The sequence below is a fragment of the Sceloporus occidentalis genome, unplaced genomic scaffold, assembly GCF_023333645.1.
Source record: "Sceloporus occidentalis isolate IW3139 unplaced genomic scaffold, rSceOcc1.0.p SCAF_61, whole genome shotgun sequence".
Lineage (NCBI taxonomy): Eukaryota > Metazoa > Chordata > Lepidosauria > Squamata > Phrynosomatidae > Sceloporus > Sceloporus occidentalis.
The window spans coordinates 3,564,536-3,636,624 of record NW_028317041.1 but is presented as its reverse complement, the minus strand read 5'-3'; the positions used below and the strand labels follow the sequence as shown (position 1 = coordinate 3,636,624).

The 72,089-nt window shown below is 42.1% G+C and overlaps 2 protein-coding genes across 3 annotated transcripts; one reads left to right on the top strand and one right to left on the bottom strand.

The window, feature by feature from the left end:
• Positions 1-25,186: 25,186 nt before the first annotated feature.
• LOC149287422 (ubiquitin carboxyl-terminal hydrolase 38-like) lies at positions 25,187-41,984 on the top strand. 2 transcript variants are annotated; one of them, XM_089492925.1, is made up of 10 exons: positions 25,187-25,874; positions 26,662-26,797; positions 27,248-27,377; positions 29,246-29,347; positions 31,096-31,254; positions 32,855-33,048; positions 33,209-33,302; positions 33,693-33,799; positions 34,230-35,559; positions 41,823-41,984. In XM_089492925.1, exons 1-10 carry the CDS (start codon positions 25,193-25,195, stop codon positions 41,982-41,984), a joined length of 3,096 nt encoding a protein of 1,031 aa, XP_089349051.1. In that variant the 5' UTR covers positions 25,187-25,192. The 2 variants fall into 2 exon arrangements, with proteins under 2 accessions (XP_089349051.1, XP_089349050.1); XM_089492924.1 differs by lacking the exon at positions 29,246-29,347 and having other exon boundaries at positions 25,193-25,874.
• Positions 41,985-64,810: 22,826 nt separating this feature from the next.
• LOC149287421 (E3 SUMO-protein ligase ZBED1-like) lies at positions 64,811-65,746 on the bottom strand. Its single transcript, XM_089492912.1, has one exon. It carries the CDS (start codon positions 65,744-65,746, stop codon positions 64,811-64,813), a length of 936 nt encoding a protein of 311 aa, XP_089349038.1.
• Positions 65,747-72,089: the final 6,343 nt, after the last annotated feature.

Here is a 72,089-nt window from a genome sequence, read left to right as displayed (position 1 = left end):
TCGGGGGAAGCTCCGCCCCCGAGTGGGAGGTTACAGCGGCGAGTTCCCGCGAACCTTGTTCGGGGAACAATAAAGTTAATAGAGGGCGCGCGCGCGCGCGCCTAGCAAAAGCCGGTCGAGTGGAGAGGCCGGTAGGACGCCTGCTGGATCCGATGCCCGCAGGTAGCGGGCATCCAGGTAAGAGACCGCAACGGGTCGCCGGACCCCGGCGGTTACCGCAACGGGTCGCCGGACCCCGGCGGGTACCGCATCGGGTCGCCGGACCCTGACAGAAACAGAGCTGAAGCAAAGAGCTGAAGCAGAAGCAAGGAATGGAAGATCAGAATAGAGCAACAGGAAATCCAGGAATGGATCGAAGTAAAAGAGGGAAACTGAAACAAGACAGGTATGCAGCTCCGCAGCCTGGGTAGGATCATGACAAAAACATAACACCTGCGACGGTCATATGATCAGATGATCACGATGATGAACCTGTCGGAAGCCAGATTGGAACTTTGTTGGTGACTTCGTCATATGGAGGCCTGGAATGGCAGAGTAATTTTCGGATCCCAACCGGATCTGATGTTGGAATCGGATGCCAGTCTCTCAGGTTGGGGAGATGGTCTCAGCAGGAACGTCTGTTACACATCAATTGTCTCGAATTGATCACGGGGACATTTGCGATAAAAAGTTTGGTGAAGGATTGTTCTCATTGTTCTCTTCTTCTCAGGATGGACAATTTCTCAGCTATCCGCTACATAAACAAACTGGGGGGGTTTACGGTCCAAGATCTTGACCAAATTGACCAAGGAACTGTATCAGTTTTGCCTGGAACGAAACATCTTGATTCAGGCAGAATACCTTCCCGGGACTGGTAGCGGATTGGTTCTCCCGGTATTGGCGAGACGTAAGTGATTGGCAGCTCGACACGGACGTATTCGCGGTGCTAGAGCCAGAGCTGGGTCCATTTTCTCTGGATCTTTTTGCCACTTGTCTCAACAGACAAGTGGAAATGTTTTTCAGTTGAATGAGAGACCCGTAGTCCACGGGGTAGACACGTTTCTTCAGATCTGGCCCCACTCAAGTGCGTTCGCCTTTCCCCCTTTCGCACTCATCGCACGTACTTTGCTTCAGGTACGCAGACAGTAGATTTGACGCTGATCACCCCTCTATGGTCAACACAGCCGTGGTATCCAGCTCTACTGGAAATGTCATGGGCTGATCCTATACAACTGCCGTTGTTCCAAAATCTCCTCATGAGTCCGGCGAGTGACCACCATCCCCTCATACTTCAGGGACACTTGACATTGGTCGTGTGGTCGGTTTCCAGGGACCCAGAGATCTGCCACAGTTATCGCAACAGGTTAGAGACTTACTCAGAGAGGCTTGGGCTCCAGGCACTAGGAAGACGTATATCCATGCTTGGAATGTCTAGCATAGTTGGTGTCTGGGACTGTTCGGCACCTCTATGTAATGGTATGGTGAGTTAGGACCCCGGATGGCGGAGTGGGCCAGGCGAAACAGGAACCAGAAAGTCAGAGAACCAACCGGGTCAGACAGGTAATCAGGATAAGCCAAATCAGAATCCAGAGACGAGGTCAACAAGCCGAAAAAAATACCAGACGAGCAGGAATCAGGAGCCGAATCAGGAGACAGGAACGAGGTCAACAAGCCAAGTCAAACCGGAGCAGTCAGTCACAATCTAATGCGCAAGCAAGTAGCAAAAATACACCAACCAAGGGTGACCCAGAAGAGAAAGTCCGGGTTTAAATAGGGAGAGGAGGAGGCGTTAACTGCATGAAGAGGTCACCCGAGGTTATAAGAGCATGTTAAAAATGTGGTACCTGTTTGCCATGTGGTCGGCCATGCGGTGAAGACGCCGACCGGGTAGCGGTGGTACTCGCTGCCCGGGAAGCCGCCTGAGGAGGAAGCGTCGCGGGAGCAGCCATGGAGCGGGACCGGAGAGGCAGGTAAGTCCTTACACTCTACCTTGCATCCTAAATTTGTTGGCCCCTCTTTTTGCTGAAGGCAAGACCTATAGGACTATAAATGTGTTTTGTTCAGCACTTTCAACATCACATGTTCATCTGGCAGGGGTTCCTCTGGGTAGGGATCCTTTGGTATGTATATTGCTTCGTGGAATGCATCTTTCTCAGCCTCCCACTCCTAGATACTCTGGGATGTTCAAACTGTTCTGTTAAATTTAGATTATTTGAACACCAAGGCTAGAATGATCCCCAATTTTGATCCATAAAATTAACATTATCCCATTTTGCCTAATTACCAAAAAAATGCTTAACATAATTCTGGTAGCACCCTCTACTGGACATATGTGCTTATTGGTTATTCATAGTTATGTAGGTGAATTAGGTGATATTTGTTTGCTCTTGCTGCAGGGCATGTGTATCTGGATATAAAACTGGCTGCTAGTGCCCTGATTTGGAGACACATTACATTGCGTAGGCTTAAGTACTCTAGATTTCAATGCACTGCAGAATGTTTCTTTGTGAAATACAAACCCCTTTTGCCATGTTGGCACATTAGCCTGTTAAGTGGCTGTTTGGCAAAGAAAGAAAGTCCATATTTGCAAAAAGGAGGTTCAATTATAGAACAAGCAAAGGTACAAAAAGAAAATTCACTTTTAAAATCAGAATATTGAGTAAAATATGTTTTTCAGAATAGTTACTCTTTATGTAATTGAGTATCATGCTCAATATGTTAGACTGGTCCACGTCCATCTGCATACTTACTTTACTTACATTTACTTTAAGATTTCACTTGGTGGGCATACCTGGGAACTCTCTGGGTTTAACCTGGAGATTGCCAGGTGACAGTCGCTCCTCCGGTTCAAGACCGGAATCCTCCGGATCGCGGGAGCGGGGTCTTGACACATCCTGCTCCCCGCCCATTTTTCCTTTAAATAGGAGTGTTTCCGGCTGCCGTTGGCAGGAACGCCCCCAACATCAGTGGGAACTCCCCTGATGTCAGCGGGAACGCTGTGTGAGTGTGTGGGTATGTTAGTGTGTTTAGGTGTTTTGTGTATGTTAAGGATTGGATATGGGGGTGTGTGTTGTAGTGTGAGTGTTTAGGTGTCTATGAGTGTGAGTTCCCCTCCTCAGGTCAGGCTCTGGATCCACTCCTGTGTTCAATGCCTAAATGTCTTGTGACTGCAAGTTTGGCATGTCAGGCACCTTAGAGACACATTTAATAGTAGTAGTATTAGTAGTATCTGTTATTCATTTGTGTCTGTAAGTTGATGTCCCTGCTGTATAACTGTTATTTTATTTAATTAAGCTACTTATTTTTAACTTCTTTAGTATAGAGCCAATCTTATTACAATATTTAATGTGTTATATTAACTAGTGATATGCTGAGATTCAATGCTCTTGTAACGCCCCTGGTCAATTTCCAGTTTATTCTAGGTTATTATTTGGATATGACCTCAATGCCAACAGTACTCCCTTCCACATTGATTTTATATAATTCATTTATTGTCAATTTTACTTGAATATACATACTGTATGTATAGTAAGGTAACTTACATGTCTTTTCAGAAAGTTTTTTCTAGATACTTGTAATAAAAGTATTGGGTATATATATATAAATGTGTGTGTGCACATAAAGAAGGGGAGCTGACCTAAAACAATCTATTTATTTTAATATAAGAGGACTATTGAGCATGGACAGCTGCCTGTTGGCACCACGGTAGCGTACCTAGCGGGGGCGGTCCGCACCGGGTGCCGCTCATCAGGAGGGTGCCAACTTGCCGGCATCGGGCACCCCTCCAGAGACGGACAGAGAGATCCTTTAACCGGCTTAAATCACTCAAGGGAGCCGGAGGTCTGTTAAAGACCTCCGATACCGCTCCCTTGCGATGCGCACGGCAACTGCTGCTGTGCGCCGGGGTTTGTTGTCAGATCCCGGCGCACAACACTGAAGCCGCGCCCACCGCCGTCCGTGACCTCTGAACCGGAAGAAGACAGAAGAAGACAGAAGAAGAAGAGCGAAGAGGAGGAAAAGGAGCTGACTGCTGTAAGAAGAAAAGTGACAGAGGAAAGGTAGGAAAGCATTCAGTGAGAGTGACAGAGACAGTGAGAGTGGATCGGTATGTGTGGATTGGTATGTGTGGATTCGTATGTGTGTGAGAGTGATGGGTGTTGTGCTGTACCATTTCCAATGTCTTTTTCATTCTATAATTATGCTCTAAAGTACATCATAACTCCCATCACTCTATGCTGTTCCAGGTAAGTGAACTTCAAAGGGGGGAGAGGGTAGATAGTTAAGAGGGGGTAGATAGGGAGAAGGGAGTGAGACAGGGTAGATAGGGCAGAAGGGAGTGAGAAGGGGTAGATAGGGCAGAACGGGGTACATAGGGCAGAAGGGGGTAGACAGGACAGAAGGGAATGATAAGGGGTAGATGGGACAGAAGGTGGTAGATAGGGCAGAAGGGGGTAGAAAAGGGGGAAAGGTGGGTAGTAAGTATATTGGAATAAATAAACAGTGAGAATGAGTGAGAGAATAAATGAATGTGTGGATGCATTGTGAGAATGGGTGAGAGAATGAATGAATGTGTGGAACATGTGTGAATGAGTGAGAGAATAAATGATTGTGTGAATTAATTATGTGAATGAAAGTGTGAATTAGTGAGTGACTGTAAAAGTGTTTGTGTGTATGATAGATGTATAATTGATTTGTGGAAAGGCAACGATGGCACAAGCAGGATGTTTGAGCCTTGGTAGGGTTGTTATGGGACAAAGATGGCACAGGCCGGGGTGTTTGGGGACAAAGTTGACTCATGCTAGGCTGTTTGGGGACAAATATGGCAGGTCCTTTGAGTGTAATCTGGGTGCTGGTCAGGTTCTATGTGGGCAGTGTGGACGCCAGGGCTGGCTTTGGGTTGTGCAACCTATCATCTATGCCTGTAGTTTTATCTCTACCTTTATTGCTGAGTTTTATGTGATTTCCAGTTGATCTATACCTGCAATGCTATGTTTCCATACATTATTATTGTATACTTGCAAATACGGGATTTGTATGTCTGATTCTATGCCTCCAGTGCCGAGTTCACATGTGAACAATAATAATAACAATATTAATATATATATGATTGCTGACAGCAATCACACTCCTATTATGCCCAGGAAACCAGTACATGCTAGAACCTGGACATGATAGGAGTGTGATTGCTGTTAGCAATCATACTCCTATCATGCCAAGTCAGCTAGTACATGCTGGAATCTGGGTATGCCTGGGCATGATAGGAGTGTGATTGCTGTTAACAATCATATATATATATATATATATATAGATTTTGTTATTTATTTATTTTTCGGTGTGTGACTTACTTTAAATAAAAGTGTTAGATTTTTTTTTATGGTGGTGGGGGGGTCATATTTGGTTTTGGCCAGGTAAATGCTGCATTTTTGGTTTCAGTCCAGAATTCATTTCGGTGCATCCCTACTACTAAGCCAGACAATGAAGTGGTAGGCCCACACTACATTAATGTTTGGCTTAGTATATAGTGATAGGAGTTATGCTGCACTACTGTCAATGTCTGGCTCAATGTATAGTGATAGGTGTTATGCTGTACCACCTTCAGTGTCTGCGCCAGTATATAACGATAGAAGCTATGCAGTTTGTGTGTGTGTGTGTGGGGGGGTGCCACATACAGGATCCGCCCCAGGTGCCAAATACTTTAGGTACGCCCCTGCTGCACCATAATAATTACGCTAATTACATGGGTTGGGAGAGTAGGCTAGTAGTTGTACTGCGAAGCATCCCTGGAAATTCGTTTCAAAGAAAAACCATGACATTTAAGAATACAAAGTTAATTCCATCAATTAAAAAAATTGCACCCATTACTATGATCTGATTTTTCTTTCTATAAAATGCCAAAATGCTAAATAAATAGCATAGTGCAATAAAACATATTACAGTAAAGCTTCCCTGCTGCCTCCTGACTATAATTATTTTAACTTAATGGATGTTATGAATGTTTTGTTCCAAATTAAACACAAAACTTACAAAATACAGAGTGGTACAAACTGAGATAAATATATCCTATCAGCCGCAAAGCCTGTGGTTCATAGCTGTTTGGAAAGTCAATATATTTCTTTTATGTACATTTTTACAGTAAATTACTCTTTCTGAAAGGAACTAAATAAAAACTAACGAATAAGTTAAATATTATTTCGTTAAACTGCTTTCATGTTATGCACAATGTTAAGGTTTATTTTATAAAGTACAGTTCATTTTTAATATTCCTGTTTGTAATGTATAAAAATGGACTGCATGTAAAGCAAAGAGGGCAAATTAGCAATAGAATTTGTGTGTGTGCATTATTGATTGAAGGCATCCCTTTTGGGACCCAAATCCCTCTGTCCCTATTTCCTTTGATAAAAGTCACGATTATGCACATTTTAACAGCAAAATATTGTGAAAATAAAATACCGTACCCTTCATATTCTAAATGGATAGCTATAGGTCACATTAAACAGCATGTAGCCACGACTCAAACCACCATATATATATTTTTTTTTAAAAGGGTCCATCTATGTTGGGGACAAGGATAGCCAAAGACATCTGTTAAGTAGAGCATTGTAGGCTGTAATTCATGGGGTGACTTAACGTTTCACTTTTTTAACATAACTGCTCCAAATGACTTCCACGGGTCCTCATATTCCAGTGTTTTTGTTTGTAAGTAAAACTAGGCTGCCAACTACATATCCCCTCCCTTGCAATCCTTAAAAAGCTTTTTCAGGCCTTCTTATCAGGGCAGGACCACAGTTACTGAACTGAAGATGATGTTTCCACTTTTATACAACCAGCTGCTATTAGATCCTTTACCCTCTTATCTTAACTAACATCTTTAATTCGCCCCATCCACAAGATCCTTTCTGACTTTCTTTACATATTAACACAAATTGTAAAATAGCCCTCCTTGTCTGTCAAGCTACCATCCCATTTCTCTACCTCCTTTATCCACTAAGTTTCTTGAATGGCTGATATACACTACTCTGATTAGCTTTTTTTACTTCAACTCTTTACTTGATCATCTTAAACTTTGATTAGTCTCTTGACACTCTACATATTGACTGCTCCTACTGAAGAGACCAATCACTTAGTCGCTAAATCCAAGGGTCTTTACTCTTTGCTTAATCATTCTGGGCCTTTTTGCAGCTTTTGAAATTAAGGACCACAATCGTCTTCTTCAAGACCCTTGTAATGTTTGTCTCCTTCACGTGTTTCTAGTTCTTATGCTACTTCTCTAATTGCACATTTAGGGTATTCTTTTCTAGAAACTCATTGACTTCCCCTCGGCAGGTTTACCCCATGGCTCAGTTATAGCACCCTTTCTGTTCTCACTTTACACCGCTTTCTTGGCAAGCTGGTTTACAGTGCCATCTATCTGCACTCAGGTGTACTTTTACTCTACTGATTTCTTGCCTTCCTTCTTTATTTTTATCATTAATTACCACCCCTCTGATTCTTAATGAATGCCTTTGAGTTTACTAAAACTCAATCACTCTAAAACTGAGCTTCAAACGCCAACATTCCATTGACAGTCTCCCTTAGTGTCAATGTCCCAACCAACATCCCTACCCCACAAGCTTGCTGTCTTGGGGTCACTATTAAAGCTAACTTCTTATTAACCCCTCATATTCAGTCTATCTCAATATACTCCTGCCAACATCCCCAAAACATTACTTGCATTTCCTTATACAAGATGCAACTTAAGCTCTTGTTCATGCACTGGGCATCTCTCTTCTTCACTATTGCAGCTGAGTTGCCCTCATACATCTCTTGCTTCCTTATCGTCAATAACAAATGTTGCTGCCAGGCTTATCTTCCTAACCAATTGCTCTACTAACATCTCTCCCCTTTGTCAATCTCTTCACTGGCTGCCAGTACACTTTGGGATTCCATTTAAAATTCTAGCTCTCACCTACAAAGCTCTTCACAGCGATTCCCTTCCCAACATCTCTTCACTTATTTCCAAGTACACACCTATTTAGTCCTTCCACCCATTTGATGATCTTCGTCTATTCTCTGCTCTAATCTCTACATACTAACATTGAATATTTATCAAGTGCTGCCTTAATCCAGTCATTATTGCTTTTACATTTTCACCTCTTGGGTTAGGAGACGCTCAACTCTTCATAAATTGTAAAATCATTTGAGCAGGTTCCTCCTAACTTCTTTCCAAACGGTTACTTGTTATACACCATCTGCCAGTTGTAAAGCACAATAACATTGTGCTTTATACATCAAGAAATAACAGTTAATAAACTACTTGGTTCCTTTGTGAGAGTTGTGGCTTGCCAATACCATCAACTTCACTACTTGATTCACTTGATTTGAATGTATTTGTAAATCACTGTTATAAACAGGGTTTTAATTTGTTATTTAGTGTTAAAACATTAATCATTTGCTTAGTCATTAGTTCATTGTTTTCAGACTGCACCAAAGGTGTAATGATGATAAACCAGAACCTATAGTACAAACTCAGTTTAGACTGCAATATTATTATAATTAATATTGTATAATTATTATTGTATAATTGAATGTATAACATAATAAATAATCTTTAAAGGCAAACTGCACAGGGTAGTTTAATCTGATGTGTACTGAACCTACCTACAACTGCTTTTATTATCTTGCACTTTTGGGTACTTCGCATATAAGTTTTACCTGCTTTTGATACATTCACACGTGGCCGCTAGACTATGGTTTTGTGTGTATGTGATAGATTGGAGGACTGATTCCATGACTACTGTTATAATTGGCTCTCAGAATTACTCTATATGGGAATTACCGTATTTCCCCATGTATAAGATGCTCCCATGTATAAGACACCTTAATTCAGGGGCCTGAAATTTGAAAACAAATGTATTACATAGTTAAAGGGGTGGGGCCAATCGTCAGTGTGCATGGAGGGACTGTTAATCAGAAAGGGGCAGGGCCGATTGTCAGTGTGACTGCAGGGGGGACTGGGAAGTAGTAACTGCAATCTACAACCACTGTATAAAACGCACCTAGTTTTTAGACCCCAGATTTTTTTTGAAAAAAGGTGCATCTTATACATGAGTAAATACGATAGTCTTTTAGCTTTACTGTAGGTTTGCAGTTTCTAGTCATGTATATTCTAATACTATTAACTTAAAAACACACATTATTAAATACATTATGGAGTGCTAGGCTACTATTGTAGATCGATCATTGCAGGCAGTTTCTTACTGAGGCACTATAGTTGTGGAACCTGCACTCTGCAAAGTGACTTTAAACAAGCCAAGCCATGCCCATTATTATATTTGTTGAATGTGTCATAGCACCCTCTAGTGGTGATACAAGTTTTTTTGGCTAGCTGGATATCAGATTGTTTTTAATACCGGTATTTCACAGCAGAAGAATGGAAATGTTGCACATTGGAAACACTGACATCTAGTGAATGAAAGGAAGAATGCAAAACCAAACAGAAATGTTTCCCTAAAGGTATCTGGTCCCAGGAGCTAGGCTGCAGCTCATTCACGGAGCTCCTTGCGAAAAGCGCAGTAATCATGTTATTTCTGCAGGAATAATGGCAAAATGGAGAAGTCCCACAAGTCTACATGCAGCATGAAACATCAGGCACAGCTGAAAAGCAAGCTCACTCATCTTTGAATCAATCGTCTTCACAGCATGCAAACAAAAACTCACAACAAGTCCACCAAATTCATCTATATCCAAAGACACAGAAGGTATGTCACATTCAGATCTCCCTGGAGTATTCACTAAATTACCCTTAAAAGAGGATTTAGCATAGTTGGTCTCACAAATGAAGACTACCATAAGTGCAAGCAATAAAAAGTGGACACACTCACAGAGAAAATTACAGATTTAGAAAAATCCCAAGAAAAATTCCTCAAAAAAGATAAACACTATGTAAGCACAATAAATAGTTACACAATGCCTCAACAACAGAGCAACCTCAGGCCAACCAGTAAACTAAAATAAAGTCATAACGGTAAAAGATTTCACGATACTTTCAATGAATGTTCTCAACTTACCTGAAAAGCATTCCAGGCTCTTTTGTACCCCTGTTGAAAATGTCAATCACATAAATTAGGAAAACATATTGCAAACAAGCACATGAACCCACAATTGAAAATGTTCACGAGCCACAAATATACTGCGCTAACTCCATATTACCCTCGAAAGATCTTCCATACAGAAGATAATACAGACGAAGCCATAAAGAAGATATGTCAATTGGCCTAGAATCCCTTACGAAAAAAATTACTGCAGTTTTTCTGAAGTAATACTGCAGTTTTTTGGACATGAAAAAACTGCAATACTGCACTTTTACTGCAGTATTACTGCACATTTACTGCAGTTTTACTGCATTTGTACTTCACTGTACTGCACTTTTACTGCACATTTACTGCAGTTTTTTTTTATATTGCAAACCTACAGTTGTACTTCAATGTACTGCAGCTTTATTGCATTTGTACTTCCGTACAAAAGTACAAATGCAGTAAAACTGCAGTAAATGTGCAGTAATACTGCAGTAAAAGTGCAGTATTGCAGTTTTTTCATGTCCAAAAAACTGCAGTATTACTTCAGAAAAACTGCAGTAATTTTTCGTAAGGGAAGGAAGATACTGTATATAGAGATCAAAGGCTCCGTATTTCCCCAAAAATACACAATCATTAACATATATGTACCAAACCAAAAACTATTTCAATTCTTTAAAGTATAAACTCACCAGGGCACGGAAAGCCCAATGGTATCCCTGTTTCGTAATAAATTACATTTAATTTAAAATGGATTGGGCATACTCATCACTCGAAAAGGGGAAAAGGTCAAGATATGTATAAACATTTAGAAGGGTTATATAAATACAGTTAGGGAACTTATAATAACAACTTTCCAATACACCAAATGGTACGGCCTTCAACGAGTACAGGGGAGAAATCTAATCAACCCGTGGAGGGAAGGGGCCACAGGGGTATTATATACCGTATAGGTGATACATGACACACACTCTGGACACCAGAATTTAACAAAGAAACAACTTGGGTTCCATTAGGGTTTAATGATGTTTATTAATGTTTTAAGCTGGGGTGACATGCCTCTGTGACGCAACCACAAGACGCTGTCCCAAGACGTTGTTATGATTCCAAACAAAAGCATCGAGGGGCAACTCAGGGGTCGATGGCAGAGAAATTGCTGGTCTCGCAATCTCTTCAATACCTTTACTACTCATAGACTTCAGTACTGGCACGCTGTTCTATTCTTTTGTTAGTCTCTGTATTTGGAAACTTGCTCACTGTACCTTTGGGGTATTGTTGACTGGATATAATGCTCATGTCACCTTTTACTGTAATAATGGACTGTGTTAACTGCAAATAAGAAAAAAAAGAAAAAATGTTATACCATAAAAGAAAACTCATGAACAAACTCACAAACTTTGGACAGGGCATGCTTGTCTTAGGCAGAGACTTAAACATAATGCAGAAGACTTGCATGAGTAAGCAACCTAGAATCAAATGGGAAACTTTATCTAAACATTTAGCGTCACGGAGGATGGTGAGGACAATAGATAAATAGATAAAAATTCCTTTACACAATGCAATCATGAACATCCCCAAAGATCATCATTTCTAAACTACACTTGGAGAATAGCAAAATCATTCCTATTACAACAAAAAATGACCACATATCCTTCACAGCATACAACAATAAAACACAACACAGATTTTCCTCCAGCCTGGATTACTTAACCCCCGTCCCTTTTTTTCTAGATTACCAAACAAATGATCAACTCTCCTTGTGTCAAATGCGCTTCCAGATTTGACAGTGCTGCTTCCAAATTCTGATTCTTAAAAAAAAAAATCTTCATTTTGTATAACTGAACTACTACATACAAAGGCTCCCTAATAAGTATAATTTGAAAAGATGAAATCTGATTTTGAAAGACTGCACAAATGAATGAAAAACCTTCATACCATCTATACCAATTTATTCTATGCTTAGTATACCTGATCCAAACGATATACCCTCTTACGCTATGCAATGGATTAGGTAAAATAAACTAGGAGAAGAGAAACCAAAAGATTAATGGTATAAAATCTCACACGCACACTGCTATCGCAGTAACAGAATCCAAGAAGCCTTTTACAAACTACTCACTAGATGGCACAAAACTGCAGAAAAATGTCATCAAATGTTTCTCGATGTTTCTTACACAAGTTGGAAATGTGGGAAGAAAATAGGAAACCATATTCATATTTGGGGAACGTGCAATAAAAACCAACTTGGAGACAAACACACAAATATAAGAATGCTACAGGTATTGACAATCATTTTAAACCTGAAGGACATGCCACAACTCACACATTTAAACTGTACTGTAGCTTGGTATATATTTTCCCCTTTTTTCACCCTCTCTCTTTTTCATTGTCAATATACTCTGCCTAGCCTGCCTAAAGAGGAAACACTTAATCTATGTACATTAATCCTTGTTCACTACTGGCCACTCTCTCATCTTTGGAACATATTTAATTACAATATATATGCATTAATTGTAGCCCAAGCCATTATGCCATTTTACACACAAACCTTCTATGCATTATCTATATCCATTATTGCCAAGGCTGTCATATGTGGTGCCAAAATCTTTAAAATGAAGAGTTTAAAAAAAAACCTCAGCTAGTTCCTCTTGTTTGTTTTTACTGTACTTATGTGAAATACTGATAGTTAAGTGGCTGTTATCAATCTATAGGCGCCATGGCATCGCCTTTTTGTTTTTTGTATAACCATTCTCCATTCTCAGTGTTTAATGTTGCCTGCATTTCATTTCTTTATCCAGATTATCCTATTATGAAACATGTCAGAATTGGGCATGGACAGGGTAGGGCTGGCAGCCAAAGGCCTGGGGGCCACTTACAAGACAGTTGCACTTTGTGCTTGTTTGTGGTCTATCCTCTTTTACAAATAAAGCAGCTAAAGATTCCAAAATATATTTAATTGTCCTGATTTAGAAGTCCTCTCTCTCTCTCTCTCTCTCTCTATATATATATATATATATATACACTCACTGGCCACTTTATTAGGTACACCTGTTCAATTGCTTGTTAACACAAATAGCTAATCAGCCAATCAAATGGCAGCATCTCTGCATTTTTGCATGTAGACGTGGTCAAGACAAGTTCAAATGGAGCACCAAAACAGGGAAAAAAGGGGATTTAAGTGACTTTGAACATGGCATGGTTGTTGGTGCCAGACGGACTGGTCTGAATATTTCAGAAACTGCTGATCTACTGGGATTTTTACGCACAACCAGTTCACGCAGTTGTGTGGACGAAAATGCCTTGTTGATGTCAGAGGTCATAGGAGAATGGGCAGACTGGTTCGAGATGAGAGAAAGGCAACAATAACTCAAATAACTCGTTACAAGCAAGGTATGCAGAATACCATCGCTGAACGCACCACACGTCGAACCTTGAAGCAGATGGGCTTCAGCAGGAGAAGACCACACCGAGTGCCACTCGTGTCAGCTAAGAACAGGAGACTGAGGCTACAATTCGCATAGGCTCACCAAAATTGGACTCCAGCTGCTACATTCAGATGGCAGGGTCAGACTTTGGCGTAAACAACATGAAAGTATGGATCCATCATGCCTTGTATGAAGGGTTCAGGCTGGTGGTGGTGGTGGTGTAGTGGCGTGGGGGACATTTTCTTAGCACATTTTGGGCCCCTTAGTACCAATTGAGCATCGTTTAAACGTGACAGCCTACCTGAGTATTATTGCTGACCATGTCCATCCCTTTATGACCACAGTGTTCCCATCATCTGATGGCTACTTCCAACAGTATTATTCACCATTTCACAAAGCTCACATCATCTCAAACTAGTTTCTTGAACATGACAATGAGTTCACTGTACTCCAATGGCCTCCACAGTCACCAGATCTCAATCCAATAGAGCACCTTTGGGATGTGGTAGAACAGTAGATTCACATCATGGATGGGCAGCCGACAAATCTGCAGCAACTGCGTGATGCCATCATGTCCACATGGACTGAAATCTCTGAGGAGCGTTTTCAGCACCTTGTAGAAAGTATGCCACTTAGAATAAAGGCAGTTCTGAAGGCAAAAGGGGGTCCAACCCGGTACTAACAAGGTGTATCTAATAAAGTGGCCAGTGAGTGTATATACATACGAGTCAGATAGGTCAAGGAAATGTACTCCCTAACGACAAAAGACGTGCCTAGCAACGTCTTCAACGATCTCTTTGTACACCCTACATATTTTTTATGGCAACTACATTGTAATATATATATAACTCTTTTAGTATTACAAGTGATTAATTCTCCAATTTCCCACTTAAAATCATTGACTGTAGACTTAACCATAACCGTTTTTTTCTCACCCTGAATAGATAGGCAATTTGAACAAGACCCACATCGAAAAAAACCTTTGTGGAAAGCCATGACTGGCTTATTTCGTTCGGTGGAGGCCTTTTAATAGATAATGCCTAGATTTGGTGCTTTAGTGTAAATTATTCGTGGGCGAGATGGTATAGATCTTCCTATCACTTTGTCCTATTTTAATAAATACCAGTGTCTTTTTATTATCTGTTCCACCTTTTTATAATCTCTGTTAAAGGGCAAAATTAATTTCACTTCTTGTGCTACTTTCGTGTTTTTCTCATGATCACGAACCTCAAAAAAAGATGTCCTATCAGCACTTCTAATTTTATCCAGAGATTTTTCTAATAAATCTGGAGGGTAATCTTTTTGCAAAAATTGAGAGGTCAACAGTGATGCCTCATCCTCAAAATTGTCTGCCAAAGTACAATTCCGTTTAATTCTTCTGAACTGCCCTGTAGGTACATTAATCAGCCATCTGGGTAAATGACAGCTGTCAAAATGAATATAACTATTCTTTGCTGTTGGTTTTTTGTATGTATTACATATTAGTGTAGAGTGGATAGCCTTAATCTCCAAATCTAAAAATTCAATTTTCTCCTTGCTTATTGTAGACGTGAATACCAAATTGTGCGAATTCATATTTAAATTTTCAACAAATAATTCTAACTGTGATATAGACCCTTTCCAAATTAAAATAATATCGTCTATATAACGTCGCCAGAGCACCAGGCTTGCGCCAAGAATGGGGGTGATGGTATCTTCCTCCCACTCTGACATAAATACATTTGCGTAACTTGGCGCAAACCTGGTGCCCATGGCGGTCCCAATTTGCTGTAAATAATAATCACCATCAAAATAAAAATAATTATGTGTTAGGATAAATCTAATGGCCTCTGTGATAAATTTAACTTGTTTTTGTGCAATGTCTTCTTTCAATAAAAACCTTTCCACTGCTGCTATCCCTAAATCATGTTGGATGCTAGTGTATAATGCACTAACATCTAAAGTGGCTAACACGTGATCTGTGGTCCAAGAAAAACTCTCTATTAGTTTAATTGCTTGAGCAGTGTCTTTTAAATGATAAGTTGTCTTTTGTACAAATGGCTGCAAAAATTTGTCAACATATTGTGACAAATTTGATATTAAAGATCCTATTCCGGATACAATCGGATGGCCAGGAGGACTTTCTAAACTTTTGTGTGTTTTTGGCAATCTCTCCTGCGTACCCATAATGAATTTTGACTCGTGTTCATTAATAATATTTCCCTCTAATGCCTGTTTGCAAAGGTTCTCTAGCTGCAAGCTATATTCCCCGGTTGGGTTACCAGTCAGTTTTTTATAAGTAGTTGTATCCTGAAGCTGTCTAAGACATTCTTTATTGTAGTCACAAGTATTCAATATAACAATCACCCCACCTTTGTCGGCGGGGCGTATGGTAATTGCATTGGCAGTTTGAAGTTCTTGAATGGCTTTCCTTTCCCTTAGATTCACATTGTTTGTGGGATATTTTTTAATTTTCATTTGTCTAAGGTCATTTTCTACTAATTTTTTAAAATAAATAATATCTGGCCCACTCTCTTGTTTTGGATAGAACCAAGATTTCAATTTACAGTTAGTGTGTCTATACTTCAAGGACGCAGCAGGACATTCCGAAGATATAATAGTTTGTTCCAGTGGATGTTTAAAAAAATATTTTTTTAGGCAAAGATTTCTCACAAATTTCTCAATGCCTATAAATGTGTCGAATTTATTAACCGAATGGCTAGGTGCAAATTTGAGACCTTTATTTAACAAGGATTCCTGTGCTGTGGTAAGAAGGTGACTGCTTAAGTTAATAATGGAAGACATGGGAGTTAGTTTGTCATTTTTGGTGGAGGTTGTGACAGAATCTCTATTTCTTCTAATTCTCCTACGTATCCTCTTTTTTGGGGGGCTTGAATTTGTTGTTTTGTTGTTCTGTGAACTTCTGCCGTTACTATGAGCTCTCTTGGTTGCATAACTGTTTGGTGGGGTGCCATCTCTTTTATAGGAGGATTGTATCGTTGGTAATTGTATTTGTGAGATCTTCGGTGATACGGAATTGGTGAAAATCTGTGATGGGGTGATAGTGGATGTGTGTGTTGTGAGTGAACGTGTCGTGAATGATAATTGTGTTTCCATTGATGTGACTGGTGATTTGGACAATGGGGGATAGTTTTGCCCTCTCCATGTAAAATCCCCTGAGAATGGGGTGGACCTATTGTGTGCAGGGACAGGATAATATTCTCCCGTTCTCGCCTCACAATGTTTCACCTCATCTCTCCTTTCTTCTGGTTTCCCAGATTTAACAGATTTTTTCATTGTCTGCCAATTTAATTTTTTCGTTTTTCTACTCATTATTTCCATTTCCAATTTATCCAATTTTTTACACAAAAGATCCTGTTGTCTTAAAAATTCATCACTCTGTTCTAATCCATTGCACTCTTTTTTTATTTTTTCAATTTCCCTATCTTGTTCCTGAATAAGTTGTTGCCGTCTCTCTATAATTAATTTAACCAAATTTTTTGATTGTTCCTTTAAGAGATTTTCCCATTTTATATTAAATTCTTTTCCTTCCAAATCCCCCGCTGGGGTTTTTTGGAGGCATAGGCCTTTTGGGACAATGTTTAAATCCAGAAGATGGGAGAGACTTTTAATCTCCCATTGGTTTCTCAATCTTCTGGATAGAACACTGTCTAATTTTTTAAATAATTGTACTATTGAAATGGTTGATTGCGTAATAGACCCACCATTTGAAACCTGAGATAAATCCTCATCAAACAGAAATTATTCTATAGAATTCTTTTTCTGTTCCAAATGTGACCAAATGTTCATCATGAGATCGGAGCACTTCACAATTAGGTATAATTAGCCACACGAAAAAAAACACACAACACAGTGCAGCTCACGATCAAGATAACGAGGTTAACTGAAACACCACCTGTACCTCAAGTGGAATCAACATATGGAAAAATACTAAAACAATTGTATCAGTCCTCAGTAAACTACAATGACATTTGGAAATGGCAGTTTAGGGAAATAAGAAAAATCTAGAAATATATGTGACAGTATAAAAACCACTTTTAATAAAATCACAACTGTCAGTCTAAGAAACCACAGGGCCCTTGTAGCTAGACTCAGTTGCTTAATTAACCAGAAAAAAAGAAATACCAAAAAATATATATAATAAAACATATAATAATATAACACTCCTAATCAATATTGGTACACAGTTCAGGCTTAATAAGTGTAAAGTCCCATATAAGAAAAACCTAAAAAAAATTGAATCCAACTAAAAAAACTTTATAGCAATTGTCCTGCAATCAATAGTGTTCAAAACATCATGCTGATGGTATGGATCCCTTGGGGTAGGCAGTAAGCACTATGTCTTTATAGAATCACTGGCCGGTGCCTCATTTGGTAAAACAGATGTTCTTTTTCTTAACGGATCATAAAAGGTGGTACACATCTGATGTTAAACCGGATTTTTGCCGGTAGCAGATCTTTTCCAGTACAACGCTCCAACGGGGAGATATGGCTCTGGATGGAAGGTAGCCTCTCACACAGGCGAGCGCACTGCCAATCACCGGCGTCTGACGTAATAGTCAGATGATATCCGTCAGTTGTTAACTGTATGTGGGACGTTCCGGCCGATATCGCAAACACAGACCAACTCAGTGATGGTATTCGCTGGGTGTTCAAGTGGATTCCACAGTCAATCAGCATACAGCCAAAAAGTGCAAATAGTGCCTCCCAAACTTTCACAGTTGATGCCGGCTTAGCAGCCAGTATCTGAACAGTGTCCAATATAATAGTGTGTTTAAAAACAAGCCAAACGCGTTTCGGGGTATAGTAGCTGTTAGAGCAGTCCCCTTCCTCAGTAGCTGTAAATTTAGAGGTATCTGACCTCTCTTTTATACTAACCATAAAAGTCACATGACAACAATAGAACACAGGTGGAAATGATTAAGAGAGAAAAAGAAAACAAAATTTATTCCCAGGCGGTCTCCCATCCAGGTACTAACCAGGCCCAATATAGAGAGAAATGAGAACACCTCCACAGATGGGTGAGTCGTAAAAAATGTGTATAATTACCCTACAGATCTTGCTGCTCCCGAAATTAACACTCCTCACAGAGTCGCTTGTACAGACTTTTAAAATTCCAATGCTGCAACTTACCCGGCAGATCCCACTGGTCTCCCTGTTCTATCAGTTAATAAATGATAGAACAGGGAGACCAGCGGGCCCTATTGGTCGCCAGCAGGGGGCTCGTCTGCCATCAACCAATGGCAGACGAGCCCCCTGCTGACGACCAATAGAGTTGCTCATACAGACATTTAAACTCCTGGCGCCAGAGCGGCTTTAACCCCGTTTTAACCCCTTAACCGGGGAAAACGAAGAAAACCCGAACACGAAGAATGTCCGCGAATATTCCCCCGAAGAGAAGACAGGACCAGGTGAATATTTGCGGAATACGAAGTTTTTTGCCGAAGACGAGCATGAAGACAAACACGAAGAGCCCCCTGGTGCCCAAGTCTAGTAACAATATAGTAACAGTGTTAATTGATGCCAATAAAAATGTGTGATGAAGTAATTAAGAGATAGAAGATGCATCTAATGTGTTAAATATATATTTTCTTCTTTTCACAGGAATATAACATGGTAGACAGAACACCCATAGGAAAAAGGACATCTAAGAGAAATGAGTGGAACGTAATAATAGTAACAGCGTTAATTGATCAATTTAACATTACTGTAACAATGTTACTGATGTCCATCTGTCATGTGGTGAAGCAATTAACCCGAGAATGAAATGGAGATGATATGTACAATGTATAAAAAGTGTGTTTGAAAAGTTAAAAACGGGAATGTGATAAATGAAATGAAATAAATATTATGTACAATGGATATGGATGATAATATATAAGTAAAACAAATCTAAAAAAATAGATTTTTTAATTTTATTGTATTTAAGAATGATGAAATAAAATGAATTTAAAAAGGAAGTGTGTGTAAGTTTTAATAAAATTAAGTAAATTAATTCAAGAAAATGGATATATCAAGTTCTACATTTAGACCATCTTTTTTAAAAGTCGGGAATTTGTATATCCACTCAGTTTCTTAGCTTGCAAGCTTTAAATCTTCTTGTATATCAGGGGCGTCCAACATGCGGCCCGCGTGAGATCGGCAGCCAGGATCACAAGAGCCCTGCTGCTTACTTGTGGGAGGGTCTATTCTCTGCTCCAGTCCTGCTTCCTCTGTGGGGAGAACGAGGGAGGCCGCGCCCCCTGCTGAAGTCTGTGAGCGGCATCGGGAGCTGTAGAGCAGGTAAGGGGGTGGGGTAGGTTGTGTGAATGAGTATGTCTGATTGAGGGAATGAATCTGTGAATGAATGAATTTGTGTGTGTGATAGCATGGATGCGTAAGTGCTGGAACCTAGGCATGATGGGACTATGATTGCTGTTAGCAATCACACTCCTATCATGCCAAGTCAGCCAGTACATGCTGAAACCTGGCTAGCTGCCCCCCTTGTGTATTGATGCTGCCAGCAGTATGGGGTCTGCACTTACAGCCACCCTGTAACAGCATGTATTGGCTGACTTGGGATGATAGGAGTGTGATTGCTAACAGCTAATAGCAATCTGCTAACAGCAATCACAGTCCCATCATGCCTAGGTTCCAGCATTCACTGGTTGCCTGGGTATAAAAAGAGTGTGTTTGCTGTTAGCAATCACACTCCTATCATGCCAAGTCATATTGTTGATTTTTTTTGTCCTATTTTGGTGTGTTACTTTTAATAAAAGTGTGGTTACACACTAAAATTGGACAAAAAATACAATGCCCAGCCAACCAGTACATGCTGGAATCTGGGTATGCCTGAGATTGCTGTTAACAATCATAATATATAATTTTTTGTACAATTTTGGTGTGTAACTTACTTTTATTAAAAGTGTGGGGGGGGTCATTTTCAGTTTCGGCTAAGTGAACCCTGAATTTTCGGTTTTGGTCCAGAATTTTCATTTTAGTGCATCCCTAAAATAAATAGAACTATTTTATTTTTACTTATCCAGAATCCTGAATTTGTAGGCCCAGAAATCCCAGAAATCAGTGAGAGGAAAAGTAAAGGTTTTGTGTCATTTACTTTATTTTAATCTGCATATCTTATTAAAGGCCATATTTTCTCTCAGTGAAAAATGAGTGCGGCCCACGCACGGATACAATTCTGATGAAGTGGCCCACTGCAGAAAAAACTTGGACACCCCTGTTGTATATGTTGATCTCTTTCTATTCTCTTAACACCATGATATTCTCTTAACACCATGATATTACTGCACCATGATATTCTCTTAACACCATGATATTATTGCATACCTTCAAATATAGGATTTGTTTGTCTGATTATATGCCTTCAGTGCTGAGTTCACATGTGAATTTCAATTGATCAATACATGCAAAGCTGGGTTTGTGTGTTAATGTGTTGATCTATCCCAGCTATGTGATGTTTCCATACATTATGTATGTTGTTATGTAGGTTTGCATGTCTTATTCAGTTGATCTATACGTGCAAGTGCTGTTTTATGTGTTGTTTTTTTTATCTATACCTATTTTGTGGTGCAGGAGCGGAGGGAGTGATTGCATGCTAGGGAACGTGGAGCGGGCCCAAGGAAATGCTTGTGTAGGGTCCAATTTTTTTCAATATAAAATGTGTTGGCAGCAAGGTCTAATATTTATATATATTGACAGCAGGGGCTAATGTTAAAGAAACTGCACAGTTCAGCTGTTATTTGAAATCATATTTCAATCATAGTCCTTACTTCAAAGAGGTAAGTACATATTATGTAGTTAAAAATGCATGTCTAACACACACACACACATATATATATATATATATATATATATATATATATATATATATATATGTGTGTGTATGTGTGTGTGTGATCTCATGGGCTTCATAGTGTGTCCCTGAATGGCAGAAATAAAATGTGGTTACCCTAATATTAATATACAAACACTGCTCACCCGAACATCATACACTTACATGCACACACACATACTATCTTCCTCCACAACCCACACGAAAGCTAACACTAAATACTAACACACATACAATACTCACATACACACTCTAACATCATATCCTGACACTCATAACACCATAGACTAACACCCTCAAACACATGTACACACATGCTAAAAGTATACACTCTAATGCTAATAGCCATATACTGACACACAGACACTCTACCATCATACAGTAACACACGGTCATGCTAAAACCATACACTAAGACACACTCTGAAACACCATACAGCAACATGCACACACACACACACATTAGCACACTATCACCACATAAACAAAAACAAACATACACTAACACATGCTTTTAGCCATACTGTAACACACACTCCACCCATCACCAGCAGCTTTCGCTCCCTTTGCTGTCAGTGCTGCAACCCTAATAGGTACCTGGGTGATCTACTCTTCATCTAATTCACAACAAGACACACAACAATAGCTATACCACTTGAGCTAGATCTCATACAACTAATGTGACAAATTTGTTAAATAAACTATGCAAAATCTGCAAGTTCAAAAGGATTAGTATTGCTTGGCAACAATTTTAAGTTTCTTTTGTTTTCCCGAATTTGTTTAAGAAATGAAACAGCTATGTTGGCAGTTTAAAGGAAAACACCTAGGTCACCATATATTCTGCACTGTTTTATGTCTTTACAGGGATATGTGGTCTAAATTTTTCACTATGAACCCATGATTAATACATCCATTAATTTAATTGGCCAATTAATGACCGAAGAGCATTTTAGGAATTATTAACATTTTAGTCAATTAAGTCATATGACTTCAATAGTATAAACGGATTTAAAATATACATTAGATCAGTCATGAATTAACACAAGATGAAGAATCAACAATCAAACAGCTACTGTTTATTCAAGGTGCCTGTTATCTCCAGGTGTACGGTTATAACTTGGCATCTTAGCCGTAAACGTTACAATTAACACAGCAAAACAAATCTTGTGCTCCAAACGGTTATATCCGTAATACGGTCTCAAAAACGGTGTAGTGTGTAAGCCATAACTTCCCAAAATATGAATGATCAGAAGGACGCTTATGTTTTATGGGTGTAAATTAGGAAATGGAGCTTTGAGTGATACGGGATTAAACCCCTTACATCAGGAAAATTCGGCAGAATATCTGCCCTCAAATTCTGTTATCATTACTTTTTATGTGACCTGTTAATGTTTTTAAATGTAATTGTGTATTTAGAAGAACAATGCGTTATTTTATTAACACAAATATTTACAAACATACTTTCTGCTTTATTATATTATTATTTTATAATAATAATTATAGTATATAATAGATACATTATTATAAAAAGGATATGGCTTAGTCTGTCAATTCTCATCTTGTCATACCCTTTGGATATATGTATTGTATTAAGCTCTGCGTAAATTGTTGGCGCTATATAAACATAATAATAATAATAATAATGATAGATATACATAGAAAGGAGGACATCAGAGGAGCCAAGAGCAGCAGGACTAAAGGATTTGGGTTGTTCCTTCGTAAATTAATGAAGGGTTTAAAGGTTAAAATTAAAATGTTTTTTTTTTATTGGCTGTGTACAAGTAAATCATCATTATGCTATACATTACGTTTAATCATGGTTTCACACTGAGGGTGACCTAAATGTGACCGGGGGCACTCGTTGAAAACACACGTGTGGCGAAAAGCAAACCCTCATCATTATAGGGTTAAAAGGGAAATGTTGCTTCCCTGATCTTGGGAGTTTAGTGTTTTCATTTCCCGGTTCAAAGATTGCTATACAACACATGATGACTCGAAACTCCGGTATGCGCTGTGTCATGCGAGACTCACAAACACATTAACCCAGCCCCATGACGTCACACTGTATTACTACACACATTGTATAGGGGCCCAGAAATCTCTGTTTTTTTGTTGTTCTAAACCCGCCCCGAGACTTGGCGTTGCACTCTGTAAGGGCGGAAGTTACCTCTGGATGTTGTTATTCCATTGCTCTTGCTGTCTGCCAGTACCCTCTTCTTGCTGTATGGGGGTGGCGTTACGCGAGGACGTCATTTGCCGTCGCTCTTTTGTCGTTACTATCGTCGCCGGAATTTATTGCGCATGCGCAGCAGGTCAAAGTGGAGACCCGGCAGGCCAGAAAGCTTTACCAGCTTTGCGCACCTTACCCGGCTACCCGAATTTTGCAAGCAGTCGGTGGAAACGGTTTATCAAACAGCCGCCACCTCCGATTTCTCTACACCGTGCCCTTACCGTAAGATGTTCTGCCTGCCGTACGTGGTTTATGGGGACAGTCGGTGACTCCTGGAATCCCTAGTTTTACCAGAGGCATAATGGCTGATTGTTTTTGTTTACGAATTCGGACATTTTGAATTGGTACGTGTTTGGCGTGTGATATTATTAAGCCGCATTTATTTTGACGTGTTTGGCCCCCCCATGCCTCAAGCTTTCTATCGTCATGAGTATTGTTGGTGTCATATTATGGGATGCCTTCGTCCCTGGCCTGAGCTGTTTGGGTTCTCTGTTCATGTAGCTGAACTTAAGATTGGGGACTGGTTCGTGAGACTGATCCCTAACCCACCTTAATAGAGGGCAAGTGCATCTTAAATGGTGTGCTTTAGTGTCTTATGACATATGTGCTTCTGTTTGGAAGTAGTTTTGTTTTTAACGGGTGCTTCTATTTCAGACATGGGGAGCAGAGACTTAAAATGTCATATTTGTGTCTGTTGTAAACATAACTTGGTCACAAAAGTCCCTTGGAACCAACATGCTGCGTTCCATCGATTCCAGATAGCTGTTGCATTCTTACCATTTCCTCACTGGGCTTAATTATTGGTATAAACCGATGTCATGTCTTCTGTGGACTTGGTGTACGTGAGAAGTTTGGTATGGCCCATAATCGCCGACTGTCACTTGCGTTTTGTGGGCTGCCATTACTTGGATCACATGGGGAAGGACATTTTACTTCTACACATGCTAACGCTATTGCTTTGATATAAAATAATCTGTACCTAAAGCTTGGGTGTTCTGTTTAAGGTGTGCAGATACATGTTGTGCAGACCATTGACAAGCATAATTTTACATCAACTACTTAGCTATAATTAGAACAGTAACTTTAAATTGCACTTCATCTCTACATTTAACAGAATCAATCACGTCTTCAAATTACCACCTTAGTTTCTGTGCTACAATAAATGTGTCTCAGACAACAAAGAAGAACACTAGTATGTTTGAGTAGTAAATTAGAATGCAAAGCAGTGTTAGTATGTAGTATTAATGTCCATGTATGCTTCTTAAACTTGTAGCAATCAATACATGTATCCGGTCTCCTCCTCCTTTAAGTACAATTCGTTATTGGCTGCCTCTTCTATAGAATGTGTTTATGCTTGCCATGCAAAGCCATTTATAGAAACTTGCTGTCTCTTTACATTTTTTGCTTCACTGATTCCTTAAAAGTGCTTTTACACAACATTCTGCCTATTGTTCGAGCGCTTTCATTCAAACTAGTTATGATCGTTCAGATTACTACCCTATTGTCTATATGACTTCTACATTGAATTCATGGATTAAAAACTGAAAGACTATGAAGTCCATAGAATCCAACGAGGCATATCCTAACAAAGATTACCTCTGTTGAGTACTGTTCCTTTCACTCACATTTTGAAAATTCTTTCCCCAGATGTGTTGTTTGCTTACCTGTGAGTTAAAATGGACAAGATATTGGAAGGCCTGGTGACCTCTACCCATCCACTGAATTTGAAGAAAGTGATTGTTAAAAAAGTGGTGGAGTCTGCAGAGAATTCCATCAGTGAGGAGCAATGCAAAGCCATGTTCAGTCTTACAACTCGCTTAGTTTTGGAAGGAGAGGACTACTTTCAGAAACAAGTGGGGCACCAAGTTCTGGAGGCTTATGCCAGATATCACCGCTCTGAATTTGAGAATTTCTTTAACAGGAACTTTGTCTTGAGCCTTCTTCAAGAAGGGTACAGGTCATTGGATCGGAAGGATTTAGCCATAATTGACTATATCCATAACGGTCTCAAGCTTATCATGAGTTGCCCTTCTGTTCTAGACATATTTGCTGTTTTACAAGTAGAAGTATTTAGAATAGTCTGTGAAAGACCAGGGCCTTTACTGTGTTCAAGAGTAAGTGAGCTGCTCAGTGACTTTGTACAGTGCATTCCCAAGGGTGAAATGTCTATAGCATTCTGCAAGCAGCTTGTCAGGACAATAGGACATTTCCAATGTATATCTACACTGGAGAAAGAGCTTCGTGAATATGTCTCTCAAGTTACCAAAGTTAGTAATTTACTACAGAATATCTGGAAGGCTGAGCCATGCACATTACTTCCATCACTACAGGAAGTTTTTGCAATTATTTCTTCCACAGGTGAGTCTGTTATGTTCTGCATTGTTCCAAAAAACCTAATCCCTAGAACCTTACTAAGAATGGCATAGAAATTCTCGATCTTCGACACGGTCAGCTAGATTTATACAGCATGTAACTTCTCTAAGGATGAACGGTGAATTAAGATACTTTTAAATGTCTTCTGTTCCTATACGTCTTGATTACAGAGCCAAAAATCCATTCCTACAATACCTTTCATGTCGAAGGTGCTCTAGCTTCTTCAAGGATTATTACTGTCTGTAATATGGGCATGGTTGATATGTTACCTTCCATTAGATTGACCACATCAGGCTTTTTTAAAAAAAAATCTGTCCACAACATTTTTATTTTTTTTTTCTCTTTGTGCCTATCCCTCCTTTGAACAAGGATCAAGTTTGTGTCTTATTGGCATCCTAAAATAATCTTCCTTAAACTGTAACCCAGTATGCAGTTTTATCAACACCTTTGCAATAAGAGGGTTTCTTTAGAGGGTGTATGGTGGCTTTTAGGTGACCAGAAATGCATATAATGCTTTTCTGGAATTTTTTTATTTCTTAATATGTTTGGATCGCCAAAAATATATAAAACGTAACCCTGTGCCCACATACCCGACTTTTCATTTCTCATTTACCAGTTGCTTTATCTTGGCTGGTTGAGCAGTCTCTGATTGCAGCTTATGCAATTGTTACAACAAAATTGTTTTGAGCAATATGTAGGTGTATAACATCTCGTACTTGTGACTGAATGCACCAGCCAAACTCTCTCTTTTTTTTCTTTCTTATAATTTCAGATGCCTCGTTTGAACCATCTGTTGCATTGGCAAGCCTCGTGCAGCACATTCCCTTACAGATGATCACTGTTCTTATCAGGAGTTTGACCACGGATCCAAACGTGAAAGATGCTAGCATGACAGAGGCTCTCTGCAGGTAGATCTGCTAATGTAATGTACAAATATGTTCTTTTATAATGTGAATGTTTTGTTCCTCTTGTGTGCTTTTTAACCTGTACATATAAACAGGTTTAAATAGGTAATTCTTCCAAATAATGCAAAGTGTTTTGCTGCCTCTTTGACGTATGAGTAGCGTTTTTTAGTGATCTTGACTATACTTATATCTGCTGTGTTTTTGTTTAGCCTAGGCTTGTGTTCATTGCCACTGAACCTTGATAAAAAGGCCAGTACCGAAACATGTGTAACATAGTTTAAAATTTCTTAAGCAGCTCTTGACTTAGTGCCTGCCTGACATAAATCCATGTTTACTTTTCCAACTTGACTCATTAGCACATCTATCATTAGACAAAAGCTCTAATTAGAGGAATAGAATCTCTCGTGGATTGGGAGGCATATTTCTTAGAACATGTTGTTCTGGCTTTTTCAGGATGATTGACTGGCTGTCCTGGCCCCTAGCTCAGCACGTAGAGACATGGGTGATTGCTCTGCTAAAGGGACTGGCTTCTGTCCAGAAATTCACTATACTCATCGATGTCACTTTACTGAAAATCGAACTGGTAAGTGATTAAAGCCATAGGTAAATGTGAGGCTGCTTTCTTACATGATATTTTTCTCGGTTTTATGGAAACTATATATAAACTGAGGTATATATAACTATATATTTACAGAGGTGTATGCTTTTTTTTTTTTTTTTTTTTTTTTAATTAGAAAGCTGCATACTATGGTACTATAGTACATTGATCTATTAGAAAAGGAAGAATGTTAATATAACAATCCTAATGGTACAATCCTACCCCTTCCAAACTCCTGGTATTTTTTTTCCTATTAATGCCCTTTGAAAGTTGAAGCACTGACTTGTATTTGTTCCTACTAGTTGTGGTGTCAAAAATAACATAATGGCTAGCATGTTGACTTCTGTGGCATTAGCATAGCACAAAAGGAAGTTAAACGGCTAATGACGAGGCTTGGTTTCTCCTAGGCATATTACCGTATTTGCTCGATTATAAGACGAGGTTTTTTCCAGAGCAAATGCTCTGAAAAATACCCCTCGTCTTATAATCAGGGTCGTCTTATAATCAGACCTCAAATAGGTCTGATTATGAGACTAAGATCCAGATCCCCCGCAGCGATGCAGAGGACCTGGATCCTCCTGTGTTAATCCCCCCCCCCCCCAATTTACCGGTGCTTCTGAGTCCCCGGTGCTTAGTCCGGGCTGCGTGTAGAGCTCTACGCGATACAATCGCGTAGAGCTCTACACGCTTCCCGGACTAAGCACTGGGGACCCAGATGCAGGGGACCTGGATCCTCCTGTGTTAACCCCCGACCCAACTTACCGGTGCATCTGAGTCCCCGGTGCTTAGTCCGGGCTGCGTGTAGAGCTCTACGCGATTGTATCGTGTAGAGCTCTACGCTCTACACGATACAATCGCGTAGAGCTCTAAACGTTGCCCGGACTAAGCACCGGGGACTCAGAAGCACCGGTAAGTTGGAGGGGGGGGGGCATAACACAGGAGGATGCAGGGGACCTGCATCCTCCTGTGTTATGCCCCCTCCAACGTACCGGTCCTTCTGAGTCCCCGGTGCTTAGAGCTCTACGCGATTCGCGTGGAGCTCTACATGCTGCCCGGACTAAGCACCTGGGGCTCAGATGCAGGGGACCTGGACCCTCCTGTGTTATGCGCCCCCCCCCAACTCAGAAGCACCGGTAAGTTTGGAGGAGGGAGGGGGAGTGTTAAATGTGGGTTTGAGGCATTTCTGGAGGCAGAGTGCTCTGTGAAATGCCTTTTAACCCCTTTAATGCCACTCTGCCTCCTGAAATGCCTTAAACCTCCCTATATGCCACTCTTCCCCATAATATGCCTTTTAACCCTCTAAGTGCCAGAGTGGCATATAGGGTTAAAAGGCATATCATGGGGCACAGTGGCATATAGGGTTAAAAGGCATATCATGGGGCACAGTGGCATATAGGGGGTATAAGGCACTTCTGGGGCAGATGTGCATAACTGGGGGACAGGTTGGAAAATAGAAGGAAATAAAACCAAAATATTTTTCTCAAGCATAGCTTTTATTAAAAAAAGTGTTTAAATGAATTAACATTTACTGGTAAAACTTTTTTCCTATAGGGTCGTCTTATATTCAGGCTTTTTCTTTTTTTCCTAAATTAATATTAAGATTTGGGGGGTCGTCTTATAATCAGGGTCGTCTTATAATCGAGCAAATACGGTAATACGTCTATGGACAAAATTTGGTAGATGTTGATCACCAAGTAAGCATCCACCTACGACTGAATGAAAACTTGTGGCAAACATACTTTTGTATTTCTACACATCAATTAAAACTATAAAATTAAATGATTCCAAGAATACATGTGGTTGTAGTTGTTTTGCTTGTCATACATATCTCCTTTTTTTTTTTTTTATTTCAGGTTTTCAATAGACTATGGTTTCCCCTGGTAAGGCCTGGTGCTTTGGCTGTCCTATCACATATGTTGCTAAGCTTTCAACATTCTCCAGAAGCTTTCCATTTGGTACGTTTTATCTTAACCCATGGTTGTAGTCCTGATGTGATGTGTATGTATTGTGTCTTCACTTGGGTTCTCTTTATCCACTATTACCATTGTAGTTTTATTTCTTTGGTCAATGGCATGCTATATTGCCATGTCCAGTACATCTTAAACTCCAATATGTGTTATCAAAATTTCCTTGGCACTGACCGTGAGATATAGCTCCAACTCCAAATCAAACCAATGAAAACTCTCATCTTCCAACAAATACCTCTGTTTTGTTCCTGCCCTTCTTCTGGTAGGAGGTCATGGTCGTGGCCCTTTTTGTTATTCTTTGCATCCTGCTGTTTGAAACTCCTTATGATAAGATCCCAAGAAAGGCTTACGTCAATGTAAAATAACTCACTCGTAAGAGATGCAAAAAATGCAGTGGTTCTGTTCTGAACCTCAGAAAGTGTTCTGTCAGTTTAGAAGCTCTGGAGAAAGAATGCTGGTGGACCCTTGCAGCTTGACCTCTGAGGCTTTTTGTTTGTTTTGCTTTGTTTTTGGAAACTTTGTCTGCGGAGGAAGGGGAAAGCGTGAACAAGCTTTATGTCTTGATATACCTGGCTCACTACAATATGATACTTGGTGGACAAGTATTTGGCAAGCTACTCCTGGGAGTTGAAGGCCTTTCCTCTCCGCGTTCAAGCGGGTCTTCATCAATGGATTAATCCCAAATAGGAGACGTTCCCCATCTGGAAGGGGTAACACCCTTCTCCCTTTTTGTTATGAGACTGCTTACTTTTTGGCAAGTCCTACTGGTTGGTGCTTCTGTAGCCAATGATATACAATGAATATACACATGAAAGACTGGTCAATTGTCCTTACTTGCATTTTCCAATCGTCCCCTCTTCTGGCCCAGGTGTTCAGAAAAGTCAGAACCCACGTGGGCCCAAGAGAATGAGGCATGTAGATTTGATTCAGATATCTTTATGGCTACCCTTTCACTTTTCAAATTGTTTCAGTCTCTCCTCTATCCTTCTTCAACTGATGGACAACTGTGTCCTGGTTGTATAATGAACTTCTCCATTGTATATGTCCTGTTGCAGTTAGCTAGTTACCAGAAAATGATATCCTGCCTTCTGTCCTTCTGGCCCTATACTTTATATATGCTAATTTCTCCACAGCCTTGCATACAGCCGCCATTAAGGTTCATATTGCTGGGATGAGCAGCTTACTGGACTCTGATCTAGCCTCTCATCAACAAGTCCTTATGTTTATGTAGGCTCCAGATTTAACTCAGCCCCATATGCTTACCTGGTACTTGAATTCTGCTCTGAAGCACCTCACCCTGTCTTCTTTTGAAACTCATCACTGCTTCTCTCCATGTACACATCTTATAGGTAGTTTTCCTTAAGGCAATCACTCTTGCTTATGGGTGAAAAAGTGGTACTGAAGGAGAGTTTAGAGAACTCTCACTGATTTAAATATACAGACAGGGTCAGCCAAGCTCATCCTGCAGCAGAAGCACATTGGAGTTGGCCAATCATAAAGCACAGAGAATTGAGGAAGTAAAAACCACAACTCTCTCTTTAGTAAATAGACCAATTTCATTGAGCTATTTTGTTATCCATAACATTAGGTAGCTTTTTCTTATGTATATTCCATATGCTTTCAGTTTTGATTGTACCCAATTACCAATAAGTAATTTTGTTTTTCAGTTTCTTAACATGTCACATTTGGAAACTTTTTTTTTAATTTTATTTTTTTAAAATGTATTCCTTCTTTAGGTTGTCCCCCATGTTGTCAATCTGGTTCACTCTTTAAAGAACGATGGTCTCCCTTCAAGTACAACCTTCTTAGTCCAGTTTTCCGAATTAATGCATTGTATGATTTACCATTGCTCTGGATTTCCAGATTTATATGAATCTATCTTGGAAGCTCTTAAGGTAACATTCATTGTAAATAATTTCCATCATCTTATATGCCTCTTTCATGTGTAAAAATGTACTTTGCTATTCTACTGCTATTGTAATTTGCAACTTTTCCCATCGTTTCTCAGTATATTGTGCGCCTTCTGTGAATAAGTGAGGCATGGTATTTTGTGTACTACTAGCCATTTTTGTTAGAGAAAGGAAAGCTAGGAAAATGAATTATTTTACTGAACGTAAGCGATTTGAAATTACTGTTTTTGCTATAGGACACAAAACGAAAGACAAGAAATGGGATACGTTTCTGTTATAAACCTGATAATTGTCTCCCTAGTCACTAAACTATAATCAGCCAACTAGAAATCAAATTAGCATGGCTGGACTAGATGCAAAATTCATGGCTACCTTGAGTACCACAATTCTTGGCGAAATTCTGTCATCTCTGGGTGATGAAAGTTTGCCAGAAGTTCCTGAGAATAATCCAAATTGAAGTCATTGGGCACTCAGGTAAATGAAAGGATGTTGGGTTTTCAAAACTTTTAGTGAATACTACCCTAAGTTAGTTTCAAAAATGCTTAAAATTATGTCTTGACAACACTGTTTATAAATGTTCTTTTTTTCATGAACTAAACCATGTTGAATAGCATTTTTTCCTCATACCTCTTCATCTCCATTTTGACTCAAGCAGTCATGTTTCTGATTCCATTGATGATTGTTCAGATGATGTTTTCTGGGAAGTATAGCCCATGGCTAACACGAGTTAGGCTACAAGGCACTTTGCCATAGTATTTTAGTGCACTACTTGTTATGCACCCTGCTACATTCAGATTTGCGTAGCAACTGGTGTGGTATTGAGTGTTTCATTGGTAAAACCTACTGCAACGTGCTTCTAGAGGGATGATGGCCAATAATAGTCAGGTGATTTGCTCATGCAGGCAAAATATCAAGGAGTTTCTGTGTGAAATTGCTGATTGGATTTAAATATTTTAGGGTTAGGTGGGGATATCAGCTAGTTCCTCCTCAAATAGCAAAAACATTATGGCAACATCTACTGTTAAAAGACTTTGTTAATGTGCATTAATAATGGCATGTAACACTAATGCTCTAAGTCGATCAGGGTGTCTGTAGCTTCCCTAGTTTAATGTAAAAGTAACCTATTTCACTAAGGTGTAGATACTTTGAAGTACTTCTGTGGCATGATAGTCACTGTGGTAAGGTGGCTGATTTCTGCTTTTCACAAACCAAGTTGAAATGCCATCTTGTTCCTTTTTTTTTATTATTCGTTTATAAAATTGTTGATCTCCGTATTAAGTGTGAACCACAAACTTTGCAGTATCCTGAGAGCCAAGAAAATTTAGTGGCGCATCAGTAAGAGAAGGGAGACAAAGAGTGATTGTTTGATGCTCACTCAGGAGTGCTGGCTGTGGTTTCAAACACAATCATGTTTTTCATCATCAAGGGAGACAGTGAAATGGGGAATTCCAGGACTGAATGTGAAGTGATTGGTAAATCTGATTGCAACAACTGGCTTCTTGTGCCAGTAAACCAAATTTGGCAACTAATTAAAATGTCTACATTTTAAGACATTGTTTGTTGATTCTGTTTCTCCTTCATACAGGATCTGCCTAAACCTTCCGAGGAGAAAATAAAACTCATACTAAACCAAAGTGCCTGGACATCCCAATCCAATGCTTTGGCTTCTTGTTTACCCAGACTATCAGGGAAATCAGAAACTGGGAAAACTGGGCTAATTAACCTTGGAAACACATGCTATATGAATAGTGTTTTACAAGCATTATTCATGGCAACAGAGTAAGTTATAAGTTCATTTTTTATTACCTTTTGTCTTTTTGGTAATTCCTATCTCATAATTTTCAGACGTATTCTGTGCCTTTTGTGTGAAGGCTGAAATCATTAACCTAAAATGTATATGTTACCCAGAAAAAAAAATTCTATTTTTTTTTCTTTTAAGTTTTAGGAGACGGGTGCTATCTTTAAATTTGAATGGTGGCAACTTATTGATGAAGAAACTGCAGCACCTTTTTGCCTTCTTAGCTCACACTCAGGTACGGTGTGTTAGCCCAGAATTTTCCTTTTTTATTAAAATATGCATCATAGCAAATTGGGTGGTACAGTTACAGGAATGTGCATCGCATCTTTCTACTCACGAATCCCCAATACAGAAAATGTAAAGTTTTAAATATCTAATGAAGATGTTAACAATCCTACCCTTACTGTCATCCATTCTCTGCATAATCATGTTTGCCCTGTTTTTTGACTCTTTAAAACTAAATCATAAAACGTAAGTAAATCTTTTGTGCAATATGTTGTCTATAAGTAGTTTAAATCAAACATTTGGTTAAATTTCATACCCTGTTGACTGTTTTTACACTGTGTTTTCTTAGGAAATTAGAATTTAAATATGTTGGTTTTTTGGTTGTTTTCTTCCCCCTCAGCGAGAAGCTTACGCCCCCCATGTATTTTTTGAGGCTTCTAGACCTCCTTGGTTCACACCTCGATCTCAACAAGACTGTTCAGAATACCTCAGATTTCTTCTGGACAGGTATGTTTTTAAGGTCCTCTAGATACTGCTCATTCTTTTCAGAAATTGCAGTTTTACATGTACCTGGACAAGTCGCCAATAGCTCAAGCCAGGCTCCTGCCAAGTGCTCGGCTTGACCTGGCCTCAGTAGTTCAAACTCCTCCTCTTGTTGAGTATTTCAGTCCTCAAATGTTTTACCACAGAAGCTTGCATGGACTTAAGGTCACACAAGGGTCTTCATTGACCCCCACCGTGGCTTCTTTTTTTTTTTATTTACTGTTTTTTTATTAGATTTGAAAATGTATCTGTTCCACTGCTTACCTGATTGTCAGTTTAAATCTAAATAGTGTTACAGTAAATAATTCTACAAGATGACTCTGTTTAGCTTAAATTAAACCTGAACTTATTAAAATGCGAAGAGTGATTTTTGTTAGACGTTTTGTTTTATTAGATTGCATGAAGAAGAGAAAACCGTGAAAGCACTGTCTTCAAGGATTACTCCTGATAACCCAGTTACTGATGGCATTCTTCAGGAGATCTCATCCTTGGCCACTGAAGGGCTTTCAGGCACCCATTGTAATCCGAAAAGCACAAGCTGGGGCCGAGAAGAAAAAACATTAATAGAAAATATGTTTGGTGGTAAACTTCAAACCAATATTTGTTGTCTGAATTGCAAAAGCACTTCACAAAAGACTGAACCTTTTACAGATCTTTCTCTAGCTTTTTGTCCAGCATTTGCTGAAAAATCTGTGCAGAGTGTAATTTGTTCTCCCAAGGAAAAGGATGATGATTGTATTGAAATTGATATAAACCCCTGTGTTGAAGAAACTGCTTCTCCCGGGCCCTTAAAAGACAAAGTTGCAGTCAGTGAAGCACAGTCTAACCTTAACTGTGTTGTGGACACATCTCTGTGTGACAATACACTTGAATCTCATAATGCCTCATCCTGTAAAATTGGAAAACATAGAGCACTTTCTGTTACAGACTTGCTGAGCTATTTTCTAGCACCTGAGGTTCTTCATGGAGATAATCGGTATCATTGTGAAAAATGTTCTTCCCTTCAGGACGCAGAAAAGACTATGCAGATTTTGGAAGAGCCAGAATACCTCATTCTAACTTTACTACGGTTTTCATATGATCCAAAGTGTCATGTAAGACGAAAGATATTGGATAATGTGTCCATTCCGTTAGTGGTGGAATTGCCAGTTGAAAGAACTACCTCTCTGGCTTCACCGGGAGATTGTACTCTAGACATTGATATTTCTGATGTTGGTGAGAATTTGGCAAAAAAGTTGAAACCCTCTGGTATAGAAGACATGTGTTGTACCCAGCTAGTACCCTATGTTTTAAGTTCTCTTGTGGTACATTCTGGAACATCATCTGAAAGTGGACATTATTATTCCTATGCCAGGAACGATACTAGTACATCAAGATGTCTTCATCCTGAGACACACACTCTAAATCCATCACAAGTTCAAGTAGTTGGTAGTGAAACATTAAACTCTGTTGTCGGAAGTGAACCCCCATGCAGTGATATGTCGAAAGAATGGTTTCTGTTTAATGACAGTAGAGTTACATTTACTTCGTTTCAGTCTGTATTGAATATCACCAGTAGGTTTCCAAAGGACACAGCGTATGTGCTTATTTATAAAAAGCACATCGCTAATGGTGTACATAGTGCGCAGCCTAATTCCGCAAATGGTCTGTGGGTAAATGGAGAGCCCCCGTTGCAGAAGGAGCTCATGGATGCTATCACAAAAGATAACAAGCTCTACTTACAGGTAAGAAGGACAGGAGTGTTTTACATATTGCATAAGAGCAGTTTAAAAATATGCTTATGTTTGATGTAAATTTAATTTGGTCTATGTACCTTTTTTTCCCAACATACAGTGGCAGTACGCTGGGTAATGTTCTTTTCTCGGGACAAGATCTAAAGACAAAACAAACAATTAAGTGCCCCGGAACCCCTCCTCCTTACCCATAAAAACCAGGGCCGAACCGGAGGAAGACAGTTCTTTTCTTGTCCCTTGCAGGGACGGACAGGTCTTTCGTCGGTCCGGACGGGTGTTAATCGATCCGGACAGGAGTTCATCTCGGCAGCTGGTGAGGCACACGGGTTGCTGCCTGGGGGTCTTCGTTGCCTCCGATTGCTCCCCGGGTGGTGAGCAGAGAGAGGCTTCCCTCCGTAGCGGTCCGCGTTACGGAGGATGTAATGGCGTCTTCCTTTCTGAGCAAGGAAGTGGGAGCATGCGCAGTTTAGGTGGAACGCACGCCCGGGTGTCGTTGCGTTCCACTGAAGATCCGATCGCGCTACTGAGCATGCGCGAATCGGATCTTCCGGAGGGCGGCAATTTTAAAAATTGCATTTAAGCGCTTTGCCTGTCTGACTGCTGGAGCTTTCGTCAGTACAGTGCAGCCGTGTCACCAGCCCCCCCACACGGTTCAGAGGAGGTTAGGGTAAGATATTTTCTTTATCTTGACTCTTTCCTATCCTCTTCCCTCCTAAAACCTAAAAAAAAAAAATTGTAAATTTTTTTATTTTTTTTTTATTTATTTTTCATCAGATGTCTAGTCCGTTACCATCAGAGAATCCGGATAAGGATAGAAGACCTCCTTCCGCTCCCAAAAAGGCCACTTCTAAAGCTAAGCATTTGTCTTGTGCGGAATGTGCTACTCCACTGCCTGATGGCTGCAGGAAAAAGGTGTGCAACACCTGCTCTGCTGAACAGCTTGCTGCTGAGAAGCGCAAAGACCTTCAATCCTTCCTCGGGTGGTTCCAGGAAAATTTGGCGCAAACTTTTGAGGCATTTCAATTCTCGGCAGCTCAATCTCAAGAGAGAGTCAAGTTGGATTCCACGCACAAGCGCAAGAGATCCAGGTCTTCATCTCATTCAGACCTTTCCTCGGGTGAGGTCTCCCGGTCCTCTAGTTCTTCTAGTGATAGTTCAGAGGAAGAGATGGTTTTCCCCTCCCAGGATCTCCGTAAGTTCACCAAGGAAGTGACTCGTATGCTCCTAGTAGGAGATGTGGGGAAGGTTAAAGGTTTTCCTGTACTCCCTAAAGTGGATGACCTTATCGCCAGGGAATGGAAGCACCCTGAAAAAAGAGCCTTCATTTCTAAACGCTTTAAGCAGTTGTTCAGGCTTCAGGGGGAATATTCTTGGGAAGATCCCCCCAAAGTGGACGTACAGGTGGCCCAGCTCTCTAAAAAGACTACTCTCCCCATCGGTGAAGTGTCCGGGCTCAAAGACCCTATGGACAGGAGAGCAGAGACTTCTTGCAGGCGGGTGTTCCAGGCGGCAGGAGCCCAATGCAAGGTGGCAGTGTCTAGTGCTGCAGTGGCTAGGGCCCAGCACATGTGGCTTCAACTTTTGCAGGATCGTCTTGCGGATGATGCTGATTCAGAGATTAATAAACTGTTGAAGAATTTAAGGCTTTCCAACGATTTTTTTGTGGATTCAGCTCAAGAGTCTCTTAAGCTATCAGCCAAGAACATGGCCTTGTCGTCTGTGTCACGCAGAGCCATTTGGTTACGGTCCTGGACGGCGGATTCAGCTTCTAAATCTGCCCTTTGTGACTTACCTTTAGAGGGTAAGAAGTTTGGTGCTCCGTTGGAGGATCTTATTAAGCAGATTTCGGATACTAAAAGAGCTTTGCCTCAGGATCGAAGGCCAAGGTGGAACCGTAGATATCCTTATAGGAACCCGAGACCCGTCTTCCAATCCTCCAGATCTCAGAATTTTCGTGGGCCATTTGGAGATAAAAAATTCCAAGATCGGCCGAAAAAGCAGGATAAAAGAAAGTTCTGACTGCAAGGTGGGAGGACGTCTACGTCACTTCAGCCTATCCTGGGAACAGACCACACAAAATCCGTGGGTCCGTCAAATTATTTCGGAAGGTTACAGGATAGAGTTCTTTCGGCCTCCGGTCCGCCACTTCCTGATTTCGTCCTACCCTTTAGAACGAAAAAATTGGTCTCTCTTTGCCGAAAGCATGAAGCTTCTGGGAAAAGCGGTGATAGAGAAGGTTCCCGTTCACCAAAGATTTCAAGGAGTGTATTCCCGGTTGTTTCTGGTACCAAAGCCGGATGGCTCCTTTCGTCCGGTTCTAGACCTGAAGTCAGTAAACCGCTGTATCCCCTACCAACATTTCCGGATGGAGAGTATCACCTCAGTCACTCAGGTGCTAAAGAAGGGAGATTTGATGGTCACCTTAGACCTAAAAGACGCTTATCTTCATGTACCGATTGCCGAAGCGTCCAGAAAGTTTCTGAGGTTTGCTCTGCGCGTCAATCACAGGGTGCATCATTTCCAGTTCAAGGCCCTTCCTTTCGGTCTGGCATCAGCCCCAAGAGTTTTTACAAAGATCCTTTGTCCTTTGACAGCTCATCTCAGAGAACAAGATATCTCGATAATTCCTTACCTGGACGATTGGCTGATCATGGCGGCCTCCCGGGAGAAACTTTTGTCAGACCTTTCCGTTACTATGAAGTTTCTGGAAATCCACGGATGGTTAATCAACAAGAAAAAATCTCGCCTCATTCCCTCTTCCAGGACTCTTTTTCTGGGTTTTTTGGTGGACTCAATGTCCCGTTGCGTTTATCTTCCGCGTTCCAAGCGCCTCAAGATAAAACAAGAGATCTCGTCGCTGCAAAGAAATCCAATTTGCTCTGTCAGGAAGGCTATGAGCATTCTGGGTCTTCTCACCTCTGCCATTCCGGCGGTTCCTTGGGCAAGGTGTCAACTTCGTCCCTTGCAATGGCAGATCCTCTCGAACTGGTCCAGGCAAGAAGAAGGTCTGGAAACGTCCTTCACTATAAGTGGCCAGGTTCTCTCCCAGTTGAATTGGTGGACGCAGTCGTCCCATCTCGCCAGAGGACTCTCTTTCCGTCCCAGAAATTGGATTATTATCACCACGGATGCCTCCGCCCGAGGATGGGGAGCCCATGTGGGCTCCCTTTTTCGAAGAGGAGATTGGGCTCCAGTAGATGCTGTCCGCTCTTCAAATTTCCGAGAGCTAAAAGCAATTCTTCAGGCTCTCCTGGCCTTCAGATCGTTGATAGAGGGTCAAGCTGTCAAGATCCAATCAGACAACGCAGCGGCCGTCGCATATATCAACAAGCAGGGCGGCACGCGGATCCGGAGTCTTCAGATCCTGTGCGCAGTTATTATGGAGTGGGCCCAACTTCATTTGACGGACATTTCGGCGACGCACATCAGAGGTCGCGGACGATTTAAGCAGAGCAAGATGGTCACAGACAGAATGGTCTTTGACCCCTCAAACCTTCTCCGCTCTGGTGTCACGCTTCGGTCTTCCGGAAGTGGATTTGATGGCGACTCGCAAGAACCGCAAGGTCCCGGTGTTCGCGTCCCTCAACCGATGGGATCTTCCGCAATTTTTGGACGGTCTTTCCATGGTGTGGAATTTCCGGTTAGCCTACATCTTCCCGCCAGTGGCATTGATTCCTCGAGTTCTGCTGAAAATCCGACACGACAAAGCCAGGGTCTTGGCCATCCTTCCATACTGGCCCAACAGGGGTTGGTTTGTCCTCCTCCGGCAGTTGACCATCACCTTTTGGGAGCTTCCGATTTCTCCACATCTTCTCGAGAACATCGACCTTCGCCTGGAACTTCTTCAGATGTTCCGTTTGACAGCCTGGCTGTTGCAAGGCTGATCTTGAGTGACCAGGGTTTGGACGACGACGTCGCAGACTTTCTGTTAACTTCTGTCCGGAGTTCGACGTCCAAGATTTATTTTCGGGTATGGACCAAGTTCCTTCGATGGTGCACCACTAGGCACCTTCCCATTTTTCCTCCTGCCATTAATTCCGTCATTTCTTTCTTACAGGACGGTTTGGCTTTGGGCCTTAGTGTCTCGACCCTTAAGGGGCAGATCTCGGCCCTTAGTCATTTTTTTCTTTTAGATCTGGCCTCTCACGTGCTTATTAGACGTTTTTTTAAGGCCGCTACTATTCGCCGTCCTCCTAGGAGGTCCTTGTTTCCATCGTGGGATCTTGCCATTGTCCTTCGAGCATTGTGTTCAGCTCCCTTTGAACCTCTGGAGGAGGTATCCATGAAGTTTCTGTCGCTGAAAACAGTTTTTTTAGTGGCTATTACATCGGCTAGGAGAGTTGGGGAAATACAGGCGCTTTCATCCTCTCCGGAGTTTACGATTTTTCATGAAGATAAAGTTGTTCTCCATGTTAAACCTTCTTTTCTTCCTAAGGTCATTTCCCGGTCCAGTATTTGTCAGCCCTTGGTCCTTCCTACTTTTTTTCCGTTTCCTTCCTCTCCGGATGAATTGATTTGGCACACGTTAGATGTCAAGAGAGCTTTGGAAATTTATATTGCTCGTACCTCCTCCATCCGTTCTTCAGACCAGCTATTCATCAAATACTTTGGACGGTCGGCCGGGTCAGCAGTTTCTAAAGCTTCTATTTCTCGTTGGCTGGTGGACGCCATCCGCATGGCTTACCACGCTAGTGATCTCACTCTACAATGGCCCGTCAGGGCACATTCTACTCGGGCTATGGCGGCCTCCTGGGCTGAAAAAGCTTCGGCTTCTCCTGAGGACATTTGTAGGGCTGCTACCTGGTCCTCGTTTTCCACTTTCGTGCACCATTATCGGCTAGACATCTTTTCCTCCTCTGCGGCGGATTTTGGGCGTAAGGTGCTCCAGGCGGTGGTCTCTTGATATGGCCCCCCCAGTTCTGGGATCTTGCTACATCCCAGCGTACTGCCACTGTATGTTGGGAAAAACGGAAATTTTTACTCACCGTAAATTCCTTTTTCCTTAATACAGTGGCAGTACCAGTTTCCCTCCCTTATATATAATAAATTATGTTTGGCAAGCTATTTGGTGTCTGTCTTGTTACTTACTGTCTTCCTCCGGTTCGGCCCTGGTTTTTATGGGTAAGGAGGAGGGGTTCCGGGGCACTTAATTGTTTGTTTTGTCTTTAGATCTTGTCCCGAGAAAAGAACATTACCCAGCGTACTGCCACTGTATTAAGGAAAAAGGAATTTACGGTGAGTAAAAATTTCCGTTTTTATGCGAATTCCAAACTGTTAAATACGTATTTGCTCGATTATAAGACGAGGTTTTTCAATGCTCTGAAAAATACCCCTCGTCTTATATTCAAGGACGACTTATAATCAGACCTCAAATAGTGGTCTGACTACAAAAGATCCAGATCCCCCACAGCGCTGCAGGGGACCTGGATCCTCCTCTCTGGTAACGTCCGCTGCTGCCGGCACTTCCTCTGTGGATTTCTATGACGGAGTGCCGGCATTACTTAACCTTAAGGTGCTCCATCATAGAAGCTCCAGCAGAAGTGCCGGCAGCAGTGGAGGTTACCAGAGAGGAGGATCCAGGTCCCCTGGAGCGCTGCCGGGAACCTGGATCCTCCTCTGGCAGCCGGTGAAAGTCTGCGTGATGCGTGCAGACAACCTCCCCTGCTGCGCGCACTTCCGCCAGAGCTTCTGTGACGGAGCACCGGTGTGACATGACCTTCCAGTGCTCTGTCATAGAAGCCCCAGCGGAACTAATGGGTAGCAGAGGTTGTCTACACGCATTGCGCAGATGTCCACTAGACCCCAGGTAACCTGAAGTATGGTGGACGAGTCTGGGGAAGCATTGGTAAGTCGGGGGGGGGGCTCAGACTGGCATATGGGGAATATAAGGAATTTCTGTAGGCAGAGTGGCATATAGGGGGTTAAAAGGCAAATCTTGGGGCAGAGTGACATATAGGGGGTATAAGGCATATCTGGGGACAGAGTGGCATATAGGAAGTTAAAAGGCATTTCTAGGTGCAGCAAGCCTGGCGTCAGATGTGCACAACTGGGGGGCAGGTTGGCATATAAAAGGAAATAAAACCAGAAAAATCATTTTTCCCAATCATAGCTTTTATTAAATATTTTCTTTTTTCCTAAATTAATATTCAAATTTTGAGCGTCTTATAACTGAGCAAATATGGTATTTAGCTGCTGGAAATATGTTAGTGGAATTAGACATAATTTGTTCCCCCTTTTTTTTTTTATTTATTTAGGAGCAAGAGCTCAATGCTCGGGCACGTGCACTCCAAGCAGCTTCTGCTTCTTGTTCTTTTCGACCTAATGGCTTTGATGACAATGATCCCCCAGGGAGTTGTGGTCCTAGCGGTGGTGGCGGTGATGGAGGATTTAGCACCATCGGAAGACTTGTATTTTAATTTAGACACATACAAATGTCAAAAATGCACTGACAATGTAACCACACTGGCCACTTTGTATATTTCAAAATCTGTTTGACATATAACATTTTGCTAAAAGTATTCAATATTCAGCAAGAAGATTTTAGTTTTTTTTACTTCAAAATAAGTGATTTAATCTAAATTCATTACAGCTCCAACTACCCTTTTGAGGTTAATTCACTAAAGGGAGAGTAGCCAGAAAAGTTTGCAGGAGACTTGTGCTTTTGGCTGCCTCGCTACACTATTTATTATGAAGGGTCAACACTGGTAGGTTTTTCTCAACAAGAAGGGCTGAGCAGGACCTGTGTAATGTATAAATGAATGGGTGTGAAGACCAAAGAACTCTTGCTGTTTTAACTCCTTTGTTCAGGACCAGCCAAGCTCTGGGTTGTACCTTTTATGTATAGTAAAGATTGGGATTAGAAACTATGACTCTTGCAGTCTGTGCTGTCATTCTCCCTTTAGTTAATAGATCCCTCTGGTCTTATTTGGTTCCCATTCCTGTGATTGGCTCTGGAATAGAAGCTGCCTGTCTATTTTATCTTTCTAGACAAACAATAGAAGCGGTATCAAAAATGTTATATGGAACACATTGTGGTTGGTTTATTTTGTGTTAATTTCAAATCTTTTCCTAAAACAAATGAAAGCTTTATGGTGCATCCAATACCAAAAGCAATAATAACATTTGTCTGGATCTCCCCCCCCCCCCTTCAGAGTAATTGCAAATACATACATCCTTTTGGGTGGAAGTTATGTGCTGTGTGTCTAGCCAGATATTTAATCTTGAATAGATATATATTATATCTCACATTTGTGATATCATTTTTAAGAATGTTGCATGACCTTGTACAAATAAGATTTTTTGAACCTGGAAAAAATGGTAACTATATTTCTAAATTGCTTTCAGAACTTTTGTTATTTCAAAGAGTCAAATTCAGGGAGTACATCTGCTGTGTTAACTTGGGAAATGTATGTATGTATGTATGTATGTATGTGCCTTGCAAGTCGAAAAGAAATACTTCTGGATTATGGCGTGTGATATGGCTTATCCTACATTCTTAAGTAAACAGTGGTTCCATAACTATTGATAGTTCATTGGTTTTTGTTTTTACTATATTAAAAACCCTTTCTATTTTTCTGTTTTCTCTTGAAAACCACAATTTCTGCTTAAATCCTGATACATTTGTGGTTGTGTATGTTTTGTTATTAGAGGTCAAGGCTAAATCAGTATCTCTTGACAGTCTCTTTGACTGTATCTCCTAACCTAGGAGTTCAGAGGAAAGTTGAACATTTCAACCCCTAAACGTTTATATATTATCAAACGAGCTTCTCCTGCAAGGACATAATACATAGTTACGTTTGTTCGCAAGAAATCTCCCCCTTCATGAATATATAACTTCTTTAAGTTTAATTGAAGTCGTATGACACCCTCTTTTAGCATTATGCATACAGCTATTGCTACGGGAAGCCAGGGTGACTGCTCCTATCCCTGACTGTTGTTGCCGTATTCCTAATACCCGGCTACAAGATGGGTAGCCATCTGGGTCTCAGAATAAATATGCTTAAAAATGTCCTTACCACCAAACACACAGAAGAGTACACCAGTCAAGAAGCGAGTGGAAAAGCACTTTATTCAGATAACCTAGGGCTTTTTCAAGACAGACGAAGGCAATGCATGGATGTTATCATAGATAAAAATTCTAATTGGGTTTCTGAAGAGAGACTAACGAGAAGGGAAAGTGTGGAACAGGGAACCAATTATAATAGTCAAAGCAAAACCTAGTGAACCATTTACAAGACATAAAATGGAACCAATAGTACTAATGGATACAGTAGAAAAGTGACCTTTAACCCCTTAATGCATTGTTTTCAATGAGATTAGGGGACCGCCCATTGTGCTTAAGGGGTTAATTAAATACTCTACAGGATTGTACACAGGTGCATCTAGATTTTGGTAAATTTTTACCTGATGGTTTATTTCCCACCTAAAGTGGGGTTTTTTGTGGCATCAGTAGTAAATTGATCTTGTTTATTACACCGAGACAAAAAGGGGGAGGTTCTGGGGGTTTTATAGTTTGCATCCTGCTCTTGGGTGAAAATATGTTCGCCAGATAACGGTCACAAGATTGTGCCTCTCGCAGGCGCCCATTAAAAAATAAACAAGTTTCCAAAAGAGTCACTCCAGACCCTGCTGAAAACTCTGGGCTCCACCTACACGTCAAATACAAGTACTACATTCAACCATGCAAGTCAATGTGTAGAATTAGTGCATGGAAAGTGTTAAAATACCCAATGTATTTCAAATAATGGTATTTCTAAATAGTAGAGTCTATTTAGCAGGTTTTTCTTTATCTTTTGTAGATGTGTAAAATATTTTTTCAATTTTCACCATATTTTATTATTTATTATATTAGATGATATAAAAAGTGGTATCTGAAGAAAGGCCTTCTATATAATTTGTGTGGGTATACTAAACAAGAGAGAAGAAATTTACAGCTAAACACGAGCGCCCCAAAGATGTGAAAACAGCCTTGGTCATGAAGGATACAACAAATAAAAAACAGCCTGGTCCCTAACAATGAGCCATTTTCATGGGCATCCACAGGAATTTTTTCGAGGAGGGGAGCAAAATATTCTTTGTTGGCTCAGGAGAGGTTTTCCTTGCCATTCCAGGTGGCACAGGAGAAGGCTCCGCCTACCAGGTAGGGCAGGAAACACTATAAAAAAAGGAGACCTCCCCCTTCCTCCCCAGTGTTGTTTCCTGCCCTACTCGGGTAGCGGTTAGGCTGAAGCTTACCTTCGTGGCAACACACACGAGGCTCAGCCCTCGTTCGGCTCTGCCCACAGCCCAGGGGGCTCACTGGGATGTGCATCCTCGGGCTCCGGTTCACTCCGTCCCGGGGGATCCTCGGCGTGAGGCACGGCAGGGGAAGATCTCTAACCGGCACCCGTTTTTCACAATCTCCACTCTGCATCACTTCCGGCGCTGCGCCCGGGGTCACGAGAGGTCAATCGGCTGGGAATTTCCGGATATGATGTTTTCGGGCCTGGGCACCTAAATGCCTCTATAAAAACGCCAGAATGGGTAAGATCTTTCCTTGCTCTTCGTTTCTGTATTATTGAATCTACTACTCTTCTATTGTGCCTGCCTGTGTCTGAGGATTGTATATTGCCATTTCAAGTAGGTGCTTCCCTCTCGGTTTGGAGGGAGGTTTCCGTTGCCTATTCCATTGCTTTCTGCAGTTACATCTTTGTTTTTTCTCCTCAGTCATGTCAGACAAAAATCCGGACATCCCTCCTGAGGCCTCCCCACATAGGAAATCTGTGGGAAAGACGAAACACAAAGCCTGCTCATCCTGTAAGAAGACCCTGCATGACCCTTCGGCCAAAATGTGCAGCTCCTGCTCTCGGCCTAAAGAAGTTTCCACAACAGAATTTACCTCCTGCTTGAAGGGGGTACTTCAGTCTATCTTTGACTGTTTTCGAGCCATGGCAAGCTCCACTCAGGCGCCGGTGCCTCAGCAACAACCTTACCAGCAGGGTCCACCAAATTTTCTTCCAGATACCCTGGAAGGTTATTCGGCTCCTTTTTCTGAATATGACTACCAGTCGAATGACCCCCAGTCTTCGGATGAGGACGGGGCGATTAAAGAGGAAACCTTTTTCTTCCCAGTCGAAGAAACAGGGAAACTCATCTCTGCAGTCAGATCTACTTTGAATCTACAGGATGAGATACCAGTTTCAAAACCAGATCCTTTTCAGGGTCACTCTAGGAAACCGCAGACCTTTCCAGTCCACGATTCACTTTCTGCCATTATCACGGAGCAGTGGAAATATCCTGACCGGAGATTCTTCACATCTTCCAGAATCAAAAAGCTTTTTTCCTTTCGATAGTAAGAATTCTGATGCCTGGGAAGTCCCGAAAGTGGACACCGCAGTAGCCAAGGCCACGAAAAAAACAGCCATTCCGTTGGAGGACACGTCCCATTTCAAAGACCCCATGGACCGGAGGGCTGAGAATGCCGCCAAAAGGTCTTTTGGAGCAGCAGCGGCGAACTTTCGTCCAGCTATTGCCATGGCGTCAACTTCTAGAGCCATTAAAGTCTGGCTCCAACAGGCGGTGGAAGACCTTGCAGCTATTCCAGGGACTGAGCAGGTCGCAAGAAACCTGTCCGACACCTGCTTAGCAGTTGACTTCATCTCCGATGCCTCCATTGAATCAGTCCGTACATCTGCTAAACCCACTGCGCTTTCAGCGGTTTCTAGGCGAGCTCTCTGGCTTAAGTCATGGTCTGCAGATAATGCCTCAAAACACAAGCTGTGCAGCATTCCGTTCCAGGGGAGCCACCCCTTCGGCAGCGACCTCGACACGATTCTAGAATCCACCACGGGGGACAAGAACTGGTTACCTCAGAGAAAAGGACCACCTCGTTTCAGGTCAAATTATTACAGAGCTCCAAGCGACAGAGAGTCCTACAGGCCCTCAACCTCCAATCAAGACTACCAGTCCTTTCGGGGTAAACCCTACGCAAGAGGTAGATTTCAGAGAGGAAGAGGCAGGGACGGTAAAGCAGGAAGGTTCTGATGCCAGCAGGTAGGGGGCAGGTTAACCGGTTTCATTCATGCCTGGGAAGAGATCACCTCAGACCCCTGGGTCCTTCGCATCATCGAGCAAGGCTATGCACTGGAGTTTACTCGCCTACCTGCTGTCCATGCCCCCCGCAGATCCTTGGAAAAAGATCGGGGTTATTCTCCACACTCAACAACTTAATTCACGAAAGGGCTCTGGTCCCGGTTCCTCATCAAGAGATAGGAGAGGGAACCTACTCCCACGTCTTTGTCGTGCCAAAACCATCCGGGAAATTCAGGCTAATAATCAACCTACAGTTGGTGAACACCTGTATAAGATACAACAGATTCCAGATGGAATCCCTGAAGTCTGCCACAGAGATTATTTCTTCGGGGGACTTCATGGTCACCATAGACCTGCAGGATGCCTATCTACATGTTCCCATCAGAAAAGACCACCAAAGATTCCTCCGTCTGGCCGTTCCATTGCCTCAAGGTATTCGGCATTTTCAGTTTCGGGCTCTTCCTTTTGGAATTGCTTCAGCACCACGGATCTTCACGAAGCTCATGTCAGTGGTCGTGGCCTTCCTGAGGCAAAAAGGCATAAAGGTGGTCCCATATCTGGACGATTGGCTCCTCATAGCGGTCTCGGCATCATTGCTCCAGTCCCATCTAGAGTTTTCCCTCAGGACCCTCCACAACCTAGGATGGCTAGTAAACATACTAAAGTCACAGTTACTTCCAAACAGACGTCTGACCTTTCTGGGAATGATCCTCGATTCACACGTACAGAAGACGTTTCTCTCTCGGGACAAGATCCTAGGATTGAGGGAATTCATGCACGCGGTCCTAAAGAGCAAGTCAGTGTCCATCAGATCCATCATGTCATTGCTCGGTCTAATGACCTCCTCCATCTCAGCAGTTCCCTGGGCACTCGCTCATGCAAGACCTCTTCAACAGTTCCTACTGGATCACTGGGATCGCTCCAGGACGTCCTTATACAAGAAGGTCCGACTTTCTCCCTTCGTTCGGGAGTCACTCCGATGGTGGCTGACAGCCAAGAATCTTTCACAGGGACTCTCGTGGCAGACGAGAGACTGGGTGGTAATTTCCACAGACGCCAGTTTGAGAGGCTGGGGTGCTGTTATGGGAAGCAATATTACCCAGGGAATCTGGTCTCCTCAAGAATCAGACCTGCACATCAATCTTCTAGAACTCGTAGCGGGCTGGAGGGCTCTAAGGTTCTGGTCTCCAATCCTGCGGCACAAGTCCATCAGGATACTTCCAGACAACGTCACCGTTGTGGCCTACCTTTCCAAACAAGGTGGCACCAGAAGCAGGCGCCTGCAGACCTTGACCGCTCAGATCTGCCGATGAGCGGAGTTCAGTCACTGCACTCTCTCCGCGGTTCTTCTCAAGGGTTCACTGAATCAGGAGGCGGATTACCTCAGCAGGAACTCAGTACTTCCGGGAGAATGGTCCTTAACCCCTTAATGACAATTGCCGGTTCTGGCACGGCACGGAAAAACAAGTCGTTTACGACAAATGACGTGCCAGGACCGGCATGTCTTTAAACGGGTGCAGAAAGCGATCTAGGTTCGCTTTCTGCACCCAAACGGCGTTGCTGTAATGCCTTGACCTCGAGGCATTCAGCAACGCCACGATCTGGCCCCTCCCCGGGGCGTCAACATCCGCCATACATTGTATGGCGGCGGACGCCCATTTTAAAAGCGTTTAGGAGGCGATCAACGATCACCTCCTAAACATAAATGGTGTCGCTGGAATGCCTCGATCAGGAGGCATCCAGCGACACCAAACACTTACCCCAGGATGGACTGTGACCGCTCCAGAGAGCGGTCACAGCCGCCGCTGCCGGTGATCTTCACCATCAGCATTAAAAAGTTCGCTAGATGGTCTCCAGACCCTCTAGAGAACTCTGGCTCCACTTGCAGGTTGAATACAGGTACTGTGTGATTAGTAAAAAATAAATTAAAATAAAATAAAATTAATAATAATTAGAAAAAAATTGTAAAAAAAACAGTAAAATGTAAAAATAATTTCCCACTGATGTCACTATCAGGGGAACCTTCAAGTTGAAAAACATTTTTAATTTTTTTTTTAAAAAGGCAAAAAATTATATATATAAAAAATATATTTTTGTGAGCAAGTCGTAAAATTAGCACATTAGCTTAAAACAATTCTCGCATGGAAAGAGTTAAAATACTGGCATATTAAATGCCCATGGGGTGTCTACTTTAAAAAAATGTATGATTTGATGGGGTAAATTGAATTGGCCGGGTTCAACAATGTCCCAATTAACACGGGGGGGAAAGGATGGCCACACATCTAATTTCCAATTAGAAAAATGCACACGTACCAAATGTGGCCTTTTAGTTCCCCCAAAAAATGACAAACCCATGCATGTGGGGTATCACTTTACTCAGGAGATGTTGCTGAACACATATTGGGGTGTCGTGTGACAGCGGCATATACCAGGAGCTGTAAGTTCATACATAACATAGGTGTGTGGGGGAAAAATACACACAAAAGAATACTACTGCAAACTTTGAAAAAATTCTGGTGGTAAAATGTGTGCATGCAAATAGTTAAAATACCAGCATTTAAAATACCCTGGGGTGTTTAGTTTTCAAAAATATATGGTTTTGTTGGGCACACTGAAATGGCCCGGCTCAAAGATGTACCAAATAGGACATGGGCAGTGGATCCCCAAATGCCAAAGTTCAATATTGAAAAATGCGCATGCCCCAAATTTGGCCCTTTTGCCCCCAAACAGCCAGGGAAAATTCATGTGAGGTATCGCTGTACTCAGGAGATGTTGCTGAACACATATTGGGGTGTTTTATGATAGTGACATATACCAGAACCTGTTTATTCATACCTGAAGTAAAAGGTGTGTGAAAAAACAAATGCAAAAAAAATTACTACCATAAAGTTTGACAAAGGCTGATGGTAGAATAAGTGCTTGGAAAGGGTTAAAATACTAGCATTTGGAATACCCTGGGCTGTCTAGTTTTCAAAAATATATGACTTGATGGGGTAAATTGCATTGGCCGGCTTCAAAGATACCCGAAATGGCACATTGGGGGGAAGAATTACCAGATTTGGAAAAAATGGCTTTGAAATAGCAAAACGCTACCTGTATTTATTGCCCAATAATGTGTAGAAAAAAAGCAAAAAAACATAAAAACACTGGGTATTTCTAAACTCAGGACAAATAGTAGAATCTATTTAGCAGGTTTTTTCATTACCTTTTATAGATAGTTAGAAACAGTCATTTTTTTCAAACATTTTCACCATATTTTATACTTTTTTTAATAGTAAATAATATGATACAATCAAAACAATGTCATCTAAAGAAAGCGCTTCTTGTCCTGAAAAAAACAATATATAATGTGTGTGGGTTCAGTAAACGGGAAAGAAGAAAATTACAGCTAAACACGAGCAGCGCAGAAATGTTAAAACGGCCATTGTCACGAAGGGTACAAAAAGTAAAATCAGCCTTTGTCACGAAGGGGTTAAACAAAAGGGTCTTCGCCTTTATCACAAGGAAATGGGGTACTCCTCAGATAGACCTGATGGCCACGCATCTGAACAAACAGGTAAAGGAGTTTTTCTCTCTTTCACCAGTCGGCCGTCCCCGAGCCCTGGAAGCACTCTCGCAGACCTGGGATTTCGATCTCGTATATGTTTTTCCTCCGCTTCCCCTTATCTCCAGAGTGCTCCGTAAGATTCGGGAAAACCCTCAAAAAGTCATCCTGGTTGTTCCTTTCTGGCCTCGAAGAATCTGGTTTTCGGACCCTACCAACCTGACCATAGACGAGCCCATGCTTCTTCCTCAGGTGAAGGATATTCTTGTTCAAGGTCCTGTTCTCCACCCATATCCCTCCCTCTCAGCATGGCTTCTGAAAGGGAGATCCTGACCTCAAAGGGATTAGGTTCATCAGTGATGGACACTATTCTCTCCAGCCGCAAGAAAACTACGGCTGCTAAATACCAGAAGGTTTAGCGTTCATCACCTGGTGCAATGTGCACGAAGTATCCTCTCCATCCATCCTCGAGGTGCTGCGCTTTTTTCAAGACGGCTGTGATAAAGGGTTACAACCTGCTACTATCAGGGTCCAGATTTCAGCACTGAGCAACTTGGACTCCAATCTGGCTTCCCATCCCTGGATCTCCAGATTTTCTAAGGGGATGTGCAGACTTCGTCCTAGGCTCCGTCCGTCGGTTCCACCTTGGGACCTTAACCTCATGTTGCACCAACTCACCACGTCTCCTTTTGAGGCTCTAGAGGATACCTCTCTGAAGCTGCTCACCTACAAGGTTGTCCTTCTAGTAGCCCTCACTTCCGCTAGGAGGGTGAGCGAGCTCCAGGCTCTCTCCAGAGTGGAACCTTTTCTCAGGATTCTGCCGGACTGCATTATCCTCAGTTTACCACCAGTAGTCTCACCTTTCCATTTGGATCAGGAGATCGTCCTACCTACTTTATGTCCGGATCCCAAGAATCCCAAAGAGATGGAACTCAAGGCTTAAGGACGCAATCACCTTATGTCACATCTCCGCGGGAAGAGTATCTCCCTCCGGCCTAAAGGCACACTCGACCAGATCTGTCTCGACTTCCTGGGCTGAACTCTCTGGGGTGAATCCGTCTCTCATTTGCAAGGCAGCAACCTGGAGGTCGATTCATACGTTCGTAAGGCACTACAGGCTGAATCTTCATCTCTCAGACGAGTCTCAATTTGGTCGTCGTGTCCTGCAGACTGGAATCCTTCCCTCCCTATTTCGCTAATTCTTCTCCTGTGCCACCTGGAATGGCAAGGAAAGTGAGAATTCTTACCTGGGAATTTCTTTTCCTTGTCCATTTCCAAGGTGGCACATTTTTACTCTCACCCATTAAATTTACTTTTGCTTGTCTATTATTTATCTGAGTCTTTCTTTTTAACCACACTGGGGAGGAAGGGGGAGGTCTCCTTTTTTTATAGTGTTTCCTGCCCTACCCGGAGCCTTCTCCTGTGCCACCTTGGAAATGGACAAGGAAAAGGAATTCCCAGGTAAGAATTCTCACTTTCCTGTTGGCAAATTAAAGCAAATGCGGCCGTATGACCGCCATGGCCGTATTTAATGCGGGACAAAAGCCTGCATTAACCGCGATCGCAGGGGTTGCAACCCCCGCGATCACTTCCACAGACGCCCTGCCATTTACCTGAGCATCTCTTCTTCCACCCAGGACAAGCAGGAAACCAGCGGAGTCACGTCGCATGACTCCGCTCCGTTCCTGCTTTCCTGGGCGGTACAAGAGAAGAATGTAGAGGGATGCAGCGGCACCTGCAGAAGTCTGCCAGTGGCACGGAGTGATCTGCAGTTCAGGTAAGGGGGTGGGGGAGGTTGTATGAATGAGTATGTGTGATTGAGTGAATGAGTCTGTAAATGATTAATATTTGTAAATGAGGAAATTAATATATGAATGAGTGAATGAATGCAAATAATAAATGAATTAATGAATACGTGTGTGATTGCATGGATGTGTGGGGGGGAAAGCATTGCACAGGGAGGTTGTTTGAGGATACCACAGGCAGGTTGGCGGCAAAGGTAGGAAGTCCTATGCTTCCATTCTGGGTGTTGGGCAGATCCTGTGAGTGAAATCTAGGTGCTAAGGAGGGGGGTCATTAATTCACAAGAGGGTGCCGTCTGGGGGCTTCACATAAATCAATACTAAAGGGGGGGCTGTGGGATAAATATAAAATGTGGGGCTAGCTGGGGCAATACACAAGGGTGTGGGCGCATTAGGGTGACTGCATTGGCCATGTTTTGCAGGACACAAATAGCTTTTACATTCTGCTGACCAGCCCAGACAAAATGCTGCCCTGCAGTATGGGGGATGTATAGACTCATGGAAGGAACAAAGTAGTCACATATACATCCCCCATACTGCAGGGCAGCATTTTATCTATGCTGGTGGCATCAATACACAAAGGTAGTAACTGGGGACATTACACGAAAGGGGCAAAAACACTAAAAGGGGGTCAACGACAAAGCAGTGTGGAAAATACTTTTTAAAATTATTGTATCTTAGCCCGTCTGGTGGGTGTCAGAGCCTGTCCTGGTGTGTGTGTCTGGGTGTCAGTGTGACAGGGCCTGTCCTGGTGTGTGTTTGTCTGTCTGTCAGTGTGTCAGAGCATGTCATGGTGTGTGTGTTGGGGTGTCGGTGTGGCAGAGTCTGTCCTGGTGTGTGTGTTTGGGTGTAAGTGGGGCAGAGCCTGCCCTGGTGTGTGTGTTTGGTGTGTCGGTGTGGCAGAGCCTGTACTGGCGTGTATTTGATCATCTGTTTCCTGGCACTTTACTTTCCGTAGGAATACATTGGACTATAGTCACTTTAAAGGACAAAACTTTCAAGGCCCAGAAATCAGTGAGCAGAAAAGTGAAGGTTTTGTGTTATTTAATCTATTTCAATCTGCATATTTTATTAAAAAGGATTAGTCATGTTAAATTGTGGCTTTAGGTGTCCTGTGTATGATGACTTTTTTTTTTATAGTGTACTGACGTACTCCCAATCCCATTCCATCACATTACATCAACATGTGTTAGATAATCAGGAAAAGATGTGCATGGATGATTCGGTGGTGCAATGGGCCACTTGACTAGACTTGCCCCCCAGGCCGTAGGCTGCCAGCCCTCCCCTGATGATATGACTGGTATTAGTAGCTAACGGACCATCATGAACACGTGCATTATGAGAACTTTACTTTACAATATCGGGGTGGTAAAGATTAGCCACAACTACCCCAGTCTGGATTGTAAACTTGCAAGAGCATCACCCTCTTCTTCTTTTGTACAAGTTTGTTAATGTTTTTTTTTTTTACTTAGTTGTGTTTTTTTAACTCAGTTGTAAGATCAAATTGTACGGAATCTGCTGGCGCTATATAAATAAATAAATGTAATGGTGTTCAGCCAGTAATGGCTGACTGCATGTTATGGGAGCTAGCGTTAGTGTGTAGTGTAGGACACCACAACCCTGGTCAATTAATACAATTCCCTATCAGCTGGCAATATATCTGTTGAATATTATTGTAGATGAGTCAACAAAAGTTTAGTGTTTGTACTAAATACTTATTTTAGCCCCCTTCCAAACCCCAATCAATAGTTACAGCTACTATTCCTACTATTACTGGCTCAACATCATTAGAGTTGCAGTCCAAAAAAGCTTATATTGTGTAGGGTAGCATTCTGATGTACAAAAATGAGGGTAGTTAGAGGGGAGTAAAAAGGGACATAAAGGCTTGGAATTAAAAAAGGACACTTAGTAGTTTTGCAGCAGTTGTAGTAACATTTGGCACTCAAAGTGCATTTGTCATGAAATATTGACTGCTGCTTCAGTTGACCTGAATTTCCAGGGGTGTGTAAGTGTCTTCTCTTGCCTTCTCTCTGGATGCCCATGGCCATTGTTTTGCTTACCACAGGCAGTATGATAAGGGTGTTTGCTTATTGTATAAGACTAAGAAAACTGAGGTGTAACACATTCAGATAGCTAATATGCAGCTACCTGAAAATATATTATGCAAACCTACTACTAAAAAGCACAAGATTTTAAAACAATGGGTTTTTTTTTATCAAAAAGTAGTAATGTCATCTAAAAACATGCTCTTTATTCCTTGTCTTTGGCAACATAGGACATGCTTTTTTTTTTCTCCGTCGCTAGTCATAACTGGTTTTTCTGATTATATTGTGTTTAATATACTGTTTTTTTTACTCTTCTTTCGTATCACTTTTCTTCTGCCATCCTTTGAATTCTTTTGTTGATGTTTTTTTGGCAAATTGTAATACATTTATTAAGATGGAAAAATGGCACTCTAAGCAACATCAGAATGAATGCTTCTATTAAGTGACAACAGCAATGCAGCTGCAAATTGCTCAGCAAATTTGGACAAGAGTCTTCTAATGATTCTATGAGCTTGACTGCCTGCACCACTAGAGGAAAGACATATTGGATGCATGTTTTGTCTCCTCCTTATGATCAAACACATTAGCCACCCAGTGTTTATTTAAACACAACTTGAACTTTACCATTAAAGTAAAAAAATGAAAAAAATTCATATGTAGACAGTACAGCGCTAATGTCCAGCAGGGGAAGAGGTGTCTCAGGATCACAAATAAGATCAAATAAGAGCAGCTCAGGGGACAATTTGGCAGCCCAATCACCCAGTATTAGCATTGAGCAACTAGAATGAGAATCTATCTATATCTAAGTCAGTAGAAGACTAAGGTCAAGCCAGGTAATCAGTAGACCTGTGCATTTGGGTTTGTATGAATTGCAAATTCCTCCATATCCTCATTTGTATGTGCACCTGACATGTAAGACCAGTATGCAACAAGGATGTCATGAGAGTGAACCTGTGACCTCCCATAGACACTGTCTGCAACCTTATTGGAAACTTACTGGTGAACGGCAGGAGGCCTATGGCACCAGGAACATCTCCTTATGATCTCCCTTCCCTATTAGGTAACATGGAGATGGTAAGCTCTTCTTAGATTGGTTGCCTTCTACCAGGAGAGAGGAGGCAATTCTTCCATGATCCACCTTATCCCTGCTTTCTCTGCTACTTCCCTAACAGTGAGTGCTTCTGCCTGGGTACTTCTTAGGCATACCTGGAAAATGTCTTGGTTTTATCCAAAGACTTAGTTCTCTTGGTCAGGACATGAAATTACCGGGTCGTGGGAGCGGCATGTAGGCAAACCCACTCGCAGTCCATTTCTTCTCCCACTAATGTATCTTGGTCGAAGCCAAGTAGTCTTGGCCCAGGGAGGCACTTTACAAGAGGCACTCGGACACGCTAATGAGCTGGTCCTTACATGGTCCTGGGGTTTTGCCCTTTGTGAACAATTTTGGACTATCCCAGGGGCAGCCCACCACCCCTGTGTGCTAATGTGGCACCCCGTATGAGTGGCACTTGGGAAGGACTGTAACCCCAAACGTATTGGGTCATGTAATGCAAGGTTGCTTGACCCTGCAGTTAAACGCAAGGCTGCTCACAGCCGTAGCGAAAGCAGTGGGTGGGGTAAAGGTTAAGTTTTATATATATGTACATTAGAGTGTATAAGTGTTTGTGAGCATGTATGCATGCGTGTGTCAGCATGAACATGTATGTATACAAGTGTGAGCATGGACAAGGTTGGCACTGTTAACCTGTTTATGGACAAAAATGGCTGAGGAAAAACTGTCTAAGGAAAAGATGGCAGAGACAAGCTGTTTCGGCACAAACATGCCACCATTACGCTGTTTGGTCACTGATATGTCAGAGACAAGCTGTTTGGGCACAAATATGGCACCGTTGAGCTCTGGGGGAAAATATGACCCCATTAAGCTGTTTGGAGACAAAGATGGCACCGTTTGGAAGTTTGGGCAGAAAGCTGGCCCCATTAAGGAGAAAACAGGAAATAGTTTTTATGGAAACTGTGAATCTTGCATTTGCAGGTTAAGTAATATACAAATTAAGCAAAATTTGAAACAATTACAGAATAGCTCTGTCTGGTGACTTTACAACAATAACCAAACACACATAAATGTGATAAATATAATTAAGACAGATTCACCATGGGAAAGAGGAAATAATCATATGTTAACGTTTGGCGCTGCACAGCTTTTGTTATAAGTTAATATGTTACTTGTCTTCAAATAACCTGACTAAAAGGTGCTGTTCCACATAGACTGATTTTGCAACATTTCTAGATTTGTATATTATATATTAATATTGAATGCATTTTAAATAAGCGTATTCATTTTCTAAAGCATGAGCATCAAATGGCAGAAGAGAGTGGCTGTAATGTTATACATGGAGAAGGCTTTGAAAAAATGGCAGGATTCTATTGCTAGGCAACTGTGGTATTTCAAAAAAGTAGCTGAAGTTTACTTCTTGCTACATGATGCAGAACTTAACTGGGGATATTTTAAGAGGTGCCCTATATGGAACAGCTTCTTTAAGAGACTGATCTGAGAGGTTGTCACTGGCTGTTACCCTATAAAATGTAGGCAATGTGTGGATGTAGATCTGAGGCCTAACAGGGTACGACTAAAGCCCATGCAATACATGGGGTGCACACAAGAGGTCTAGCCTTGCATTGGCATTCTAGTTGTGAAGTTGGACAACTAAGGGAATTTGCCTGTGCTGTTTTTGGGTATAGGACTAGCCCTTGCTAAAGCTTATATTTATTTCTGTAAAACAATTATAAAAAAAATTACAAATCAAGGAGTGCACTATAAAATTTTAAACGTGCTATAACAGCGAAAAGTTAAAGAAAAAGCTTACTTGATGCAGTGGTTACAATCTATGAGTGGAAAGACATTATCATCTGCTGCTAACATCACTTGCTTTCAGGCTCTTATGTTCTCCGTGGTTGGATTCAAAATCTTTTTATAGGTTAAACAGTTGGTTAAATTGAGAGGCTAAAAGCTTGTAAATGGCTGCAAATTATAGACGGCACTAAATGCATTCTTGTACATTGTTACAAATGTATAGAAGCATGTTTTTGAAGTTCTATAATGGAATGGTTGTGCTGGTACCTTTCACTGATTCAGTCTGTGGGATTCTCTGTGGGCACTCATTGTGTTGTTAATAGCCCAATCTCAGACGGATGACAGAGCGGAAAAAATAAACAAACGCTTCTACGAGGATGTGAGAATTATCATGTATTCATGTTCTGCTATGAATATGAGCAGATGAAGCTTTCTCATTATTCCACAGGAATAACCTAAATTAACGTTATAAATTTTGTTAAAGAGGAAGTCCCATGGAAAAAAATAAATAGTTTTTGCGTTGAGAAAACCCTAGTTTTAAGTCATTTGCTTCCAATCAATTTACTTCATCCAGGCCCAGACTGGTCATCTGACACATAGGGGCAAATGCCCGGGGGGCCGCTGGTTGACAGTGGTGTCCCATACTAACCTGATCAGTTGTTCCTGTCTCTCTCCATAAGCTTCAAAACTGAACAGGCAGAGAGAGAAAAAAGGCACACAAGGTATCACGTTAAATCACGTGACCGTGCAGCTAAACCAAGCTGACTGAAATCTGCAGGAGGGGTAAGTAGGTGTGGAGAAGGAAGGAGGTGGTATGTATGTTTTTATGCATGCGAGCACACATGTGTATGTATAGGTGCGTGTGAGCATGGATATCTTTGTATAAGTATATGTGAGCATGGGTGTGTATGTGATCATGCATGTCTATGTATAAGCGTATGTGAGCATGGATGTGTAAGTGTGTAAGCCTAGATGTGCATGTGTGTGTGAGCATTCATGTGTAAGTGGTTTGAGATGTGGTATGTGTTAGCATGAGTGGTTTGAGAGGAGGGAGTATGTGTAAGTGTGTGTTAGCATGTGTACATTTGTGTTAATGTGTTAATATATGTGTGCCATAGTGTATGTTGGAAGGGGGGGCAATGATGGAACAGATAAGTTGTTTAGGGGAACTGACAAGCTGAAGCAAAGATGGTACAGGCAAGCTGTTTGGGGGCACTGATAAGCTGCTTGGGGCAAAGGTGGCACTCGCAAGTTGTTTGGGGACAAAGGAGGTACTTACAAGCAGTTTGAGGGCAAAGATGTCACTGTGGGACATGTTGCTTGGTGAAGTTGTGGGGAATTTTCACACCGGGCCCCAGCGGTTTCTAGTTATGCCTTTTGTCATATTCAGCAATCGTAAACACTTATGTCATCAAGTGGCCGCTGGACATAGCCTTGGTGCACAGACTCATTGACTTTCATTAGTCAGTGCCCGGCTAAGTGATTGAAACTGAGCAATAAGCTCACACAAGTAGAACATTATAAGTCTGAGTGTTTATCTAGTACATTGGGCTAAGATAACAGACCTAAACACATACAAATGGTGAATATGTAACTACCTGAAAACATTATGTTAAGTAAAAACTAGATAAACATATTTTTAATCAGATACTCAGTACCCTACGTAGCTGGGGGGTGGTGCGGTCTTCCCCGGATGCCGGTCATTGGGGGGTGCCACCACGCCAGCATCGGGTGTGCACTCCTCCAGAGACAGACAGTAATGTCTGCCGCTAGAGGAGCTGGTGCGGTTGGGGAGATCAAGGATCAATCAAGAGAGCTGGAGGTCTGTTAATGCAGACCTCCAATCCTGCTCCCTTGCAATGTGCGCAGCAACCATGGGCATAGGCACCGGGGGGGACAGATCCCCTCCAGTAACTCATGCGGGGGGGACCAATAATTAAGAAATCCCCCCCAGGGCCGTAGGAATCCCCCCCCCGCTACTTACCTGTGGGAGGGTCTTCTGTACTGCACAGAGGAAGCGGAACCCAGCAGAGCTCACGTGACATCACATCACATCCTGCTTCCTCTGTGCAATACCAGAGAACGCAGAGGGAGGCCGCACCCCTGCTGAAGTCTGTGAGCAGCATCGAGGAGCTGCAGTGCAGGTAAGGGGGTGGGGAGGGTGTTTGAATTAGTATGTGTGATTGAGGGAATGAATCTGAATAAATGAGTATATGAATTAATGAGTGTGTGTGTGTGTGTGTGATAGCATGAATGTGTCAGTGCTGGAACCTAGGCATGATGGGACTGTTAGCAATCACACTCCTATCATGCCAAGTCAGCCAGTACATGCTGAAACCTAGTTAGCTTCCCCCCTTGTGTATTGATGCTGCCAGCAATATGGGGTCTGAACATCACATACCAGCATGTACTGGCTGCCTGGGTATGATAGGAGTCTGATTGCTGTTAGCAATCACACTCCTATCATGCCAAGTGATATTGCTAATTTTTTTGTCCAATTGTGGTGTGTTACCTACTTTTATTAAAAATGTGAGTTTTTATTATTATTTTAAAAGGTGGGGTTTTGGCACCGTGAATGTTTTGGTCCAGAGTTTTCATTTTGGTGCAGAATTTTCATTTTGGTATATCCCTAGAATAAATAGAACTATTTCATTTTTAATTATCCTGAGTCCTGAATTTGTAGTCACAAAACTTTCTAGGCCCAGAAATCTGTGAGAGGAAAAGTAAAGGTTTTGTGTCATTTACTTTATTTTAATCTGCATATTTTATTAAAGGCCATATTTTCTCACAGCGAAAAATGAGTGCTATAGGGAGAGGGTAGCTAGTGAGAAGGGAGGGTAGGGAGAGGGTAGCTAGTGAGAAGGGGGTAGGGAGAGGGTAGATAGTGTGAGAAGGGAGGGTAGAGAGGGGGTAGATAGTATGAGAAGGGAGGGTAGGGAGGGGGTAGATAGTAAGAAAGTGTGAGAGGGGGAGAGGGGGTAGATAGTGTGAGAGGGGGTAGATAGTGTGAGAGATAGGGAGAAAGTGGGGATCTGATGGGGGAAAATGCTGTCCCCCCAGATTTTTAGGGGTTCCTTCGCCCATGGCAGCAACTGATACTGTGCGTTGAGATTTGCTGTCATATTCTGGTGCACAACACCTATGCCGCGCCTTCCGCGCTCTACGCAATAGAAGGAGACTTAATAAGAGAAGCCTAGAGAGGGAAAGAAGAGAAGGAGGTGGTGGAGGAGGAAAAGGCTCTATAGCAGGAAAAGTGACAGGGGAAAGGTAGGGAGACCTTCAGAGAGATAGAGTGTGAGTTAGAGTGGATTAGTAAGTGTGAGAGTGATGGGAGTTATGATGTACCATTGTCAATGTCTTGTTCAGTATATAGTTATGGGAGTCATGCTCTAAAGTAGATCATAACTCCTATCACTATATACTGCAAGACAGTAGCACTGTTACAATCAGTCAGTAAATTTAAAACTCATAACAAACTGACACAAAAGAAAAAGAGAGTTTACAATCTAGTTGACGATGGTACAGCATAAATCCTATCACTGTATATTGAGCCTGACATTGACGGTAATGCAGCAAAACCCCTATCACTATATACTAAGCCAAACATTGACTTGGTGTAGGCCTACGACTTCAGCGTCTGGCTTAGTATATAGTGATTTTATATGCTGCATTATTCTCAATGTCTGGCTCAATATACAGCGATAGGGGTTACACTGTACCACCATCAATGTCTGCCTCAGTATATAATGATAGCAGTTATGCTATACTGCCGTCAGTGTCTACCTCAGTATATAATGATAGCAGTTATGCTGTACCACCATCAATATCTGGCTCAGTTATAGTGATAGAAGTTATATTGTTCCACTGCAATGTCTGCCTAAGCATATAATAATAGCAGTTATCCTGTACCACTATCAATGCCTGGCTCAGTATATAGTGATAGGCATTATGTTCAACTACCATAAATGTCTGGCTCAGTATATAAAGAGAGCAGTTATGCTGTACCACAGTTAATGTCTGCCTCAGTATATACTGATAGTTCTGCTGCACCACCTTCAATGTCTGTCTCAGCATATAATGATAGTAGTTATATGCTGTACCACCATCAATATCTGGCTCAGTTATAGTCATAGGTGTTATGCTGTACTACTGTAATATCTGGCTCAGTGTATAGTGATAGGAGGTATGATGTTTCACTGTAATGTCTGCCTCAGTATATAATGATAGTAGTTAAGCTGCACCACCATCAATGCCTGGCTCAGTATATAGTGATAGGCATTAGGCTGTACCACCATAATTGTCTGGCTCAGTATATAAAGATTGCAGTTATGCTATACCACCATCACTTTCTGGCTCAGTGTATAATGATAGCAGTTATATAGCGATAGGTAACATAGTAACATAGTAACATAGTTCATAAGGTTGAAAAAAGACCAAAGTCCATCAAGTTCAACCTATATACATATTGTGTCCCTACTGTGTTGATCCAGAGGAAGGCAAAAAACCCTTATGAAGCAGATGCCAATTGCCCCATACCAGGGGGAAAATTCCTTCCCGACTCCAAATATGGCAATCAGAATAAATCCCTGGATCAACGTTCTGTCCCTATTAATCTAATATCCATAACTTGTAATATTATTGCTTTCAAGAAACACGTCCAGGCTCCTTTTGAACTCTTTTATTGAGTTTACCATCACCACTTCCTCTGGCAGAGAGTTCCATAATCTCACCGCTCTTACTGTAAAGAACCCCCGTCTGTGCTGGTGTAGAAACCTTCTTTCCTCCAGCCGTAGAGGATGTCCCCTTGTTATAGATACAGTCCTGGGTATAAATAGGTCCTGGGAGTGATCTCTGTACTGTCCCCTTATATATTTATACATAGTTATTAAGTCCCCCCTAAGCCGTCTTTTTTCCAAACTAAATAACCCCAATTCTGATAATCTTTCTGGGTACTGTAGTCCTCCCATTCCCCTTATTACTCTGGTTGCCCGTCTTTGAACCCTCTCCAGCTCCACTATATCTTTCTTGTACACTGGTGCCCAGTACTGTACACAGTATTCCATGTGTGGTCTGACTAGTGACTTGTACAGGGGTAGAATTATTTCCTTGTCGTGGGCATCTATGCCCCTTTTGATGCACCCCATGATTTTATTTGCCTTAGCAGCAGCTGCCTGACACTGGTCGCTACAGGTAAATTTACTGTTAACTAAAACTCCTAAGTCCTTTTCCATGTCAGTCGTCCCCAGTGTTTTCCCATTTAATACATATTCCCAGCCTGGATTTTTCTTCCCCATGTGCATAACCTTACATTTATCTGTGTTGAACCTCATCTGCCACATCCCAGCCAAGGGCCTCCAACCTATGCAGATCCATTTGTAATCGTGCGCTGTCCTCTATTGTGTTAACCACGTTACAGAGCTTAGTATCGTCTGCAAAGATTGATACTTTACTATGCAATCCCTCTACAAGGTCATTAATAAATATATTAAAAAGAATAGGACCCAAAACTGACCCCTGTGGTACCCCACTAGCAACAGTCACCCACTCAGAGTATGTACCATTAATAACCACCCTCTGTTTCCTATCACTGAGCCAGTTACTTACCCACATACACACATTCTCCCCCAGCCCAAGCATTCTCATTTTATGTACGAGCCTTTTATGTGGCACCGTATCAAATGCTTTGGAAAAATCAAGATATACGACATCCAGCGATTCACCCCGATCCAGTCTTGAGCTCACCTCCTCATAAAAGCTGATCAGGTTAGTTTGACAGGACCGATCCCTTGTAAACCCATGCTGATATGGAGTCATACACTTATTTTCATTGAGATACTCCAAAATAGCATCTCTTAGGAAACCCTCAAACAGTTTACACACAACAGAAGTTAAACTAACAGGCCTATAATTCCCCGGGTCACTTTTTGTTATGCTGTACCATTGTCAATGTCTGGCCTGTTATATAATGGAGTCATACTGTACCACAGTCGGTGTCTGGCTCACTATGTATATATAATCATGAGTAGACATAGCAATGCCACTATATATGCAAATGCTTAAAGGAAAAGAGAACAATGTTGTTATGGTGACTCCTGTTTATGATCAGAAAAATGTTTAGTTTATAGAGTCTTTAGCTGCTTAGCCAGTACTTAATTTGTAATTTATGTCACTCACTTGTTAGGTCTTCTTAAAAATGTTATTAGTTAAAATTAATCCATGTGGGAAAAACACAGGACAGATCCCCTTGAATGACCCTACAACATAAATATATTATTTATTTTCAGAAAACACCAGTATGAAGTGAAATCGACCAAGTGGGTTTCAGCGACGAAAAATGAAGAAGGCGAGATAAGTGTCAGCTAAGAGAATGTCTGGATCAATTTTAAAACATCCTCGACATCTACCGAAGTAGGAGAAAGTACTGAAGACATTCAATCTGGGGAAACACCAGAAGAATCTTATCAAGGTTCATATAAAAAAGCACAAGAATTGGAGGAGGAGGGAGATGCCAGCAAAAGTTTGCATGAATAAGAAGAAAGAAGAAGAAGAAAGAAGAAGACGACTACCAGTTTATTCTGATGTTGCTGCTTGGCCAATCCCTGTTCCAGATGACTTAAAAGTGGACCTCATTAAGAGGGGAAGTGAACTATTCCAAAAGAGGGATGGGCCTTTCAGTGTAGTTCAAAGGCAAGGAGAGAAATCAAAAGGGAAGGGTCGACAGCTGACCATAGCATGGTTCTGTAAGGCTCTGCCAAATGGTGAGAACGTTCTTAGAACATGGATGGTGTACTCTCCTTCAAAAGAAAGTTTTGTTTTTGCTGCAGACTGTTTGCTCTTGATGAAGATGCAACAAGAATTTCCAGGTTTGTTGCTGGGTTTCAAGCGTGGTGGAAGCTGAACACAAAGGTGTCTGATCACGAGGCTTCTGAACTAAATCTTACATGCTTGGAGAAATGGAATACCTTAAGAGTCGGATTGAAGCTACAAAAATGCCTTGATCAAGTCCATCAAACAACCACGGACAAAATGAAACAGACATGGAGGGATATTTTGCATCGCCTCTTGGATGCAACTTTGTTTCTTGCTCGCCAGAATCTTCCTTTTCGTGGTCATAGAGAAACCATGACAACAGCAAACTTCCTGGAATTGGTAGAATTGCTCTCAAATTATGATCTAATTTTAAAGGAACATTTCATAAGACTTAAATATTCTATTGCATCTGAGAAGAGCTCCTATTTTTCTCCCAAAAAATCAGAACAAATTGTCTGGGAAATCACGTGAAAGAGAAAAAAGTGGCGGATATCAAGAAAGCAAAGTACTTTGGGATTCTTTTTGACAGAATCCCAGATGTGTCCCACACTGATCAGATGTGTGAGGTGATTAGATATGCCCACATTTAAGGTGACCATGTTGAAGTAAGGGAATCTTTCTTGAGCTTCTTTCCTATTGCTGGAAAAACTGCTGCTGACCTCTATTTATAATATTCTAAAACATCTGGAGAAAGATGGAATTGACATAAGCCTTTGCCATGGTCAAGGATAACAATTCTGCAACTATGACAGGAATTCATGGTGGTGTTCAGGTAAAAGAGATTAATCCCAAGTCTTTGTTTGTGCAATGTGCAAACCATTCTCTGAACCTTTGTGGGGTGAACTCATTTGGAAGTAGGGCTGCAACTAACGATTATTTTAATAATCAATTAGTTGGCCGATTATTTTTTCGATTAATCGGATAAAAAAAAACAATATGCAAATTTTTCGTTTATTTAAAATAATTTAATGAACTGGATGTTCAAAAACAACTTAAAATTTACATTAACATTCTTATTTTGTTATGATATAATAAAAAACAATATTTTCAAAGTACAAGAACCCAAACACAATATTTATGAAACAAAATAACCCCAAACATTCTGAAAAGAGGTGGACTATTACGGTTCAAGAAACTTTGCATTAGAATGCAAAAATGTTAACATGTCCACATGCTCAGGGCTGAGGCTGGCTCTCTTTTTACAAGCAATGTTGCCTGCAGCAACTGATGGAGTGGAGGTGCCTGGGATGCACAAGTAGGATTTTGCCAGTTTTGCCAAGGTAGGATATTTCTCTTGGTTGGTGTTCCACCAATTCAAAGGGTTTCTCTCCTTGGCAAGGGGCCTCTCTGCAAAATAAGCCTGGACATCATTTCGTACTCGAGTATGAATATCCTCCTCCTCAAGTTTCCCCTCTCTAGTCTCCTCTTCACTGCTGCCCCCAGACTCAAGGAGTGAGTCAAGTAAAGAAGCAGCAGATGTTGAGGGCACGTCAACTGTCGTTACAGGCAAAGAAGTTGTTTCCCGCTGCACCATCTCCCTTCTTACAGCAAGCGCCTCTGTCTGCACTTTTGCCTGTACACTTATAATTTGCTCTGGTGTTAAAAACTTCAGCCTCCTAAATCGTGGATCCAGGGCAGAGGAAACAACAACAGTGTTTGGGATGTTTTCAAAAAGGATCCCCTTCCATCTGCTTTGAAGCTGGTCTTTTACTGTGGCTTGGAAGCTCTTCAGCGGAGATGATTCAAAACAGGCAACCTCATTGGACCTTAACAGCCCCTTCACAAGTGCAGGCATGGAAGATACAGTTACATATTCTTGGCCACTCATGAATACAGTAGCGCATTCAAAAGGCTTAAGAGCGGTGGAAAGTTCTTCAAGAAGATTCCACTGTTCTGGCTTTAACTCCAAATAATGCTTGCCCCTTTGAGTAACAGATGGGTCAGACAGAGTGGCAGTTACGGGCCACCTTTGTTCAATTAGTCTGTTGACCATATAATAAGTGCTATTCCATCTAGTGGTTACATCCTGAAGAAGTTTGTGCTCTGGTGTACCCATCTGCTTCTGCTTCTTCTTCAACCTACTACAAGGCTAGCTCACTTTTTTTTAAATGCTCAACTAGTGCTCTTGCAGCACTAACAGCTCTCTGAATTCCAGAGTGCTTTAATGAAGCATTGATCACCAGCTGTAATGTGTGGCCAGTGCAGCGAATACTGGCCCACCCATGCTTGTCCTCTAGGATTTTTACAGCAGCCACAATATTTGCACCACTGTCATGTACAATGGCAATTATTTTTTTATCTGGAATCTCAAACTTTGCGGCAACCTCCTCTATCCATTCTGCGATGTTTGCGGCTGTATGTCTGTCTTCAAGAGGCATTGTAGTGAGACAGAGAGAAGACAGCTTCCAGTCATCCCCTATGTAGTGGCATGTAATGCCAAGGTAAGCCTCAGTAGCTACACTTGTCCATATGTCTGCTGTAAAAGCAATTCTGCAGTCATTAGCGCTGATGGCATGCTTCACATTCTGAAATGCCTCTTGGTACTTCCTCTCCACTAGTTTGGTGAAATGAGTTCTTGAGGGAAGAGTATATCCGGGGTTTAGTACACTGACCATGCTTTTGAATCCTTGGTCTTCAACCATGGATAGCGGCCGCATGTCAGTGACCAGCATTTTCAGAATGGAATCTGTTATAAGCGTTGCTTGCTGTGGAGTACACTGGGGATTTCGCTGCACAAATTCTGTCATGGTATGCTGTTTCTTCCTGAAAGTAAAAAATATATATATATATCAATAGATTTATAGATTATGATTGGTAGTAGAATGCAGAAAAAGCTACTTCTCAATTTATCATTTGGGTTTAACATACCGTCCTGATTTTTCACCTTCCTCCGTGAAGCCCACATGTTTCCTTTTCATGTGCTCGTTCATCACGGTCGTGCTTCCGTGCCACACAAGCTCCATTTTGCAAATTTTACAGGTTACAACCTTCTTTGCAGCATTTAAAGTAAAATGCTCCCATGCCTTAGAGGACTTGGGTCGCACACTTTTTTCAGCGGTTGCCTTGCCAGAACCCTCAGCCATTTTTATTATGTGCAGTGTTCTTTGCAGCTAGAATACAAAAATAAGTTTTGTATTATTATTGCAGTGTAGTTTTCCCAGCACCCATATTTGCACTTGCCCCAGTGCTTTGTCCAAGCACTCTGGTCCCAGCACTTTGCCCTGCACCCACACTTTGCCCCAGCATCAGCACTTTGCACCCAGCCCTGGCACTTTGCACCCAGCACTTTGCACTTTGCACCCAGAACTTTGCACCCAGAACTTTGCACCCAGCACTCAGCACTTTGCACCCAGCACTTTGCCCCAGCCCTGGCACTTTGCACCCAGCACTTTGCACCCAGCACTTTGCACCCAGCACTTTGCACCCAGCACTTTGCACCCAGCCCTGGCACTTTTCACCCAGCACTTTGCACCCAGCACTCAGCACTTTGCACCCAGCACTTTGCCCCAGCCCTGGCACTTTGCACCCAGCACTTTGCCCCAGCCCTGGCACTTTGCACCCAGCACTTTGCACCCAGCACTTTGCACCCAGCACTTTGCACCCAGCACTGCACCCAGTCTCCAACTCTGCCCTGCACCCAGCCCTGCCCCCACATTCTGCCCTGCCCCCACACTCACACCCTACCCCCACACTCACACCCTGCACCCACTCTGCCCTGCACCCACACTCATACCCTGCTTCCCCACCCCCACTCTGCCCTGCACCCAGTCTCCCACTCTGCCCTGCACCCACACTCACACCCTGCATCCCCACCCCCACTCTGCCCTGCACCCAGTCTCCTGCCCTGCCCCCCCACCCCCACTCTGCCCTGCACCCACACTCACACCCTGCCCTGCATCCCCACCCCCACTCTGCCCTGCACTCAGTCTCCTACCCTGGCCTGCCCCCCCACCCCCACTCTGCCCTGCACCCACACTCACACCCTGCCCTGCATCCCCTGAAACCCCACCCCCACCCTGCCGTGGACCCCCACCCTGCCGTGGACCCCCACTCCGCCGTGGACCCCCACTCCCAGAATCGCTCTGTGCGAATGGAGCCACTCGCACAGAGCGAACCGCTCTCTGCGAATAGAGCCACTCGCACAGAGCGGTTCGCACATAGACATTCGCACATAGACATGAAGAATACTACCTCCGCTACGGACTCGTTCCACTTCCAAGCTTCAAGTTTAAAACTTTATTAAACTCTTGATTGAAGCGCGTCACATCCATCACGTACGTATGCAGAAGGCGGAGACTGCAGAGCATGTAGCAGAAACGGGGCAACGCTCGCGGAGGTAAGTAAAAGGAGCCGAGTGCTCCAACAACGAATCGATCACTCGATTAATCGATAACGGAAATCGTCGACAACGATTTCCGTTATCGATTATTATCGATTTTATCGATTCGTTGTTTCAGCCCTATTTGGAAGTGTTGCTTCCTGTGTCATTTTTTTTTTTGGAACATTGGAGAGAGTATATTCCTTCTTTTTAGTTTCCACTCTTCATTGGGAACTGCTGATGGAGAATGTAGGCATGACAGTGACAAGACTTTCCCAGACAAGATGGAGTGTTCATTATGATGCTGTGAAACCAGTGAGAGCAAATTTTGAGAAACTGACCTCAGCCCTTGTGTGATCCCTAAGAAAATGCAGACACAAGAAGATCACCTCAAATGTTGCTGTCTGCTGTATGTGATTTTTCGTTTTTGTGTTACCTTTCTTTCTGGTGTGAAGTTCTGGAAGAAACTAATATCACACAAAAGTATTTACAAACAGTAGGAATTACAGTGGGAATTTGTTAAGCAACTACAATGTGTGAGGAAATGAGCATTTCTATGAAGAGAAGAGGGAGAGGATAGCTCAGGGAAACAATGCCAGACGAGAAGGCAAAGGATACTGGTACAAAGAGCTATGTTTGAGCGCCTGGATTGGTTTCATCAGGCGTTGGAAATTCGTTCTAAGGCAATGAAAAAAATCCTTTCAATCTTTGGTATTATTCAGCCAAACTCTTTGGTTGTTGCAACAGAAAAGGATCTTCAGAATTATACTCCAAAATTGACTGAGATTTTTGACCAATTTTCCAATGAAGACATCTATGCGGAAATTGAATACCTTCAGAGGTATTTGGAAGCTGCCAAGATCAGCTTTGTAGAAGCAAAGAAATGGACGACATTGCAGTTCCTAGAGTGCTTCTTGTGAAAGAAGTTTTTCAAAATTAAAAAATGTATTTCGCTCCACCATGAGTGAGACAAGGTTGACAGATCTTGCCATTTCTTTCAATTGAACATGAAAATGCAGTGAAGATTACCTTTGATGACGTCATTGATCAGTTTGAGGAAATTAATCCATTTCCCTTTGCAAAGTAGAGTGAGCGGTGTTTTCTTTTTTGGGGGGATATTAAAGAAAGCAGTATTATACGCTCAGTAAATGTTATTTATAAGTTGATAATTTTTTGTCACACTTCTTGTTGTTTCCAGTTGACATACAGTTTACAAATTGGTGCAATATATATTCTTGCCAACATTAATTTTTTTTTGTAGGTGTCTTTACATTTTATGTTTGCAGGATCTGCCCCAGGTGACAAAATCTGTAGGTACGCCCCTGCTGATACTAGTAACAAACTGTCACGAACCAGGTCCATACAGACGACTGTAAAGACCCAGAGCGCCCAAAGATTGTGTTCAGGAGTTACGGTGCAGGAGCGGAGTTGGACAAGGCCTGGTGCAGGGCGACAGGACTCCCCCAGTGGGCAACTAGGGTTGTGCAGCCACATACCAGTGCCCCGACATAGCGGCAGATGATGACAGAAGAGAACTTGGAGATATCCTGGAGCAGGCATGAGACATAGCACTGGAATCATGTGCAGGATGCTGCAGGCTGAGAGTAGGGCAGCTAAGCAGAGAACATAGCAAGCAAGGGGGACAGTGCAAGAAGCAGAACCAGAAAAGATATACATGATACAGGGCACAACAGGGAACAAGACAAGGAATACTCAAGATCTGACATGAACAGGACAGGACACCCCTCTACCGGGGATCCAAGACAGGACACCCCTCTACCGGGGATTCAAGACAGGACACCCCTCTACCGGGGATCCAAGACAGGACAACAAGGCACAGAGCTGACAAGGCTGACCAGGCAACACATAAATACAAAGAAACCACAGGAATAAACAGGAATAGCCTAAGACTATATGATAACTATTGTAGATCTTATGGCCAAAGTTCTCCAAAGACGGTGGGTCCTAACACTAGAGCCTGCCTACGGAAGAACTAAACATGAACTCCAAACACATATCAGAGAGACATACCTGTAGACTGCTGACTGAGACAAACAGAACACATGGGTGGGGCACGCCTTATAAAGGAAACAGAGCTGAAGCAAAGAGTAAGACTGGAATCCAAGAATCAGAGGTTCAGGACAGAACATACAGAAATGGATCACAGCAAGACAGGGAAACAAAAGACATGCAGCTCCGCAGCCTGGGTAGAGCGTGACACAAAAAAATGATGAGTTCCCCTTTAAAAATAGCAATACATTAGGTTTGATTCTGTGACTTTAGCTTTAGATTTTCTCTTGGGCGACGGGTAGGCAGCATGGAATTCCACTGGCAGGGTAGACGTCATGGAAGCCCACTGGCAGGGTAAACGGCTTGGAAGCCCACTGGCAGGGTAGACGGCTTGGAAGCCCACTGGCAGGGTAGACGGCTTGGAAGCCCTCAGCCAGGGCACAGGGCTTGGAAGCCCTCAGCCAGGGCACACGGCTTGGAAGCCCTCAGCCAGGGCACATAGTTTGAAAGCAGCCAGAAAGGTAGTTAAGTCTGGGACACACCGGGGTTTGGTACACAAATCGGGATAGTTGAAGTAGCCAAGAGTCATATCGGAAAACATATCAGATGCAGAAAAGCAGTAGGTCAGTATACATGGCCAGGAACACAATGCTCTAGCAACGAGGCTAGGATGATTCCTGGTTTATATTGAGCCTTAATCGGCCCCTAAAGCAGCCTGCCAATGCCACCATGCCCATGAAGCAGCCTGTGTCACTTCTGCCCCTGAAACAGCCTCTGGATTTCACTGGCCCGGGGATGGCCGAGCAGCGCTGGGTCCTCACAGGTGTCTATGCAGCCAGATGGCCACCTAACGTGGGGCCTGCAGCTTACTGTTTTGGTGCCCCCACACTGTGTGATTAAGCTCTCTTTTCCTGCCCAGGAGAAGCTGAAACCTGGGCAGGAAAAGAGTTTCCTTGCATAGTGTGCCAGCTCCACAGTGGTAAGCTGCGGGCCTACATTAGGCGGCTGTCCAGTTGCACCCGGGGCAGACTGTCATGATTAACTCATATAATGTAGTGGATGCATGGAAGGGTAATCTAGCAGAGGTGGTTTTTTCCTTCGTATTAGCATGAGTTAATCGGATGTTGATTTAAATGTGTTTCTTTGTGCATGCCCTCTGTATCTGGCTAGAGGTGTCATCTTCCCAAAGGACCCCTGTGGTGATTCATGGCCTAACAGATAAGGACCCTGAGTTATAGGAATTCCATTCTTAAGTGGAGGGGTTTTCATCACCTTTACCCCACCATAATTTATTGGCACATCAAAGATGGGAACCAATTCTTGGGGAAGGTGTCATTAAATAATTGGCCATGTGGTCACAGGGGTGTTTTCTTGCAAAAGAGCCTGATTTAGGAGCAATGCAGCGACCTCAAAGCAGAACTCCAGGATATACTCTGATCGGGACAACATCATAAGAAACCGTCTGGACTTCAGGAGTTCCCACAGGCCTACTTATTGGAGAAACTCGTGAGTGAGAGTCCTGTGTTTAAGTCCCATTGTTTTTAACAACTGTTTGCTGTTTTATTTTTATTTTGTACGTCTTGTTTTTTGCAATTGTGGCACTGTGTAATCTCTGTCTTTTTGTTATTAAAATATTCATAATCTAAGTCTGTCTTTGGGCTCTAGTATTGATATCCACAAACCCTAAGAGAGGATAACACGTTACCATATTGTTATTAAGTTTTACAGGATACATATATGTTATTTGCCCTGGGTGGGTTGATATATATATATATATATATATATATATAGAGATAAATGTTCTCACAAATCCGGTATCAAAATCGTGAGTGGTGGCAGACTACCTTGGGGGATACAGGCAGGATTTGGGGGTTAATTTGGTATAATTTATGCCTTGTTAACAGGGTCGGCCCAAGACAAAATGCCGCCTGGGGCGAAGTTTAAAATGCCGCCCGCCCCCATTATCTACCCTTCCTCTCCCTCCCGCCCCCCCCATTATCTACCCTACCCCTGCCCCCCCCCCGTACTTACCTTTCAGCAGTCCTGCGGTGAGTCTCCCTGCTGGGTCTCG

What these genes read in the sequence shown, in the direction of transcription:
- LOC149287422 (XM_089492925.1), top strand. Translation starts at nt 25,193, where the DNA reads ATGGACAAGATATTGGAAGGCCTGGTGACCTCTACCCATCCACTGAAT. An exon ending in CTATCTTGGAAGCTCTTAAG is followed by an intron (nt 31,255 to 32,854) that starts GTAACATTCATT and finishes TCCTTCATACAG; the next exon opens with GATCTGCCTAAACCTTCCGA. An exon ending in GCATTATTCATGGCAACAGA is followed by an intron (nt 33,049 to 33,208) that starts GTAAGTTATAAG and finishes TTTTCTTTTAAG; the next exon opens with TTTTAGGAGACGGGTGCTAT.
- LOC149287421 (XM_089492912.1), bottom strand. Translation starts at nt 65,746, where the DNA reads ATGGGTACACCAGAGCACAAACTTCTTCAGGATGTAACCACTAGATGG.